General features: G+C 36.1%; 1 protein-coding gene across 8 annotated transcripts; it reads left to right on the forward strand.

Annotated features, from left to right (window-relative positions):
- The first annotated feature begins 14,417 nt into the window (after nucleotides 1-14,417).
- SLC39A12 (solute carrier family 39 member 12) lies at nucleotides 14,418-48,312 on the forward strand. 8 transcript variants are annotated; one of them, XM_032705602.1, is made up of 13 exons: nucleotides 14,418-14,598; nucleotides 15,704-16,056; nucleotides 19,986-20,267; nucleotides 22,749-22,956; nucleotides 24,342-24,544; nucleotides 28,388-28,559; nucleotides 31,193-31,365; nucleotides 33,127-33,279; nucleotides 34,446-34,556; nucleotides 36,845-36,908; nucleotides 40,960-41,118; nucleotides 42,425-42,612; nucleotides 46,842-48,312. In XM_032705602.1, the coding sequence occupies exons 2-13, from the start codon at nucleotides 15,787-15,789 to the stop codon at nucleotides 46,968-46,970; spliced, it is 2,112 nt and encodes a 703-aa protein (XP_032561493.1). In that variant the 5' UTR covers nucleotides 14,418-14,598; nucleotides 15,704-15,786; the 3' UTR covers nucleotides 46,971-48,312. The 8 variants fall into 8 exon arrangements, with proteins under 8 accessions (XP_032561493.1, XP_032561501.1, XP_032561513.1 ...); XM_032705610.1 differs by having other exon boundaries at nucleotides 24,372-24,544; XM_032705657.1 differs by having other exon boundaries at nucleotides 14,463-14,598; nucleotides 15,704-15,822.
- Nucleotides 48,313-57,148: the final 8,836 nt, after the last annotated feature.

The following is a 57,148-nucleotide window of genomic DNA, read 5'->3' on the forward strand; positions in this document are numbered from 1 at the left end:
AAAAACAGGAACATTAGGAAGGGAGCAGGATTGAGTAGTTTAGAGAGAGAGAAAGAGAAGTCACTCAAACAAGTATTCATTCCTTACAAAAACTGGAGCTAGCCAAGTAAAACTTGTCAGTCATCAACTCTAAATATTATCCCCTAGAACTGAATCTGTTCACACTCAGTCTAAGGTCATATTTCAATTTGTTAAAATTCATGAAGTTCTGTAGAAAATACCCAAATTATAAGCAGTTATTTTTGTAAAAGTGTTCTGGTAATTTTCCCCAAATTTCAATTCAACAGGAAGCAATACCAACTCTGACTTTTCTGAGCTAGCAAAGTGCTACATGAAATTAACAATGCCTCACAGAAAATGTTCCCCAAGACACCAGGAAAATGGTTAGAAAGAAGATTTTCTTCAGGAATACAGGGTGCCGTTCATGTGTAACTCTGGTAAATCCAAGCAGCATTTATTTGTAGTTTGAGTAAATGCCTTTCAAATGCTTAACTGGTCACAGATTACTGCCTTTATCCATCAATATGAATGTTAAGATGACCTACAAACCAATATAATATTTCAGGAGCTGTGTTATATTAAGATAGTAAACTAAATTAAATGTCTGTTGTCAGTGCTTGCTTAGAAATACAGGAGGATAAGAAAGGGCTCTGCTAGTTCTACAAAAATCTCCACTTAGGTACATTCGATTTCAACCACCAAGAGTGTAGTGTACTCTCCACATCCTAAATATTGTTTAATGGGAAGGACATGGGGTTTCAATGAGGACAAAGGCAAGTAAAATTATTTAGGGATAGAACAACTGCCTTATGAGAGATGAACTAGAAGGAAAATACTTAAATCTGGCCTAGAGAAACCTGATGAGAGATATTGGTAATGATTGCAAAATCATGCAGGTTTTGGATAAAATGAATACAGAAACATTATTGATCAAATTTTACAGTATAATAATTGAAACTAATAGACTGATTTAAAAAGGATGAAAGAAAATCCTATTTTACAGACTTGGTAGAGAATTTCCAAAAAATTTTAGCACAGGATCTTATGAAGGCAGTGCAAAGAGGGATTTTCACAAAGATATGTGGAAAACATGTTTGTAAGCATGTTTGCTAAAGGCAACAATCATGGTCATGGGTGTGCTGTCTAACAGCTAATTTTAATGACTGCATGTGCACGAGATGTGAAGGGAATGGACCACATATAGTGTCAGGCTTGCATGCACTGCCTAAATAGCATTTTCTGTTGTGATAGAAGCTAATCTGTGTAAAACATTTCTTAGAGATAGCAGATGTTTCTTATATCTTATGGTCTTTTGCTCTTAGTGTCTTTTGGGTTATTCCTTTCATTTCACTTCCCATCTTTCTCTTCATAAGGTTTACCTTGCAGTTTTATTATGATTCCAGTCAAAAAGTGATTGAAAATACTGATCCCTATTAAACAGAATAAAATTAAAAAAAGCTGTGGACTTTTGTAGGGTTTTCATCAAGAATCTTGTAGAAAATGCATGGGAAGAAAAAAAGCTGCTTTGTAATTTGTAAACATGGCTAAATTATTGATGAACATAGGCTAAGTTTTGTGCTGGAAAAATAAAAAAAAATATTCATTTTTAGGGTATTGCTAAGATTCTGTGACAAACATCATATAGTCGCCTATGCCTTTTATTAGTTAAATACGTAGGTAGTTTGATGTGTACCCATTTGAGGGTGTGTTTTCAGAGGTATATAGCATAATTGGGCTACCTTGCAGTGCAAGTTACATCTTCCCAGATAACAGGTTTATTATTGTTGGGAACATGGCATGTAAGAAGAGCGCTTTCTCCTGAGATGTACAGATGGATGGATGGATTAAAAAATAAAATAAAAAAACAGTAAGAAAGGGAGAAATGTTGGAAACAAACTGTACTGGAGAAGGATATGAATTCATAGATTGTTCATGTTGGGTTTTCTTCTGTTCTTACTGCCTCCTCACATTCATTGAAAGATGACATTTAAAAAGACATTAACATTAATGTCATGGATATTGCAGCATATATCTCCTGAAGTAAGTCATTCTACTTTACAAAACAAATTTGACAATACATTCTTCATATATCATCTTTGATAATTATTCACTTTGACAATTTTAAGTCATACTGAAAAATTCGTATTCCTCTGTTGCCAAATAAAGTTCTTTGCAAGTTAAAAGAAGAAACAAAAGCAATCTGGCATATGCACTTAAACATCTACCTCTAAAACTAATCATTCACAAGCTTAGTAAGAAATAAAGACACTTGGAAACTGTTCCATGCAGCAGAGGGCAGCAGTGGTAAAATGGGATAGGAAGGAGATAATTACAGCATGTCTACCTTGATAATCTTTAATATAATGTAGCTAAAACAGTAAAAATAAAAACTGTTAAACAAACCCAGGGTTAAATCCTTTATTTCTGTTTTCTTGATGATGTTCATGTTGGCATTTATTGTCATTAATAAGAGAAAATTATTTTTATACATATTTTCTAAATCCAGGGCTAGAATTACTGTGGTTTTCACTTCCTAAAAAGATCAGTGAAGCTTCTACCTTGTTAAATTTTTATTTTTCTTTGAAAAAATGAAATAAAATCTGGCTCCGAAGTAGCAAAAGGGCATATTTTTTTCCTGAAATCATAAATTACTGCTTCCACAGATGTGTTTTATTAGGGATTGCTCCATTACATTCTAGTGGTCAACATCCTGTTAAACTGCCTCTCAATCTGTGAATTCTTTTTCATGAATATAAAAATTATTGGAAAGCCTTTCTAAATTAAACAAGTATCAGATGGAATGAAGACTGATCGTGTCCAATGGCTTTGAATCTTTCCTTGGATTCTTCATTTTGAATAGCATGCTTTATGGTTTAACATTTCTCTTAGTTTCTTTCATATCTATAGCTGAGTCCTATGTTTACAGCTTTCCCGCATGTAGGTATTAGTAGAATGCTCCTTCTAGTCCTTGTTTTGCACAAAACTTGCAGGAACTAAACATCTTGGAGATATTTGCTTCTCTGTCAAATATATTTAGAAGTGGTAAAATTGTTAATGAGTTACTGGGGTGAAAAGAATGGGGGAATTCATATAGAGACAGGGAGTGATTTGACTGGCAAAATGTGGTCAATAGTACAGATGTCTACAACAAAGACAATCTCTCCAGGCTCTCTTAGCTGTCAAGGAAGTTATTATAAATATAATTGCAGTGCAATTATATTTATATATATATATATATATATATATAATATACAGTGCAATTCCTCTCATCCAAAAGTTTGTTGTAAAATAGGCCAGACAAACTGCCTCCTGAAATGCCTCACTCTCCAATGTCTGTATAGGAAGCCTTGGGTGTCTTGTCCAGATACTTCCACATACAGCAAATTTAGATAAGATCCACACTGACTATACACACAGATCTTGTCAGCTTAGGCCTGACTACCTCAGGAGATCACACTGGAAAAAAAATCAAAAAAACCCACTCTTCTTTAAATATAGGGGAAAATGAAAATAAAATAAAAGAAAGAGAAAAGACAATTAAGATTATACTAAATTATGTATAATAAGGGCAGCAAAGTGGTCTTTAAAAAAAATAAGTGAAAACGAATTAGTGATCTTTGTGCGTATGTTAAAAGGCCTTGTGGAACTATGCTTTCATAGAAAATATTCCCATCAGAGACCAAAGAGTTGCAGGCAGGTTAAGGGTGTCAGCTCTACTGTAAAGGTTGTAGGTTTTTGAAGAATTGTTTAGTTGACATAGAACTAGAAATTTGAATTCTGAAAGATTAAATTCAGCCTTATAGATGTGTTAAAGAAGAGAAAATATCAAGGAGCATGCCAAAAGGGAGCAGGGTGTATTTTTCCCTCTCTCACGCACATATATTTTCCTCTTTCAATGTGACAGTAGTGTTTAGGAGGTGAATCTCAGACTTCTGCAGTAAGAAAAAAACCTGGATTTAATACCTGGACAGAACAGTGTGCAGGCAGCCAATATATTAGTGTTATTTACTGACTTTAATTGACAAAATTGAATTGTAGAAGAGTTCCATGTCACTCAAAAGGAGGCATAGAAACAGTTCGATGAGAGTCATCACTCAAAAGATGGAGCAGAAAGCCAGTGTATAGGATCTATCCATTCTCCAGACTTCCATCTGACGGTGAATACAGAGTCACACTCCCTTTTTTTTCCACTTTACTACTGGTTTCTGAAGAATCCTAGTTTTCTTCTGCTTATATAACGTTGCCTCAGCTTTCTCTTTAGTTTTTTGGGGGATTTCTGCAGAAAAAAACAAAACAAAACAAAACAAACAAACAAAACAAAACAAGAAAAACCCAAACAAAACATCTTTTTGAAATAAAATTCTGGTAAAGAAACATCACAACCCTCCTTTTAGAGAGTTAATTTTAAAAATTACCTCAATGCACTAATGCTCTGCATACTAATCCACTTAGGCTTTCTTTTTCAAGCTTATGAGTGCCAGCCATTGACTTGTTTTACTTGGCTACTTTGAACCTCACACTGGGTTGCAGACTGTATGTTGTTAAGTGTAAGAAAATATATCTAATTGTTGATAAACATTCAAATTTCATCTAAATAAAATGTGAAAAGTAAGATTACGCTTTAAATTTATAGTTTTCCAAATTCCTGTGTTGGGGGTGTGTGTATGTTTAAAAAGGGCAGTGGGAAAAAGCAATCAGAATAAATGTTCCTCTTGCATACCTCAAAATCTTGCCCATATTTCCAAGTGTGTGGAAGGCATCATGGGAACAAGAACCACAGCAGGGGCAGAGCTGCAGGAGGCTTGCTTAGTGTCATACTAAGCAGATAATTTGCTCGTAGCAGACCCTCAGTCCAGGCAAGTTTCTGCCTCAGTGTTCGCAAGTTACTCACATTGAGCCGTTCAGTACAAATCTGTAGCACACATGAGAGCTTGCTTAGCTGCTGACTCAAAGTACAAGCACTTGCTTAACAGACAGTTAGCATGGACTGCAGTTCAAGACTACCTGAATAGTTGTTGGTATTGGAGCTAGTAAGTGTTTGCCTCATAAATATAATTTTAAACCCTGTTTTTTTAAATCTTTTTTTTTAATAGATTTTTTTCTTGTCCTTATCTGTAGAGATGAGACATGGGGAACAAAGGAGAAACTAAAAGCCTTTAGTTCTTTCTGTACTGTTGGAGGAATTTATTCAGCAGAGGGAAAGGCTTGAAAAATCTTTACAATAGGACTGTTGATATGAAATTGTCACTATGCAGCAGGTTTGCTTTTTAAGATGTAACTTACTTGTGCGGATTTCTAACTCATGTCCTTTTTACCTCATTTTAATCTTTTTGTTAGCTTTAGGCTGAGCATGTTATCTTAAGCACAGTGCTTTGAAGTTAGCATTACAGACCCACCAAAATCTACACAGCCTAATTCAAAATTAAAGGCCATTGTAACTGGATTGGTCACTGAAAGTTGATGCCTAGAGATGCCTGTTGATTTCTTGATTTCATATAGGTGTATGTGTATATGAATATTACTAAACAAAATATACATGACTAATACTTGAAAAAGACTCTTTCGTTAGGGCTGATTATGATGAGCAAAACTGGACAAGTGGAGGTTTTTAAAAATTAAATGAGGATGATTATTAATAACTAAGGATGTCCTGTTGAACAGAAACAGTACAAATTCTCCATTCATTAGTAAAGGAAAAATTATCCTAAAAAATAATATTTAAGAGAAGATGCAGTAACAATTATAAAAAAAATGTCAAAAATCCTGTATTTTGCTTTATCAACATAATTAGCTAATTTGTACTTTATCATCTTCTAATTGTATGTCTATATAGAGAAATATAAATATGCCCTCAAATACTGTTTAAAATAACAAGAAAAAAAAAGGTTGATATTAATGTCTAGTCATGCTGAAGTTACAGTGAAAAAAACATAGTACCTGAAGCTAAACAAATCCACACTGGATGAAAGACACATGCATATTAAAGGTCTGAGGTTAACAAAGGTCTGAAAAAATGTTCCTGATGATGGATGAGTTAAATCTTCAAATGAAAATTTCATAAGACCTGAATTTTGTACATAAATATATCACAGAATACAAACTTGCAGTGGGTTTATTTCAGAAATTCTGGGATGTAGTTTTTTTGTCCTGCTTTAATGCAGAACTGTGTAATGTTCCTAAATGATCCCTCCTGTCCTTAAAAACTGTGAACTGGAAGATATAGATTGAAATGCTTCCGTTTAACTGAATAGAAGGTAGTAGGAAGTAATGTCTTATTGGAACTATATGAAGTCGACTTCTATTTTATCTTGAGTTTTCTAAAAGACATCATTTTCCATAAAATGTGTTTTCAAAGAGCTGGTTTTGGTAAGTTGACAGTGGAAGTTTTATACAGCATGGAGCATTTTCAAGATAAGTTGTGGGCACAAATGCTCAGAAACTGGAAGAGTTATTTACTTTAAATCTTCAACTGCTGTTTTGATGAAAGACAACTTTAATATAGACTGTTACTGTTTCCCATATAGACTGTTACTGTTTCCCACATAGGATGTTATAATTAGAATTAAATAGAAAATTCAGACAAGCAGTTCTTGGAACAGTGTGTGGGAGCTTACAGGTACTGATTAGCCATAGATTGTCTGGGTGGTAACAGTTCAAAATTGGTAATTAGAGCTTAAAATACCAACCAACATCACAATGAGTGAGAGTTGTGCTTGATCATTTGCAGCTGAGTATTACCAGGCTTTCCATGATTGATGAAATTCAGGTCCCACTGGTCCCACTACCAGCTACTTTAGAGAATGTTCTGTTCTGATGCCCTGAAATGCATCATTCTGTATTAGTTCCAAAATGTCTCTGCATTACCACTATTTATTTGTTTATTCCCACTCCTTGTCATCATGGCCAGGATCCCTATGTGTGTCTTCACCAGTAAGTGAAGTGAGCTCCCCATTATTATTTGTGATACAAGAATAGCCTTAATGCAAAAAACTGTACTGTAGCTTCAGTCGTTTTATAGAGATTTCAGAAAATATTCAGGCAATAAGATGAGGTTTTTGAGATGTTTAACAAAGGAGAGGAGTCCAAGGTCCATGCCTGAAATCTGCTTTCCAACTTACAGCCCTCCATGATGTTCTGTGTTCACACTGATATTAAGTGATACCATCTATGTGATTTTTTTAAGTACAGTCAGTGAGCATCTAACTTGGCTATAAGAAGTAGAAACCAGAAAAGACCAGAATGGGATAGAGCCCTGGTTATACCAGTACTGTTAACTTCAATAGCTGAAGGGCATTAACAGCTTTTTAGTTCTTAAGAAACAGCTGTCTAATGGGAATAACTGTCTTTATAATTAGCCCACTTACTCTGTGCCTCTGTTTTGTATTGGAGCAGACATCAATTTCAGACTTGGCTGGTTATGTATATATTTTTGATAGCTTCCAGCTGAATTTGCGGGAACAAATTTACTTACCTAGAAACAGTCTGAATACAATAAAAAAGATTGAAAAAGATCTGAGAAAGTGTTACTACTGCCAAGTGCTGTGATATAGTATAACTGCATGTTAAATAAAGCTTTTCTTATAATCTACATCTCTATTGGTTTTATTTTCAATATGTTCAATATTTTCAATATTCAATATTTGAATAATTTCACTATGGTAATTTATTATTGTATCTACATAAATAGATAGGACTAATTCTATATTTTGCTAATTTTTGTTTTTTATGAAAGCAAATGTTTTTGGCTATAAAATAAGCCATTGTTTCCATTCAAAAGCTGATAAAGAGGGACTAACTAATAAACTAGTAGGAAGCTAAATTTTTGGTTTGTTTTTAAACGACTGATCTTCTGTACAAAGCAGGTGCCAGGATCAGATATGCCAGGACTTCACTATAATAAGTCTGTAACTATTTGGAGTGGTAAAAATCTAGAAAGTTGTAGATTGCTTTGAAAAGGCATTGATTGGCATGCCATGAGGTTGCTGTGTTGAATCCCAGGATTCAAATCTTTAGAGTTTTCTTATACTTTCTTAATTTTTTTTTTGGCATGAAGTTAGCAGATGACATTGGGTCAAGAAACTACAGGCGATATTCAGGTATTCGAGCAGAAAGAATTAGAGACTTGGAGTTTTAGATATGCTGTGAAATGTAATAGTACATAACAATCATACATTACAGGGTGATAAGACAGGAAATAATGGAGGGTTAAGACCTGCATTCATCACTCATCCACGGGAGTTAGGAGTGAAGAAGACTGTGCAATCGTAAAAGAGGAAAATGTAATTGCTGCATGTACATGGCCAAATATCTTGAGGAAAGATATGAACATTTGCATATTATTTTAAAAATACTTCACGGGTAATAATGTTTATGTTTATAATTGCGCATGCTCATCAGGTGAATTTAGTAAGTGGAGAAAAACCTGCTATGTCGACAGAATAATCATATTGAATTAGAGCCAGGGTTTTTTGATTATTTTTTATTTTCTTTGGATTTATTTCATACTCCTCTTATATATGTTTGTGTATTGAGAACATGCAGACATAATAAACTGCTTGTATAAGCACTATTGTTGCCCATCATGAGAAGGTCTTCTATACACTTCCTAAACTGCTTTAAATGTTCACTTACAGGAAAGGAAACCAGTGAAGACACCAATATCTCCCCTCAGTATGATGTGTTATTCTGGTGCTTCTTGGTATAATACATACTGAACCTTCCACAACTGAAACAAAAAATCACAAAATCAATAACAAAGACATGCTAAATTAATTGAAGTATTATTAAAATATAACAATTCTGTTCTACTAACTGGGATACAAAGAATTCTGTGGCCAACACAGAGCAGAATGAACAATGTGTCTTGATGATAAAATAAGAATTTTATCCTAAATTGAATACAAGAATATATGGTGTGTTAACTCAAACTGTATTTGCAAAGTTAAAATAGTAGTTGAGATTTTGTATGTTTCTTATAGGCTAGGAAAAAAGAAAGCATGTAATTTAGAATATAAATGTTACATATGTGCATACATTTATCGAGAATTCTGGTATTTAGGTTAACTACTTAGGTTATATATAGAGAAAAAAGCTTCTTTCATAAAATATGAACATTATAACAAACTTCCCCCTTACTACTCTTGTTACCAAACCTTTGAACAATGGATATAATAGAGGGTTACACTAACGAGATAGTATTTGGTCTGTAGTTTTAATAAAGGTGAAAACTAAGGTCACTGTAGTGCAATGAAGTTTGTATTTGGCTAAATTGTTTTCTTTCATTGTCCTTTCATTTTAGGATTTTCCTTTTTTTTTTTCTTTTCACCTTTATTGCTTCAACATCTTTTACTTGAGGCCTATTTAGTCACTCAACTATTCTGTAAATTCTTTATAGTATTGGTTCCAACTAAAAATTTCCTGAATTTAAGACAAAGAGAAAGAAAGAAACTGTCTTCCCTCCCCTCATCCTGGCTTGTATTCATGACCCAGAAACTTATATTTTTCTTTTGGTTTTTAGGTAGACTAGTAGACCTTGACAAATATCAATCTTCTCTCAGGCAACAGGTGTTTGCCTGCAATGACTTCTCCCAGTTGTGAGAATTTCTTTAGAACAACTGAACACTGAGTCATAATTTGAAAAACAAAAAGTGATGTTAGTAAACACTTATCTCAATTTCCCTAATAGTAAAAATTATTTATAAATATTTTATGAATATTTACATAAAGGAAAAACACGCAGATTACATAAAGAACATTCAAGTGCTTTTCAAGCGTAAGTTGATGAGTATCAGCAGGAAAGGAACAAATCAACATTTTGGGGTCAGAAGTCAATGGCCGAAGATGCGACATATAATACATTTCAGTTTCCTGCAAGGTGAACAGTATATCTGTCAAAGGTTATTTTTCAATTTTAAAACCTATTTTTTCCCATTAAAATATCACTTGGTGTTCTATACAGTAATACTACATTTCTACTACATACTAATATTTCATTTGAGATATTTAAATTAATAGTTCAACGTGTGTAATTGGACTGTAAATGCTTTGCACTGGATAAGACACTGCTAGAAAGATCAATTTGGTTTTCTAGCCCAGTTTCTTTGGAAATATAAAGGAGCAGGAAGAAAGTATACATAATAATATTCTGATAACACTCCAGGACAAAACAACACAATAGGCAGTGGAAAGCTTAGTAGCTGATTTCTGCATCTGTTTAGTATAAGGAGAGGTGAGATAAGTGAAGCCGACTTAGTTTGTTGACTGTACTTTGATGTTTAGATACCTTCAATAAAGTTAGGCTGATAAAGTTTCTAAGGATGATCACAAGAGCATTTTTTTCCCATGTGTTCTTAAACTTAAAAATGAGCAACAACATATCCATCCTTATGAAAACCCCTTTTTTTCTTGCCCAAGATATTACTATCTCTCATTGTGTTCAGGTTCTTGATCATAATTGTTATCATTGAATAGTCTTGATAGTTACCTCTACATCTCAATGTTTTTTGGGGTTTGTTTGTTTGTTTGTTTTAAATTTAGCCAGATAGTGAGTAATAGAGAGATTGTGTGAGGGAGAAGTCTGTACTAAGATGGAGGCAATTAATGAAGTTTTAGATTACACTTTCCATATAAATGAACACTTTAATTTCATTTAAAAACTCAGTTTTCATGACAGTAATATTTTAGGACAATAAATATCACCTTAATTCTGTAATATGTGAGAAGGCACTTCTGGAGGTATATTTTATAAAATATAAGGGCTTTGCTGGCCTAGAGTGGAAGTAATCTATGGCTTCTTTCTGTTCTACTAGATTTCCAGGTCTAAGAAAAACATTCTAATAACAGGTGAATTTTGCAATCCTTAAATAAAACAAGACTAGTTCCAGGCACATATATTAATATATATAACTCTATGTTAATATATGTAATTCAGATAATTTAAATAGCATTTATTTATTTTAATTCATTGGCAAACTTAATATATGCAATATTGTTGGATTGACATGTGATGCCAAAGAAGCTTAATTGACTGGTAATTTTAAAGTACTGACATTTTTTATTACAGCACTCTGGCATTGATTCATTGGCATAGATGCTTTATATATTGAAATTCTACACAAATTACATGCAAAATGTAGTTCTTTCATATGTCAGTATGCTGCCTATGGCTGTAATTATACAATGTGCACACATCACATTAATAACATGGAGGAAATCTGCAGTAACAGAGGATTCTCTTGTATTTGCCATAATTGCTGCGATGAATAAAAAGTAAAAAAGGCATTTGCTTAGTTCATCAAAAAGAGTTACACAGTATTGAAAGAATAACAGTTATATAGCTGCATTTCTCAGTATGATTTAAAGTTCAACAGGGGTCTTGCTAAAATTATGCCTATATCCACTCCCATTCTGCTGTACAAATAAAATTAAGATGTTTGTCATGTTGGTAGAGCTCATGGGAATGTCCCTGTCATCTCAGAGTGAGTTCTCTAAAGAAGGTTTCTGTTCCTACATAATTTGTTCACCAATCCTTTGAAACCCAGAAAATTGCAGAGTGGAGTTATCCATGGCATTTGTGAAGGGGTAACTTGCTTTTGTTCTCACAGCAGGTGCAAGGATGGGAGAAACAAGATAAGCTGCAGTAAGTCTTACTGGTTCACTTAAAACTAACTAACTAAAAATCCTATAACCAAAGAAGGCTTTCTGCATGCTCTACATCTAGTTATGCCATTTGAAAATTCCCTTCGTTCCTTTTCACTGAGAATGGAAGTTAGGATATTACTATATGAGCTTTCTAAATACAAACGATTTTATCTGTACGTGGATAAAATCTCATATGCATTTGTCTGGGATCGTGAATCCAATTGTGAAATAAAAATAAGAGTTTTATGAAGTTACCATTTTTATCACTCTTCTTTTTATCTTATTTCTTCTGTTACATATTTTCATGGGACATATACCTATGTCTGTCAACAACACTAGTTACTCTCTTGCAAGTACCCTACCATGGTAAATGTTCAAACTAATTAAAAAATATTGATTATCTCTACAGATTCTTGAGCTCAGATCCTTGCTTGATCATGCCAAGGTACTTAAGTACCTTGTGTAGTGTAGAATCCAATAATAAATAATGGAATGGAATAATTAAAAAAAATGTTTAAGTTGCTTATTTAATCAGGAAGTTCATCATAACTCTGGTTTTGCCATATAGAGCCTGTTGTCATGTTAGAATGGTAAGCTACTTGAATTTGAGTTACCCCAACTCTCAAGTTCCTTTTAAAGTTCTTTCTTACATGCATATTATCATTCTACACTAAATGGAGAGTCTCTGGCTTAGCTTATGAGCATTGTGCATGAACCTTTTTTCCCCTTTATTAAAATTCACCAAAAGACATGCAATAAAATTTGAGCCAAAACGGTAAAGTCTAATAACACGAGACAACATTAATAGTGATAGGTGCTTTGAGAGGTGATTTATTGCTGTGTGTGTATCTTAGCAAACTTCTAATGGGCATCTAACTACACAGATCAGTTATTATTGCTGTCCCATTTTATCAGTTGGCACAGCTTCAGGATGGGTAACTAGTAGGGAAATAATGCTGCTACTGAAGGGTTTGAAAAAAGGACTTAGTGATTGATGTCAGAAATTACTTCAAAAGTAGTAATCCAAGTGCTGTATAGACAGAATAATCCTTTGATGACAATGGCATGACTGAAATCACTGTGTCGAGGGTAAAAGCAGAAGCTGAGCCTTGAGTCACCATCAGTGATTTTGCCACCACTGAGAAATTCATTTCCAAGCCAGAGAAGGCTTGCAACACTTAGTCATAAAAAGGGAAGTGAATTCTCCTTTCTCCTTTGAATCAGCTGTAATAGCATGTATCAAATATTATCTGTTATATTTTAATGTACTGATTGTTTCCTTTTTTTACCATCAGTCTGTAATATAAATGTTAAAGTAAGTTGTAGCCATTATTATTATGTAAATCTCTCAGCAGCTTTCAATAGCTATAAATCATCAAATGTGTTTTTAAATGTTAGCTTCTCTCAGTAAACTGAAACAACTCTCCCACTGTTTGTACACTTTAATTGGATGGAATGAATTCTTAGTTTCGATTTCTAATTATATACAAACCACCAAATTATATACAGATAAACCTATTTTATGTTTATTTGGAGATTGAGCAATCCCCAGAATTAAATGCTGGAAGCTATTCCTCCATTATCTCAGGAATTATTTTTATTAGTGGAACAAATCTGGACCTGGTTAGCTTTTTTTGATAGAGCATATTATTTAATAGCCAGAGAACATGCATACTATCATGTGTTTCTTCTTTTCAGTCTTTCATATAAAAATAAATGTTTATATAAAAAATTCTCATTTGCATAAAGTTGCATATTTAGCAATGTTAGTTTGATAAATATAGTTTGTAATTTATGAAGTAAAATAAAAGAATATTTAATCATAGGACTGATTTTTAAAATATTCAGCCTTGATCACACGAGAATTTGTGCATTCTTCTATGCAGTTGTACTTTGTATTTTTGAGAACATTTCTTTACATTTTTCTCTTCCTTCAAGCTGGTGTTAACAGTTTAATTTTTTTATAGTCAGTATCCATTGTCAGTTCTCAAGCTGTTCCCTTTGAGCTCACCACCTTATAGGAGATATTACATACATTTTAGGACCCAGGATTTTTTTGTCAATCTAGATTTAAAGAGACTTATGGTGTTTCTATTACTACAAGCTTTCTGCTTCACAGGATTTGTTGAGCCAGCTGAGCTGATAGTCCCTTATAACATCACTGAAGGTTTGGAAGGTGGGAGAATGATATGACTGGTGTACCTGTCATTGGGGAAATCTGTCAGCCGTGACAGTTTTCACTAACTTCCAGCGCAATGATATTGTGATGGCATGGTGAGGTAAATGCCAACATTGTAACAGCATCCCTCTGGAAAATCTGAGTGGGTGAAAGAAATTTTTTTCACCACAGTCTGAGCTATCCCATTTTTTTAGTTAGTGCAAATGCAGCACAGAATAAGTGGGGATGAGAGAGACTGTTCTCTACAGGCAGTGTTTTGCAAACAAGAAATATAATTTTTCTATGGAGGTGCTTGAAAAGATTTCTATTCTACTCTGTTCTCGTATTTTCAAAAAGTAGTAATATTTTTAAAAAAAAGAAATTTGAGGTTGTAGATTTGATCAGATAATTTAGTAGCCTAGAGAACAGTTGAGTGCTTGCATGTATTATCCACCGTAATGAAATACATTCTTTCATAATTTTATACATCTTGCACTGCTAAAATACTGTTTACATAAAATGATAACTACTAAAATATGAGAAATACCTTCAACAATGCGATGCTTAGAACTTGCCAAGAAGAACATGTACTAATTCCTATCCACCTCCATTGTTACCTTAAGAGCAGCTCTCTCCATAGCAACCGAAAACTTTTCAAGGCAGCAATAAACTAATCCTCTCCAACTTCCAGAGCACCATCAAGGAATTTTAAAAACATTGGACTTCCAGCAGCTAAATACTTCTGAGGATTCAGAAGGCCACAAAGCTAGATACACGAGCATTCTTTTTCCCTTCAGAAGGTAAGAAAATAACATTTAGAAATAAATGCTTGTAACATCCTTGTGACAATGATACATGTTCCTAACTGCTAACAGTAAAATATATCTAAAGACCAAAGGATTTCCTAACATTTAACCTTTATCTGAGTGAATGCCCATTTGAATTCAGTCGTTCTTTTTCATTTTAAATGCTTTGTTAGCAGTGGTTCCTTAAAAATAAGACACACGTCTTATATTGCAGATAGAAGAAGCTGAATGTATGTGTAGCTGTTTAGCACATGTGCATTATTATCTGGGTATGTATGTCACTGCCAGTATATGCCCATCAATAAAATCAAAACCTCTGTGGAAAACAGAGGTCAAACTCATTTTTCTTGTGATTAGATACTGAGATAGATTATTGTTAAAGCGGAGGTGGTGGTTTATTAGGGTAACAAGACAGATTTATAGCATAAAATGTCTTTTGCACCTAGAGTTAACAAGTTAAACTTGTTGCTTGGGGTGTGTTTGTCTTGTTTACTCACTGAGTTCTTTGAGTGAAACTAAGACCTCAGCTTTGTAACTTTTTCATCTGATCATAAAACATGACTAATTTTTAAGTATGTCCTGTTCATTCTTGTTTTGTGCTGTATAGTTGGAGTTTAGTAACATTGGTAAAGTGTTTTGAAAATATAACCTGCTCTCTATCATTGCTATATAACATAATTACTGCACATTCATATCAGTATTACGCTAGTAATATTTATTTACAGCTATTTTTGCTACTAGAAACTTGTTTCATAATGGAATGAAAGTGAAAGCAATGGTATTTTCCTGTTCTTACCAAAAGAAATTATTAATGAATACAGTAACATAACACTAAAGTGAAAGATATACACTTTATTTTTAAGAGGAGGGAAGGGCACTTTCAGAGGACCTCTTGTTGGTAATTCTACAGAAGTTTTAAGGCCATGGTTGTCTTAGTTTCCTGCTGTTCCGTGCTGTAAAGCCCTTACAGGCTCCCTGTTGTTCAAAAACAGCTTGTCACTGCAAATCAGCTTAGCCGACCAATTAATAAATCCTTTCAAACATATTGCATTCACACTAATTAAAGGGTTGGGGTTTCTTTTTCTCCTTTACCATTCAGATTCCTCAGGTTTCCAGTTTAAGCTCTGAAGTGCAAACAACAATCCAACATTCAGTGCAGATCCCTGACTGCAAGAAGAGGAGATGTGTTTTCTGACCAAGCATTCAGCTCTTGGGGTGGTATGTTCTGCTTTCATATTCAGCGTGCTCATTGCTGAAGGACAGCCTGGGGAAGAGCATGGGCAGGATGGCAGCTATGCTCCCAGCAGAGGCTATCTGATGGAAGTTTTACGCGTTCTTTCAGCTGAAAGCACTGAGCTCCACATGAACCATTCGCGAGAACTGGTCAAAATGTTACTGGAGAGAGCTGAATGCCCACAGCGGATTTATGGCATGCAAGAGGATTGTAATATGGTTAGTGCTTCAATTAATGAGGGATATCTTTACAGCATCGTCAGTGAGTTCTAACATTATTTATTAGAGTGATACTGTCCTGAATGCAGAACCTAAACATGTAAAAATCTTGTTGTTGCAGAAAGAAAAAAAAAAGTCCCTGCTTTTTTTAACTTTGAATTATTATTTATTGCTTAAGCTCATGAAGAGATATTCCAAATATGACATGCATTCCTTAAAAATACCAAGCTTCAGTCACATAACACTAATAACTTTCCTTTAAAAGTTGTTAAATGTTTGTTTTCCAATCAAAATTTTTCTACTTAAATCTGATCTAACAATAAAGCATGAGTTTGAATTTTAGGCACAAGATTTCCACTGTGGAAAGACACAGGTAAACACTGGGGACCAGTTCTTCTTTTTTTTTGCTTTTACTTCATAAAAATAAAACCCAGACAGGATTGTCTCAGATTTAAGTGCCACCTCACTGAATCATTCAAGGTTTAGAGGAGGGTTTTGGTAAGCAGTTCAGGTCAAGGAAAATCAAAGGCAGAACAATGGATCTACAAATCCAAATTGAAACTGGAAGTAGTCCAGGGTACAGTTTCACAGAAGGATTGGTTGTCTAGTTGAGTTGAGAATATTTGCAGAACTGATTCATGATTCAATGAAGAAAGGACAGACACAGTGCTAAGTGGGTAATTCGCTGAAAAGGACGACAAAGGGCTTGGTCAGTCTTGGCTTTCAATGACATTATTCTGGCTCTGGCACCGTTGTTCACTGACCTACATACAGCAGAGTCTCACTTTATACCACAATAATGAGGGTGGTCATAAAGGTGAATGCTTTCATGAAGTACTATTCTCAGCAATCTGCCAAGCCAACGAATTGGCGATCTTTTTATCCTACGCAGTAGAGAGCTACTTACTTAATTGACCCTTTCAATAAATGCTCCCATTTCTCATATGAACCCAAATGTGAAATTTTGTACATAAGTAATGTAGATGCCTAAATGGATATATATTTTTTATGAAGGAGATTATGCACATATGGGCAACAGATATGTATCAGATATGGACCCAGATCAAAAGCTGAGAATGTGTTAAACATGGGTCCTCCTAAATTTCACAAAACAGGATTCTAGTTTTTTGTTTGTCCTCTTTGTTTTTCTTCTCTTGCTTGACATATTTTTTCCATATGTATTTGTGCTGTATTTGTGGAGAGTCTTCCCACTATGACCTTGGATGGAAGAAATCTAAGGGAAACTTAGCTGGGACTTACTTTGGTCAGTGCGACCGCTCTCTTCAGGCTTCATCTTGGAAATTTCCCGTGGGAAGAATTTGAAGACTTTCACCATATGCAGTGCTCCTCGGTGTTGGCTGAATCAGAAACACTGCGCTCATCCTGTACTGCCAGTGTTTCTGTGTCAGTGCCACAGGAGCACAGTTCACTATAGGAAATCCGTGAGAGAGACGTGGCATCTTCAGTCACATGGAGCCCACATGGCACTGTGCTGAAATCTTCCATGATGATTTAACAAGATTTGGTAAACCAAGACATCAAAAACTCTGCAAGAAGTGTTATCCTTCAATGTCATCAAAATTTGAAACAGAATGCCCCACCTTAACTTGGAATTTTTGGGAATCACTAATTGATTACAGATTCAACTTTCTCTTCTAAATCCAGGATTCTGTTTATACTATGACTTTGTTTTCAAAATTTTTTAACTATTATTTTTAATGATGTCTCTAATGGGCATTTAAAAGCAGTGAAATTTTAACACTTTTTTTAGACTTCTTTTGGTTTGTTTTTACATACTGGCCCCGAGACTCTTTGGCCAGGAGCTGGCAGCTATTGAGTGGCATCTGACACTTCTTTATCTCCTAATCACACAGAAGTTATATATTTCTTGCATTGGTAAGACAATTTGTTCTGAACTTCTGGCCCCTTAAACAAAAGAAACTCAGAGTTCACTGCTCATGTTCTGGGCTTCTCTTTTATAGCAAATAAGAATTTCTAAATCAAGGACATGCAGATGTTATTCCTCTAAAATATTAGTAGCAGAAAAAAACCCAACAAAACCAAACCACTGATGAACCAATTTATATCCTCTTAATATCTCTTCAAGAGTCACTCTCCATGGCTAGGCATATACTGTGGAGTAACTTCATCTTTTACAATGCACCTGCTTCCTTCCGATTAGCAATTTTCTTTTTAGTCATCTTCCTTGCAAGAGCAAACAATGGCTTCACTGATTACAATTTATCCTCACTGGATTTTGAAATCTTACAGAAATCTTTGAAAATCTTCCACTACATGCAGTGTGCTTATTGTACTGAGTGTTCATAAAGGCTGGTTGACTAATTTGAGGTCTTTGGGACAGAAAACAGAACGGCCATATTCCTCCTAGCCCAAATACTAATTCTCAGAGATATGCGTTAGAAAAAGTTAGACTTACAGACCTTAATAGGCAATGTAAGCAGGACATAACAGAGTATACTGCAATCTAGTTAATTTATGAGTATAAATAGTGAATTTAGATATTGATATCCACAGGGTTTTTCTTGGGATTTTTTTTAGACTCAGTATTTTAAGAATTTTTGTTAGAATTATTTATATTAAAAAGTCGCAGTTCTCTCAGTCCCTCCAAGGAACACTGAATTCTGAACACACCATTGTGTACTTCATTGACCCAGCTTCAGTGCAGAAAAATGAACTAACATATAGGGTGAGCCACACTGACCAACATATCATGCTGGTAGCCACAAACAATTTATTCTGAAAAGCTGGACTCTGTATGTATGCATGAATTTATTAGAGTGCAGTGTTGATCCTTCAATGGTACCTTCATACGTTGTAGTTTCTTCCCTGAAATGTACAGTTCAGCTACTCTACCGTAATGGTTGAGATTAGATGACACATCTGTATCATGCTTGGAAAGGAGTCTGTTGGAAAAAAGCAGATAAACAGTGAATGACATTAATTACAGGATCTCTTCAAGGAAGATTCTTTATTCTGGAGTTCAGTATCTTATTTCTCATAGCCTAACATAGACCTCTATTAGTCTTTTTGTCTAATTTTAAAGACTAACTTGTTTTTGAGCCTGCAAAAGTTTCTGGAAACTGTCTTTGTATAAAAAAAAATGAGGTTTATGTAGACATATGTAAATATACATATGTATTAAAAAATCTGTGCTCAGATAGAAAGTCTGTACAGGGTGAATACATAATCTCAGTCCCTTTTGAAATGTATTTGAAGAACTAAATGGTGTTGAGACCTTGTGCTGGCTCTCTGCACTGTATTGCATTGTTGCAGTTAACAGAATTCATTAAGAAAAACATAAAAATAGCTGTGTGATTACAGGGTCAATTAATTCTTTCAACAGTGCATCAAATATGATGTAACTTCTGTTTACATACCCTGAGTTAACTATGGTTTTTATCTTACGATGCAGAATGCACAGATGAAAATATGAATAACCTTACCTAATAACCCTTATCTAATATATTTATAACCAGAAGTATAATCTTTTGAAGCCAGTGGAAGGCTTTTAATCTCTACAATGATTGATCAGAGTTAGTCCTAATTTGTTGTGAGTCTTCAATCATCAAATCATTGAATCACAGAGTAGACTCATAGAATGATTTCTGTTAGAAGGGACCTCAAACCCCCCTCCCATGACTAGGAGCACCTTCCACTGGACCAGGTTGCTCAAAGCCCCATCTCTGGGATATTTCTTATAAACAAAAGTGGTACTGGACAAAAAACCAGAGTGTGATCTTGCAGCCACAGAACTGCATTGAATTACCTGTACCTTCTTCCTGCCATTCCATCAGCCTGCATCTGTGTGGTTGAATATAAAAGTTGATTTCTCCTTCCTAATTGTATTTGCAGATGCCTGGCAGTGTGTTACTTGAGTTGAATTTCCATTTATTTTTATTTCTTCACAGTGCCTTGAACCAGATGCTTTGTTGCTAGTAGCTGGAGGAGATTTAGACGACCATCTCAGTGAAGAAGTATTTGAAAGAATTTCTCTTATTCTTCTCTACCACATTCTTCATCGCAGAGATGTATGTTCTCCAGAACTCAGCTTGAATAATAAGGATTATAAATTTTACCTGCAGAGTATGCTTAGTTTAAGACATGATGAAGACTGTTATTATTTTTCACGGAATGAAACTGAAGATATTTTGGCTGCAGTAAGGCAACATTTTAAAACTTCTGAAACCCAGGTAAAGAAAACATAAGTAAATATAGCTTCATATTTACTACTGATATAGTGCCTATATGTTAGTGCAGACATTGTGTCACTATCGTGGTCTGCCAGAAAAACGTAAATAACAATGTGAGAGCACAGGCTGAGCACTGGTGTTTTGCTATACATGCTGTTTATTGTTAACCTTTCCTTGAGTTGCTTTTGGCTACTTAGCACTTCCACAGGGTCTACTGAGACATGGCTAGGGAGATACTGCATATCAGGGAACATTTCCAATAGGTAATTAGATGCAGTTGACCAGCTCAAAGCAGATGGAAAAGAGCATAGCTGTGTAGATGCAAGATCTTGCACTTGGCTCCAAGGACAGAAAATGCTTTCTCATCTCTTAGTATTTTATAGTGTATATATATATATATACACACTAGCAGTGATTATATTTAAATGGTATAAAGCAGAATAGCTCCACAACTGATTGGGCTGTACAGGAGAAGTAACGAATCATTATGCTATGATGAAATCCTTGCCAGGTTCTACACTTCCATGTCCATCCAAAGCAGGATGGAATAAGGAATCTATCCAAATGATGGTTTCCTTCAGTTGGAACACATACATTTGTAACTAATTATCTACCAGCACAGATATGCCTTGTAGAAAGATTGATACAGATAAGCTTAAAATAAAAAAAAAAAAAAAGGATACTGAGTATTTTCAGCTAAGATCATCCTTACTAGAGTCAGGAAACATGCAGTGAGTTTTCTCATTGCTGTTTATTATTCCTTACCTCAAGTATTATTCCTTACCTCTAAAATAGTAGAATGATATTTTAGAGTTCAAAATCTAAGAAAAAATGTTTTCCTTGTAATGGGCAATAAAATAGCTTTTTGTCTGTTAAGATAACTCCTGAAGTGCAGATTGACCTCCTGTTTGTAGCCCCTTAGATCTGTTCATAATGTTAAGTTAAATTTCATATACTGCAAAGCTTGAATTTGCCCTTTTCTTTTTCATATAATTAGATTTTAATTTACATTATACTGTAGTAGAGTTTTCTGCACAAACAGAAGATGGGTAGGAGTGCTGGCTGTGTCCAGAATATTGAGGGCCTCCAGTTCCTCTTTCTGTCTTCTTTATGTAAACATTTCCCATCATAAATTATTCATTGACCAGTACTTTTGTTTTTGAGTCTTGGTGAACGTGCCAATTTCCAAGAACTCCAATGGTATCTGAGCAACTGTAAAGAGGCATCAATGCGTATTTCGAATGTCAAGATAGAATAACAACCCAGAAAGTGCTTTACTGTGGATTCTGTTTGCTTATGCTGGCAGTATAATCAGTTGTCAAGCCTGTCCAGTAACTGAAACTTCACCACTCACTGACCTGGGGGAAAAGAGAGTTTTTTTATGAAAGGTACTCCAACCATAATAGCATAATACTTAGAATCACAACACCTGAGTTATGAAAAAGGACCAATGATGCAGGGTAGTAACAGAAGAAAAGAATTTTTAGTGACTGTGTGTTTTGGTTTCATAGAAAATATCCTCTTCTCATTCATAGCACCTAATATCTTGTTTGAAATAAGGGATTAAATATTGGGTTGGGGAAATTTTGATATGTAATGAATGAACAGGAAAAGAAATGCCAGCCAACCTCCTCTCTGCCGTGTTTATGGCCCACAGACAGAGAGATGAGTATGAATAAAATAAACGACTGCTGTACTTGCTCACCTAGTTGTCTTTTTAGTTTAGTTAATATGAGTTAGAAAGAAATATTTTTTGCCTTTGTTGTATTGTTTTTGTATTCTTTCAAACCCCAACGTGTGAAGTGGAAACAAACAAGAAAGGCAAAAATGGAAGAAAACAGGGATAAGTTTCCAGGTAATGGAAACAGACCTGCAGACATCCACATGCATGGTTGTACACCACTGACTACTGTTCCTTTTTGGTCACCCAGCAGACAAGTCACTCTTTATTTGCAAAATTATATCTTTCCATATTGTCCCCAGATAACTACTCCATAACAAAATATTGTTTCCATTTAATATATAGGGAACTAAAAATATTTAGAGAATTCCCACTGAAGTTTAAGATGAAGAATTAGAATCTATATTATTTAAGTCAATTGCCTGTGCCTTAATGAAAATTCCTCCCTTTTCTACCACTTTCTGGAAGTAGATGCAGATGCAATTGAGGACACTGGAATAGTAGAAATGGCACGAAAATAACACTAAGCAAAAATAACAGTAACCACAAATAACCTGAATGAAGGATTGTACTTCTTCCCCACTAGACACAAAATAAAAGTTCAAGATTTTTAATTCTATGTCTGTTTTCATGAAAATGCCCTTTGTTTCACTGTCCTGTTGTCAATTACAGCTTCAATCTTAATTTTTTCTACTCTGGCTCTCTGTGAAAATGTTCTCCCCAGTTTCTCCTCTTGTCACTCCAATTATTGAAATGAAGGTGACCAGGGCTGTCTTCATGCTGTTTTCTCCTGATTTCAGTGTGTTGATGTGAGCACTCTGGAGAAAAATGCTGATATAACGGACAGAGATGGTGCTGATGAAAACACTCTTCCACGCCTGGCTGCTTTAATCATTACTCTGGCTCTCCAGGGAGTCTGCATGGGGAAAGCAAGTTTGCCTTCCCCAGAATTCTTTATAAAATATATCTTCAGTTCTCTAAACAGTACCACTGAGCTCCAAGTGACAGGTAAGCTATTTATTAATCTCTAGTTGCCTTTTGCAACACACATTTTGTGTAAACTATCTTTACATGCCTAAATGACTTTTTTGCACTTCATTTTAGGTCCTCATTTTAAAGTTGTTAAGTAGTCTCTTCTAAATTTAAAAACAAGGTTGGAAAAGAAACTCCTTATTTTGATAATTCTCAGAGAGGTATAAAGCAAATTGCTACTGAGATTATTACATTTTATTCAACATTAATTTATAACTGAATTGCACAGCACCGTCTGAACTACCACTCTGAGAGTGGCAATCTAGCTATGAGGGCAGAGTTCACTGGGGCTTCATTTACATTGATTCTTTATGCAGATCTTCATACATTGCAGAACTCTTTTAGGGACAGATGGGATAATTCTTGTACAGTAGCCAGATTAGATGTCTTAGTAACTCACACCTCGGTGTAGATATACAGATCCGTTTGCTTAAGTAGCCAAAAAAAGTAGTCAAACACCTTATCAGAAGCCTTTTTGTAAGATTCATTGTTAAGAGTATACCATTTATATTTTCTGATTAGCAACATTAAAGGATTATCACATAGAAACTTTCTTATTCTCACTGACCTAAGCTCCTTTGAAATCAGTTTGTGGACTGCTTTCGTTTCTAATGGACAAACTAAGGTTTGCAGAAACTATCACTATGGTTTTATTTGAAAATGAGGGAGTAAGGAAGGTAATAAGTAAGACAGGATAAGGTATGCCCCCTCAAATAACCAAGAATTTCATCACCAGAAGCACCCCTTGCACTCAAGCTATGTCATGGAGTACATCCCTGCATTATCTCAGGTTTCGATTAGGGATCTTGACTCCCTCCTTCCTATTTCAGTGCTATGAGCAGGCATGCTTCTTGATTAACCAAAGAAGAGTGAAAATCTACTGTCCTGTGTTCCACTTCTGAAATACAAGGGCAGCACAGTGTCCTGAAGATTGATTTTAGGACATCCTATAAAGGATCTGTCTTCTGGTCTGAATACCTGGCCATGACGACTTAGTGTGGAGTTCCATTTACACAGGAAAATTTTAAGAACAGTGAAGTTCTTTAACAATAACTAGATAACTTTCTAAGTGATTGATGATTAAATGAAAGATGAATTGTCTTTCAGTCCCATCTGTTTTCTTCTGAGACAGTCATAGGCAAAACATCTGAGTGGGGCATGTAAAACAAGAAAGGCTGAGTATCTAGGTGTCTTCAACCTCTAGTGTTGTTAAGCCTCCAGTACCAAACTGAGAAAAGAGTATTAAAATGAGGAATAGAATTAATGTTATATCTAACAAAATTTTAATAATTATTTTTGGTTTTATCTTTTAAAAGTGTGTTTTCCCATGGTAACGTATCTGTTTTCTAATGAATTACTAGAACTAGAACAACTACTAAATGTGCTTACAGCCAAAAAGACCTGCACTGTAAATGGACAATTCCACAGTCACAAAAGAAGACGTTACAGTATTGCAATCAGAGATACTGGAAGAAAAAATAGTCCATTCAAAGGAAACCATACAAAAGGAGATTCTCTGAAAGGCTATTTTGAAGATCGTGAAAGGAACACAGATTGGGACCAGGTTAATTTGTTTTTCTGTTATTATAGTATTGGTCACAGAAGTTCAAATTGTTTTGCAAACAGTACATAACTTCTGAGGTAAAATGTTTTTGTTTCAAAAAGTCATGTTGATATTGACGGAAATATATTTTTATATAGTTATATTTGTTTAAATATTAATTGGGGAAAGAACTTTATGGATGTTTACCATGTGATTACTGTAGCTGGGAAGGGCTAACAGAATAGTTACAGATGACTGTAGTAACATGACTTCAATGTTTTCACACAGTTATTAGAGATTTCTTGTGCTCTTATGTCATAGAGCTTCTAGGCCCCCTTAAATGACCTGGTAGAAAGAAGGGTTGTTTTGTACTAAGGAAAACAAAGTAAATTATTTCTATGAAAGTTGCTTTTAAAAGGCTTCTGTAAACTGAAGATTGGGCATTTCCAAACTCTTTTAATAGCCGTCTTGGACTCCACAAGGTTTCTTTAGAAAGCAGAGAGTCTGTAAGACAGAGTCCTAGCTACTACCCAGTATCCTCTTTGAGGACTTTGAAGGCTCAGTGCAGGTGAATTTATCCTTATCCTAAGAATTTAAAAATAAATGGTGTATATTTTGATGTATACATCTGAAATATATACTTCAAAGGACACATTTGTATTAATTTCAATTTTTTACAATTTACATTAACTCAGTGACAACGTTCATTCTCCATTTAGGAGAATGAGTGATGTGCAATTGACTTTTGCTGTGTGGTCATTATATAATGTGGAACTGGGACAAATTGCATTTGCTTAAATGCCATTCAGATAGATATTTATCTGTGTAATTTTATGGAATGTGAAATGCATACTCTATCAATAGATTTCTTTATTTCCTGCTGCCCACAAAAAAGAATCCTGCTGATCATCATGATGAGGCTTTTAATGGGGTCTCAAAATAACTTTAAATTGAGGTCATTTTAAATATGTTTCATATAAATTTTAAACTAGGAAGGACAGAAATCAGTTGTGACACTCTCTGTAAAAGAAGAAAAATTGTAATAGAAGAATTTATGAACCTCAGTTTTTGATTTCTTGAACTTCTGATACTGACTGTAGCTCAAAAGAAAAGTATCTAGGGGAGTTATCTGAGCAGTCAACTGAGAGCCAAGTATTCTGTATATATGAAAAAAAAAATCACTAAGAAACATCTGGAGAGAAGATAATTGCTCTTCTGTATTAATTCCTAGATTCTCTGGGATTTTTTTCCATTCCTCTTCTTTCTAACTATGTCTATTTTCCTTGACATATTTCATTAGAACTCTTCACGTTTCACTGTTGTGTTGCTAATTTTGTCCCATTTTCTGCACTTATCACAGTGATTGTGCTCTGTTAGTGACAGATTCTGCTACATACAAGGAATTTGCTTGTTTATGGCTTGTGTTTGCTAACTACATTAAGATCTGTAATCTAATTTTTAGATAGGAGTCATTATTTGAAACATTATCGCAGGAAAAATGTCATTGCTTTCTTTTTAAGTCATCATTGTCTCTACATTTAAAAAATGTGTATAACACAAGAAAGTAGCAGGTGATCTAATAAGACAAATGATCTTAAATTCCATTAAACTGTGTCACAATATCTGTATCCCTTTACTATTTCTCATTAAACAAACATGGATTTTGCAAACCAAAATCATCCATCCATTCAATTTTTCACATGAAAATATGCAAATTTTATTTACTTGTTTCTTCAGTACCATCCTCCAGGAGTACACACATAGTTGCTTTACTAATGGAGACTTAGTGCTCTGCCTCTCTATGTTAGAAAGCTTAAAAGGTTGGGTTTTGCAAGTGATAGTGAACGGTGCTGCATCCAGCTGGCAGCTGGTCACAAGTGGTCACAAGCGTCCCCCAGGGACAATTCATGCAGCCCAGTGTCCAGTTAGTGGTCATTGCCACCGGGACACACTGGTGGCTCATGTTCAAGCCATCTGTCAGAACCCACCCCAAGGGCTTTTTCTATAAACCTACCTTCCTACTGGTCAGTTTTCCCCAGCCTTCATTGGCGCATGGGGTTATTCCGTTTGAAGCACCATAAATTTGTCTTGGCTGATCTTCATGAAGGTCTTGTCAGCCCATTTCTTTGGCTTGTCAAGAACCCTCTAAACAGCAGCCATGCCAGTCAGCATACTAGTTGTCCAGTTGCATTTCGGTTGTCGGTGCTATCTGGTGCGCTCTGTTCCATCACTCAATTTGTTAGTGAAGGTGTTAATATCATTCCTATTGTGACTGGTCAGCAATGATGCTCATAATCAACCAACAACTTGATAACCACCAACTTGATACCAGATGTTGATGTTCCCTACTTCTAGCATCAAAACTTCTGCCTAGAATAGGCAAAATTAAGGTCTTTTCCAATATGGTAGCTCCTTCATTGTCTTCATGGTCTTCTTTGACTTGAAGGCAGAATACAGTAGGTCCAGGTGACAAAATCATCTGTTATCTTGAAGACTTTAATGTGGTTTTCAGAATAAATGTATCAGTGCTTGATTAATTCAGCTTAGTGAACTTTAAGGCATATTTTACTTCACTAATGGATAAGCAAAGGAAGGAAGGTGTTGGGTTTTAACTGGGTTATTTAAAAGTAACTATATTTAACAACTTTTTTTTTAAAATTAATTTAAATAGCAATTTTATTTCAAAAGAAGCTTCATTGATTAGAAAGCTTCAGTGATTAGAAAAAAGTATTTAGGAATCCCTTGATTCTCAGATGTAGACCAATTTAAATGAAAGAAAAAAATATTTTTCTAAATTGAATCACAACTCATCAGATGAGATTGAGAAATGAAGATTATTCCTTTAAGTAAGATAACATATTTGATCTGGACTCCTCTAAAAGCGTTTACAGAAATTTCCACTAGAAGTGTGTTCCAGTGCTAACTGGTCATGTTTTTACTAGAAGTTTTATACTGGAGGTGGAAAAGCAATTCTTCATGAAAATTTGTCGAAATATAAAGGTTCCCAAGAAAAAGATCCTTCTTTTGACAAAGAGATATTCCAAACAAGAACAAAAAGCGGCTGGAATTCTGAAGTACCTCTAATAATACAATTATTAAACAATCTTTAGACCAAATTTAGACTATGTAACATCTAGTTTGCTGACCTTAAAGTGACATGCCATTATTTAAAGAATTAAAAACCTCCAATGCATTTCCACATCTTACTGAAGATCCAGTACAAGAACAAATCTAAGTATTGCTTTTGATGTAGTATCTTATATTAATAGCACTATTATTGCAAACAATGAAGTTTTACATTAATGACTAAGACTATGATTTGTGTTAACATTAAAAAGAGGGTGGTTGGGCACTGGAACAGGCTGCCCAGGGAAGTGGTCACAGCACCAAGCCTGACAGAGTTCAAGAGGTGTTTGAATGATACTCTCAGACACATGGTGTGACTCTTGGGGATGGTCCTGTACAGGGTTAAGGGTTGGACTTAATGATCCTTGTGGGTCCCTTCCAACTCAGCATATTCTGTGATAGTCTGTAAAATATTTTTCTTAGCACATATGACAATAAAATGTTGAGAGATATTATTTTGTCAGATCCTTATGATATTAACCAGCTTCCATAGAAATTGTCCTGCTTCATTCCAAAGATTCTGGTCTTTCTGAAATATATAGTAGCATCAAATTTAATTGAAAAAAAAATGGAATTAATTGAAGTAATTAAACTAATTTAATCAAAAAAGAGTATATAAAACCCAATTTTTTTCTAGGTTGTACCACCCTGTGTTCCTCTAAGATTCCATATTTAACCTCAACATTAAATGCAGGTACATGCAACATGTTTAGTAACTCTGTATACTCTTCTACAAAGGTTTGTTTCTCTGCCAATGAACTTGTGAAGATATTTTTGAAAAATGGTTCTTCCTCCATTTCCAAGGACCACTTCAAGCAAATCAGTCCAGCTATCATTCAGCAACTTTTAAGTTGTTCATGTCAGCTTCCTGACTACAAGCAGACAAGACTTCCACCAACAACTGTGGAAAGTGAGTTATGTTGTTATTAAAAAAGTATTGCTTAAATTTGGATAAAGAGGTGCAGGGACTTAACTTCCGGAGACATTTAATTCATTAATAAACCAAAACATGAGGAGATTTATGCACTCTGTAATTTATGCACTTTATAACTTCATAGCATACATCTCGGATGGTAGTACTATATTGAAAAGTGAGGGGATTCAACTGTCTTAATTTTATATTAGATGGAATTCTATTTCATTATGTAAGGTTTTAAGCTTTATTCTCTCCATTTGGGGTCTACTTGATGTTGGCAGCAGGTGGGCCATAACAGGTCCTCATCTGTGAGTTGCTGGGCAGTAAGGACTTGTTTTGTGAAATTTTTACCAGATTTATATTGGAATCGTTGCATTGCTTGCATGTATAGCCTCAAGGTTACATTGCCTGGCATTTTATACCATGATGTGGCAAATGCTTGATATAGATAAGTTCTGCATGAATGTTACTGGTTTTTCACGTAGTTTAAAGCAGAGAAGCTTTGAGAATGTTACTGTGGGGAGGAAAACATCCAGAAGAACAGTAACAGGGCAGCAGGACTTGTGTGATAGAGCTGGAATAAGAACAGAGTTAGAGTATAATCATATTGTTTCCAGTCACAGTTGTAGCCCTCACATGTCACTGCTTCCAGTGATTTCTACCCCATCTCTTCTGTTGATTCCACTTCTCCTGTAATCAAACCTCACTGTATCTTATAAAAAAAAAATCTAAATCTGATATGACTTAAAGGCTTCTTAATGTGTTGTTATTTGGTTGGTTTTTTTTTTTACTTTAAACCAGCAATATCTGGGAAGTGGTTACAAACCAAGGTGTGCTGGTGTATTACAGGGGACATTAATTTTGGTAGTCAGGAATGAACAAAAAGGAAAGGGCATCTAACCATAATCACCTGCATCTAGAGCAGCACTTTTTAGGTTACAAATCAATGTTTTCAATACCTACATCTTTTAGGAGCTATTAAACTTTCTCCATGACCTGCTGGCCAACGATCCTTATGGAACAGCATATAAATTAAAAAAACATGGAAGGACTGTTATGAATATTCCAATAATGGTTATAGGAGAAAAAAACATACAGAATAGGAAAAATCATTATGGGTCTTCGACAGGCAGCAGTCCTTTCTAATGAATTCTCTCTTCTCATTACCTGAACACTTTGCAGTCTTTACTGCTTTGATCTTTTCTATGCTACAGAGATATGACCCTTTTTGGATCAGGAATCAAGAGAAAAAGAAAGAAAAGAAAGGAATTTAATCATGTCAAATGCAAGGTTGATGAAAAATTCACTGTTAAGGAGGATCCTTCCAAGTCTAAAGCCATCAGCCTAATCAATGATATTTTAGTGATCTCATAAATGTGAGAGATGAGAAAAACTGAACTATTCAAGTGCATAATGGAATTAATAAGAGCCTTTTCTGCAGCCCTTTTCCTCTGCTTTTTGACAAAGGAAGGTTTTCATGACCACAGGAACATTTCTGCTGTCTTGATACAGATAAAGAACTCCATGTTTGACCTATGTGTGACCTAGTGACCTGAGCATGGGCTCATTAATTTTATTCTCAGTTCTATTTTACTGACAGGCTGTGCTGTTTTGACTAAGTCACCAAGGTCTGACCTTCCATAAATGTGTACCATACCCTGTATTTGGATTTGCAGTCTGTGAAATTTACTGTCTGATTTTATGAGGTGCTGAGCACTTGCAGTGTTTTTAAAGTGTGAAACATTAAGTGACAGTTTTGAATATTTTGGCATTAGTTCCTTTATGTGTGTTTCTCTTCACTGTTTTACCTCCATCGTAAGATTTAATACAGATTAATCAGGATTTATGTTGTGCAAAAGGTTGGAAACGTGAGTGGTGTGTAACTGAAGAATTATGAGTAACCTTCAAAAAAATCCCAGTAACCTCAGAAAAATAAGTTGGTGGTCCTGATGTGGTAACTGAAGGGATATATGTCCGCAGCAGATTTGTAAATGTAATTTGGACCAAAATGTTTATGCTTAGAATCTAAATTAGATTCCTACATCCATCTGAGGTTTTACACCTTGGTTTGTTTACAAAAAAATAGAGAGCAATAAAACCCAAGAGAAACAAGTGACACACAACACAATTTTTCACCATCTGCTGATTGATGCCCAGCCCATCCATGAGCAGCAATCATCCCCTCCCAGCCAACTCCCCCAGTTTATATACTGGGTACGACATTCTGTGGTATGGAATAGCCCTTTGGCCAGTTCAGGTCATCTGTCCTGGCTGTGCTCCCCCCAGCTTCTTCTGCCCCTCCTCACTGGCAGAGCATGAGACACTGAAAAGTCCTTGAGTTAAGGTAAGCACTACTTAGCAACAACCAAAACATGAATGTGTTATCAACATTATTCTCATACTGAATCTACAACACTGCACTCTACCAGCTTCTAGGAAAATTAACTCAATCCCAGTTGAAATCAGACAGTGGAACAATGAATCACTTCTTCTGTGTGCTTGTGCATAGAGGTGTCAAAACACACCCTCAAAACCAATTACAAATACAAAACAAATACTCAAACACAAATAAAAATACTGGATGATTAAAGGCGCCCTTGTTCTCTTTCATTTGTTTTCCCCTACAGAATATGGTTACAGCACTGTTGCTGTTTTACTTATTACTATTGGATCTATGTTTGGTACAACTCTCATTTTATTTAACTCCTGTCAAGAAATCTATACACTCGTTTTACAGCTGTTTGTTGGTTTGGCTGTTGGAACCCTTTCTGGAGATGCATTGCTACATCTTATTCCTCAGGTAAGTAATAGACACTTCAGTGCTTTTAAAATGTTGACACATATGCGTGTGTGCATGTACACACAGAAGAGTTTTATTTAAACCTGGATAATGCTCATCTGTTTATAAATAAACTTACCATTAAATCTACCCAGCACTCCAGTTCCATTTGCACTCTGTAGTTCAGAGAGACGTTACAAGTAGTAAGAAGCTGAAATCTATGAATGATGAATTCAAAGAAAATAAGGCTCCTGTTTTCAAAACAAACTTTTCAGAAACCCCACAAGTCCTGTGCAAGGCAAGTTTCTAGATGTGTATTAATTTCTTTCATGAGGCATATTCTGTAACAGGTCTCAAGAGAAATTTTTCAAGGGTTGTATGAGGCATCCACAGTCCCCTCCACATGTTTTTCCAGAGAACCAAGAGTTGTCAGCCTATAAGTGTAATAAAATTGGTACTATGATGTTGTCCTAAATTCATAAAATAAATTTTAAGAACAGGATAGCATGCAAAACAGAACCAAGTTTTCCATCGTGTATTAATTTACTTTTGACTGAGTCTCCTCTGATATGACACAGATGTTATGAGTAGAATTCCAGTGGCTGTGGAAAGACAGCTTCACAGCTTCACTTGAGATTCTGGTCAAAATATTCTTTGTACTCAATGGATCATCTCTGGAAGCAAAACTGGGAGAATGATTTAAGGAAGGCAGTTCTCAGTGAACATGAGAGAAATGCATTTATTTCAGAAACACCTTTGGAGTGTAAAAGTATTCTCTTTCACCAGTTTTAAGTCATGTATCCAGAGCCTTTAAAGACCTCACTTTCAGAGCAAAGGGAGGGCTGCCGTGCTGTGCCACTGGGAAAAAAATGGAAGTATGCCCACCGGTAGAAATGGATTTATGCATTAGTTATGCATTAATAAATTATGTATTGTTTTCATAGAATCACAGAGTAGTTAGGGTTGGAAGGGACCTCTGTAGATCACCTAGTCCAACCTCCTGCCGAGGCAGGGTCACCTAGAGCAGATGACACAGGATTGCATCCAAGTGGGTTTTGAACGTCTCCAGAGAGGGAGACTCCACGACCTCCCCAGGCAGCCTGTTCCAGTGCTCTGCCACCTCAGTGTAAAGGAGTTCTTACTTGTGTTGATGTGGAGCTTCTTGTGTTTCAGTTTATGACCATTACTCCTTGTCCTAGTGCTGGGCACCACTGAAAAGAATCTGGCACTGTGTCTTGGCGCCAGCCTTTGAGATATTTGTATGTATTGAGGAGATCCTCTCTTAGATCTAGATCTAAGAGATCTAAATCCTTCTCTAGATTACAGAGGCCCAGCTCCCCAGTCTCACCTCATAAGAGAGGTGCTCCTGATCCCTTATCATCTTTATGGCCCTCTGCTCAACCCTCTCCAGTAGCTCCTTGTCTGTTTTCAATATGAAGCTTACATATTAAGATGATGCAAGTTATTTTTTATAGACTTTATAGACAATGTACTCCAAATGATATATATATATACATATATACACACACACACATACATAAAGGGCAATTTCATAAAACATAATGTTATTTCCACCACTGAGAGATTAAGTATAGCAGAGTCTACTAATAATTAATTTCATTATCTATTATTCAGAGGATTAGCTCAAAGCACAATTTAAATCTGAAAGAACTGAGGGAAGAGAATTTTGAGAATAAATTGAATTAGCACATTGTGGCTTGCTCTAGTAAAAATTAAAACATTACCATTTCATTTTTTTTAACTCTATCTCTTTTGTTTCAGACTCTTGGTTTACATAAACATGAAGCACAAGACATAGAACATTTCTATGAGGGAAAAGAATATATTTGGAAACTTTTGGGAATAATTGGAGGAATTCATGGTTTTTTTCTGATAGAAAAGTGTTTCTTTCTTTTGGTAACACCACGTGAACAGGTAAAACTTTCTACAATTTATCCTTTAAAAATCTCTTTTGAGATTTTACAGTGTACAAAGTGTTAAAATGATTGTGGAAAATAATTATAATTTGTGTGAGTTAAATGAAGCATTGATAATTGCTTTCCTAAGTGCTCCTACCAGATTGACCTTCAATTTCTATTTTGCTTTGCTCTGTGGATTGTGCATGCTACATGAATGTGTTCAATATATTTATAACTCAAGAAGGGAACAGTTGATCGAATATGTTCCATAAGCATGCATTTATGACTCACATTGGAGCAGGTGAAAAGCATGTATCCATGTGAAATAGCAACGGCAGTTGTTTACTGTAGGCCCTGTTTGAAAAGGAGAAAGACATAGAAAATCTTAAAGTTTCCAAATTGTCTTTGATCTCAATGATTTGAAAATCTAATATGTATGTTGCAGTCAGTAGGGCCCAACCTCTTATATTAATATTATCTCCTTGCTCACTGACATGTTTATAGTAATTCTATTACTTTATTTCAGTGTGGATGGAGCCTAAAAATATGATTATGCACAAGGATATAATGTAACACAAAATGTGATGGCTCATTAGGTTTCTTAGCATGAGACACAATCTTAATGTCGCTTAAGAAGGCTAAACCTTTGCTTGTTCTGTTTTGCAGGGTGTGCAAAGAATGGCCTGATTTAGATATGCAGCAATGAGTCCCTATTCCCACTATCATTGAGTCAGCCATAAGAATATTGTGTGAGATTAACAGAATGAGAATATTTTGATGCCAGTGATATTTTATTTTTTTGGTAAAAAAGAGTCCTTTTTGTTACTTATTTGGGAGAAGGGCTTTATCACTATCCCACAATTTTTTTAACTTTTTCTACTGAGAGCTAGATTAATTCTCAGAGTTATTTTTTATATCCATCTCGGCTTCAAATTTTAATTTGATTTTTAAATTAAGTTGTATCACACCAATATGGTTGTCACTGATTTATCTGATTCACTTTTCAGGGTTTTTTAAGAAAATAGGCATTAGGAAACAAGTGATGCCAGCTAACAACCTTTTAAAATAGATTTCATTTTGAAAAAATCGATTCTTAAAAATGTTAAATTTTCACAAAAGGCTGAGAAATACTGCACCTGTGTTCATGGGTTTCAGAACTAATTGCAAAGCATCTTCATTCAGCAGGGCCTTTCTTTAGTTAATGGGCACTGGGGACATTCCCATGATCTTCCAGTGGAATCTGAATTAAATGAACATTCAGGCAGAGGCAAATCTACTTCAACCATACAGTTGGTAGGTTACCAATATGACATACTTCCCTGATTTTATGTTCTTCTTTCTCTATTCCTCAAAAAAAATGAACCAAATTAATGTAATAAATCAGTAATACTTGTCAGTTTCTATTGATTTGGTGTTATTACATGACATGATTATTAGGAATCTCTAGATTTTGAAGTTTGTAGTGAGCTTTTACAGAGATTTCAAGAGCAGATATTTTACAATAACTTTTCTTCAGTGTGTCTCAGATTGATACAACAATTCATGTCCTGCACTACATTTTGTTAATAAAATTATTGAAGATTTTCCTCTTTCCTTCTTTTAAAAAATTGATTATATGTAAAGGCAGATTCTCCAGAGGAAAAACTTCGTGATTTTCTGCAGTGAGAGTTCAGTGCATAATTAATAAACAGATTAAGTCTTGGACTGTTCTTGAGCATTTTTCCACGGATTGTGAGGGTAGCATAAGCAAGCTGGATATATGGGAATGGTGCTTACCTATAAAAAGTTACACGGTTTTATATTGGCCTGTAGATAGTATCCAGACAGATAAATCCTTGCAAACTACATGGACTCATAACTCTTAACCTGTTTTTTCTTTTTTTTTCCCAAGTCTCCTCAGTTTATATGCAGTACCTATGTATACAGGTTATTTAAATCAGTTTCTCCAGAGATCCATAATGTGAACTCCATTTTGCTAATTTAGTTGTGATGGGCAAGAGCCTCATGAGTCACTGCTAATCTTTAAAACACAATTGGGAAACTCTCAATTGAAAACAGAGCAAACAGACGAGTGAAACATGTTTACTAATTTGTGAGCCACGTCATAGCTTCCTGTTTATGATAATGAATGATCATGTCATTCCACTCAGCTGCAAGATCCTCCCAAAGTTCTGTATAGATCACATGAATTATCCTGGCTTAACTGGTTTGTACAAGAGCAGCCAATTTTTCAGAATCATGTGAGTAATACTAAGACAAACACTGGTTGACTAAGAAAAACTTATAAATCCTTCAGGTCAGTGATTAGTCTTGCAGTTTTGACTCAGAGTTCAAAGAAGTGGCATGTGAATAAATATTATAGGAGAAGTGGAACAATTATTGGAATTCATATGACTGGCTGCAGTCACAGGAATTAAAGACATTTATTTTTCCTTTAAAATGCAGAATTTGAAAAACATTCTTTTTCCTTCTCTCCTCATACTTCTACAGCACATATCCCACATCACAAGCAAGCTAATGCCAGCCAATTAATATATTCCATTTTCTACTCAACATACATCCCTGCTACAGTTTTTGGAGTGGTAGCTGCTGTCCTAACACTGAACTCTTGTGCTGTTGTTGACTCTTCACTGGCTACCATAATAGGTTTTCCCACTTTTTTGGGAAAAAAAATAGCAATGATAAATTCAGTTTTTCTAGTTTCAAGCAAACAAGTTTTTTGACTTATCTCTCCCTCACATGAATTTCTAATAATTTCTCTAGTCAGAAAACAAAGTCCCAGGGAGGTAGAGAGAGTGAGAGATTGCTCATGTTCTCCCTTCTCTCCCCACAGTTGTAATACCTGTTAATTAAATGTTGGGGCAGATGCATCAAATTAACTCTCTAGGATAAGGATGAAGATACTGCCTCTTTCTTCACTTGAAATAGGGGTAAATTTCACTCCTTGTAATGAAGTCTACTCGTGTGCTGCTATGCCAAATCAGTGATGTCTAGTGCTAAGACAAAGCCCCAGATAAAAGCCAAGAGTCAGGGCACTGGAGGCTGCACCACACTGAAGAAAACCCCCTGTATTTTGAAAGGGGGTGAAACCTATCTATGATCATCTTTCTTAGTCTTGTGTTTTCACAGAGTAACTGTGAGGAACATGAATGCCAAAGAGATTCTACCTATTATTCCTTGGAAATCCTATGGACACCTCCATCAGGAAACTAAAGTTCTAGTCATGACAAAATCAAAACGTGTAATTGGAATTATAACTCTTTTTTTAGTCTTACATTTGGCTCAGATTTTTAGGTATTCAAGCAGAAATATGGTTTTCTTGGGCAACAACAGTGCTTGAATATCTTCCTACCTGAATTAGACTGTCACCTTTTCTGGGCAAGGGAGATTTCTTTCTCATGTGTTTCTGCAGTACCAATCACACTGTCAGTGGTCAATAAATTATTCTAATGATATCTGTACAAATAACTATTGACTATCTTTTATTCAAATAGCTTGAATTTAGTTGACATTTTCCAGTATTTATAGCAGCAATTGGAAGACCCCCTTAACACTGATCCATTATCTTTACTTTTAACTAGAGAAGCCCAGAAGATTCTGAATCTGCTGAAGTTCCTCCGGAGAGCAAGGCGATCACCAAAAAAAGTTAGTATCAATAAAAAGACTAGACAAGTAACAGGAAAATCCTTCAGACCTAAAATGGAATTGAAAGTCTGAAACTGGCTTAGCTCTGTGCTTGCTATGGGCTACGTCGCCACATCTGATGGCGCCTGGCTACATAATTTAATCTCTACTTAAAGACCTTCTCAGCTGCCAGCCCTGTAATTGTGAAGTTTGTTAGTCTTATACTGTCCTTGCTTTAGTGTTTGTTGTCTCACTGTTGCAATCTATTTTTCTAAAGCCTTTTCTTAAAGGGAAACATTCAAAAATTAATACAAAACAGGTTTTTGTAATTATAAACTTAGCTCAGGCTTTTATTTCTGAAGGTGGTGGAATGCTTGTTTTGTTGGCTTACTATACTAATATAATTCTGCTTCCTTCTTCTCTTACACGGTAAAGCAATAGCCTCTTTGAACCAGTAATGATTTATTACAGGTGTGAAATTACAGGATCCTGATGGCTCTCAGTTTTAGTATAATCTGGTTTTTTTCAGACAATTTCAGACAATTCCTGTCTTCTGTGTTTGTTCCTGCTTAATAAAAAAAAATAGGAAAATAGTGTATAAATCAAATTCTGCCTTTGACTGTACCTTGTGACCTTGGTAAATTCAGTAGAATTGCAGTCATTCACCTGAGGGAATAATATTTTAATTGAAATCAGTTTATTTACTATAATCAACTCCCCTTAATTTTGTGTTCTCAGATCTCAGATCATTAGTGTGATTTATTTAATGATGTCATTATCTTCTGGGTTTTTAATGTTCTCCTCTGTTCTTGTGGACTTAATTTCCATTTCTGAGGCATTAGAAATCTGGATTTTCATTTCTTCAATCTCGAGTCTCCAGTAGTACACAGTCTAGTGCCAGTTTGAGTGTGACTTCGTAGTTCATCTCTAGATATTTCCATTCAGTTCAATCATCATTATGTGCTAAGCACGCACTAATCTCTAGTGATCTCAATGTCATTTGTTCTAAGTAACTAATTTTGTGATAGTTTCTCAGTAATCTTCTTTGTTTGGTATCATTTTATCCTGATACCTCAGTCTTAACCTCCATATTAGAAATCAGTAAGTGAAATCTTAGTAGGAAAGGAGGGGTTATTTTGAGGTTTGGGGTTTGTTTTGTTTGGGTTTGGTTTTTGTTTGTTTGGGTTTGGGTTTTTTTGTGAATACATCATTTCAGCAGACACTGATCTCTTCTCTTTGGTGAGCAGTAATTAGACCTGAATGGTCTGAAGTTGTGTCAAAGGAGGTTTAGGTTGGATATTAGAAAAAGGTCCTTCACCCAGAGGGTGGTTGGGCACTGGAACAGACTCCCCATAGAGGTGATCACAGCACCAAGCCTGACAGAGTTCAAGAAGCGTTTGGACAATGCTCTCAGGCACATGGTGTGTCTCTTGGGAATGGTCTTGTGCAGGGCCAGGAGTGGGACACAAAGATCCTTGTGGGTCCCTCCCAACTCAGCATATTCTGTGATTCTGTGAAAAGTTTGTATTGTTAGAGTTCTTTTAAATGGCTCAGTGCATAAACATACCTGGGTACCTTGGTGCTGAGCTAAACTTTTAGGTGCTTTTTCCCCAAAACTGAATGGAATCTGCAGCTTTAAGGCAGAAGCCTGGAATTTTGTCCACTGGGAGGCTTCACTGTAAATGTATGTCAAGTAGGACTGAAAAAGGAGTCAGTCACCTTAGACAGCCAGTGAGTGACTCAGAAAGCAAGAAGCTTTCTGAAGCAAAAGATGTGTCACAGGCCCCCTCCTCTTTTATCCACAATTATTCTGTCAATATCTGAAAAGACCAAACAGTAGCATTTTATATTTGGTATACTCAGTGTCACTTTACATTTACTAGAAATATTTTTTCAGTATGAGCATTGAAACATTGGAAAAAGATCTGTTTATGGATAAATGTTTGCTTTAAACTCTTTTTCAAAACTTCAGAAGTGTAATCTATGATTGAAGTCCTGCACCCAATAGTTTTGGGGTTTTTATGAAAATTATGGAACAGAATTTGCTATGAGTTCTGGTCCTCTATTTAAGCAGAAAAAAAATAAAAAATAAGTATAAGATTTTTGAAGAAGAAGAGGCTTTGTAGAAATAGTTAAGATAATAAGTTTATAGTTAATAGTTTCTGTTGGAATATAATGCAGTGAGACAATTGCCAGTAACAAAGCTGCTTTAAAATAGGCTGAAAGTAAATTAAGATAAACATTTAGATTTGTTTATACATGCATCTTCTTAACTTTCTGTCAAGTAAGTTCACAAAGCTTACATTTGCAATTGCGCCATAATGTTAACCTGATCCCTATGTTACATTACACACAACATGCTGGAGTGAGTTCCAGTAATCATGGTATATCTTCTTCAACAATAAGATACTTGAACAAAACAGATTAATAAGATCTCAGGGCAGGCCACAATTTCGTCCTTACTAGTGCTTGTTGCAAATCACAAACTTAATGTAGTGCAATAATCTATTATTTCTATGTAATTCATGCTCTGCACTATTGATTATAAACTGCCCATAGTGTTTAGAAAGAACTGTACAAGCTGGAGACATCCACGTCCGGCTCTGTAAGCTGGCAGGAAAATCTAACAAGCCTGCCAATTCCTCTGAACCCGCAGAGCTCCCAGGCAACTAGGGAGGATTTTCTGAATACGGTTGTTAAGCTTTTATGTGCTGTGTGTTTTTTTTTATAATAGTCTGAAGACTTCATTTCTAGCCAGTTTCTGTAAGAAAAACATCTCCCCTGTCACTATAAAATAGTCATCCCTCAGAAACATTACTGAAGTGAAACCTCGTAATAACTATGTTCAGGGAGTTTTGTGCAGCTCCACTTTAGGTCCTTCATCTGTCATATTATGACTATGGGGGTCATCAAAAGTCAGGAAAATACATATTTAGAGCCCAAATCACGACCCTGCTTCTTCAGGCATGAAACCAGCCCTTTTCAAAATGTTCTGTCCATTCTGTGTAGAGGGAAGCTCTATGAGTTTGCTGAGAAACATTAGGCAGTCCTGCTTGTGAGCTTGTGGATAGAATGAATAAAACAAAGTACAGGATAGGGGAGCCCATTATGTGTTGCTAAGTTTAGTCATTGAACCTATATGGAGCCTTGTTGCTACTTGAAGAGATAAACTCTCTCCCTGTGAAACCATTCAGCATGCCACCCAGCTGTCTGTGCTACAGACTGGACAGAGAGACTGTCCCTAATTCTCTAGCTTGATTTCAGTGCTTGCATCCCTAGTAGCACCTTTCCACTTTCCACTCATGTCAGATGTCTGATCATGAACAGCCAGCATATTGTTCCATGCTAAAATGAGGTCACAGAACAGAATGGGAAAGACAAACAGCCACCTGCACCCGTCAGTGGTGCTCCAGATAGGAGTATTATGAGCATAATAGCCATTAATTGATTGGAACAAACTTTGGAAATAAGCATACTGTAACCCTGTACTAGTAGTGATACTCTAAGGCTTGTTGTCTTTCATCTCTATCTTTCACTGAAATACAGTCTCATAAAAAATAGACCCTGCAAATATTATTCAGTGTTAGCAAGCTCTACAGGATTAAAACAATCAGCTACCTGAGACCAAATATTCATCTTCAGTATAGCTGTGCAATCCTGTGAGTTCCAGAAAAAAAACATCTAGGAATAACATCTAGGAAAACTTGTGTGAATTTTGACAAATAAAGAATGATTAATAGAAACCCTTAGGATGTATCCTGAGATTAAACTCAAACCTAACATTTTGTCTAATAGTTAACCTAGTAAGAATAAGGAAATTTCTTCCTGGTATTTACATCTCTGAATTGTACTGCAAGCCACTTTTTTAGTTTTAAATGTATTGAAGGAAATGCAGTAACAAGGGAAAAGAAGTTAAACACAATTTTCCTCTGACTATTATGACTTATCATTATGTTAAATGCAAAGTCACCAAAAAACCAAATCATTTGTAAATAACAAAAATTGCAATATCTGTTTGTGTAAAAACTTCTGGGCTTTTTATTTATTTGTTTCTTTTTTTATCTTTTCTGAGGTAAGAAAATCAGCTTGTTAGCAATAATGGTTCTGGTGGGTGATAGTCTTCACAATTTTGCTGATGGCCTAGTGATAGGAGCAGCATTCTCATCCTCAACAGAAACAGGTGTGACAACGACCGTTGCTATTTTATGCCATGAAATTCCTCATGAAATGGGTAAGAAATATGTATATATGTATTTTTCCTGATTGGCTTTGTATTTCCAGGTTTCCCAAAGAGTTCTTTCCTGTATGATATTTGTGGGAATTCTTGCTTATAACATCATGAACTATAACATTAATGTGCAAGACTCCTACTTTCTTTCCCCTTCCCAAAATCCAGGAAAGGCTTCTGCACTCATTATTGGATACCATCCCATCTCACTTTCTCCGTATGTAAAGGACATCAGGCCAAGGGTGACCTGTTATTCTTATGTGTACAGAGACAAAAAATTATAAACTGAGAGCAAGAGCCATGTGTGCATAATGGACATGCCTTACACAATGGGCTATCCAAGACTTTCAATATGCAGCAGTTTCAATATTCCCCATGTTACCCTCCTTCCTGCTGCTAATCAAGAATAATAAGGTACTAAAAAAAAGTATATGACCTATTTTACCACTGGACAGGACAGGAAGATTGTTCTATTGAATATTGTCCTCAATTAACTTCTTGTGGTAAAACTTTCAGCATAGCTGAAGCTGTTCCTCACATTGTGTTGATGAACACGTATAAACTGGAAAGTTTGAGATGAGAACTGCAGATTCTCCTTTCCGTCCTTAAATGACTGAAGATTTCATGCACTATGTAGAAAACTTCCCCAAACAAAAAGATGGGATGGGAGATTGCTGTAAAACTGGTGACTCTGGTTTGCATAGCAGAGAAAATTTAAATACTCAACAGTTACCTCCAAAGACAGACCCTCTTAATTCTGGGGCAGTAATGCCCTAGTGTCAGTGGCATTTTTACAGTCACAGAGTAGAATTTTTAAAATCTTCTTCTGTGGGCCTGTTATGAAATCTCAAACTGGAATCAAACTGGCATAGGTTACTCTGACTTGCAGCACCTGTAAAACACTCAAACATCATCCTGCAAATATACCCACATGTTTGGAACTGGCAAGTTCCCAGTGGAGAAAGATTTAGAAACTCTGGGAAAACATGTGACTTCACTTTTGCTTGTATCCAAGTTGGAAATGTCATGGAACATCGAGAACTAAAGCTGCTCCTGTATACTGTATGCTATCTTTAGGAACAGCTAAACAAATAAAGTAAATATTACTTTTTTGTTGTTTTGAGGGTTTGGGTATTTTTTTCATATGAGATGAGTTTATAACTAATTCTACAGAAAGCTAAAGGCAGCCCTACGCCATTCACTATCTTTGTGCATGTCTGAATTAATTTCCTTCATGTTTTATTACTAAGAGTCTTCCAAATACATTTATCAGCTAAATAATAAATTTTCTGTCTTTTTCTCTATGCAGGAGATTTTGCTGTGCTGCTAAGTACAGGGCTCCCCACGAAGATTGCAATTCTGATGAATTTTATAAGTGCACTGACAGCATTCTTAGGACTTTATATTGGCCTTTCTCTATCAACTGACCCATCCATTCAAAACTGGATTTTTACTGTTACAGCTGGAATGTTCTTGTATTTATCTTTAGCAGAAATGGTGAGAACTTCAGTCTATGGGTATATTTTCCTTTCAGCTTAGCCACACATCATAGATGAGTGTCAGACAAATGCAGGTGGATGAACTTGGAGAGAAAAAGAGTTCATAGGCTTGTTGGGAAGAGCATGTCATCTGCCCTGTGCATGTACAGTATTTAGAACAATAATCTGGTTTTATTTCATGTCCTTCTCATGCTAGGTGTCATTAGTAATGAAAAGGTGAAATAAAGGCCATTAGGAGGCTGATATATGAGAAAGGCATAAAGGACTTTTAAAGGGTGAAAGGTAAACAATATATTTTTAGTTACTTAGTAAAACTTAAACATTTGAACCTGCAGGTTTTTTAAAATCCTGAAGAAGCTGGTTACTTTTTTGTGCCCTTTTCTTTATATATTTTTCATCCATTATTCCAATACGAATTTGCTGTTTCTGAACTAAAATGCAAAGATGCTTATCCTGCACTCTTCCTTTCTGTCTTAGGTTTGGCTGAGCTCCTAAGTGGTTCATAAGCCATCATATTGCCTCAACTTTTTTGTATTTGCCCAATATTTTTCATAGTCCCAGTTCAATAGCAATGATCTGACTATAGAAAAATAAAGTGTGAAGATATGCAGTAGGAGAAAGGTCTAAGGACTGTACAAAGATGTGGAAGTATCCTAGCTCATGCAGATGCCTCGAACCCCATCATCTATTGTTACACTTGTAGCAATGCAGAACTTGATTGCCTTCCCAACTTTGTCACATGGTCTTTCATGTGTTGATGTAAACTTGCCTACAAGCTCCTGAACAGAGACGGAATATTTTGAGTGATTAGATGAAGAGCGGGGAAAAAAATGTCACTTCATAAATTATTACTGTGTTTTCCCCAAGCCTGGTGTCTCTCAGTTGTGTTCACTACTACCCCCCACCTTATGCCTGAGATATTAGTTACCAGGTTCAAGCATAATACTTTAAATCTGATTCCAGTGTTACAACCTATTTAAAATCCTGCTTCTAATAATTGACCTCAGACCTTTGTCGTATTTATCCTATTTTTGCTATTGTAACTAAAGTGAACATAAAGTGCTCCTAAGAGCTTAAGAGGGAGCTGCCTCAGGATTGTGGATGTGTCAACAGTCTTGACTGAGGTGGTAAATAACAGACGAGAACACTGTGTACCAAGCTACAGCTTGTTCTGAGACTGCAAAATTTGGAAATGAGGCTGCCTACCTACTGAGTAGGCATGGTTTTACTAATAGGCTAAGAATGATATAGACATATTTTGCAATCAGTGTAGGATCAGCATTCATCAGGGATCCACAAGCTTCTAGAACAATACCATGTTTTTCCCTGAGTCTTCAAAGCACTGTGCCAGCTGTAATTCCCAAGAGATAATACAGTTCCAGGCAGAGACAGGGACATGTTTTCCCTTGTTCTCAGCTTGTCACTGTGATCTTGGTCTTGATGTGGAGAAAGAAGGGAGAGAGAAGGGAGGATCTTATTTCTCTCAATACCTTTTGTTAATAGGCTCTATATATTCTCTATATCTCTGTATCTATTTCTCTGTATATTCTCTTTGGTTTGCTCATCTATGTTTGTCAGAAGTGTCAAATATCCCAGGGATTATTTTATTTTAAAAAATTATTCATGTAGCACTAAGGGAATCTATAGATCTGAAAAGTTTTGTATGTTTGTATAGTACATGTCAAGAAAATGAGCCATTCTTTATGTATTTTTCAACTTTCTGTTCAGAAGTAGCTTCTATTCTCTGCTACATTTTCATCTACAAACAGCAATCATCAGTGTTCCTGCCAGTGGTGTACAAACACTTAACGCAATACAAAGCTTGCCTGTAATTTTCGGTACTTGTTTTACGGGCTTTCACATATTCATGTGCTTGTCAGAGCAGCAGTTCAGTAAAACTGAACAACCTCACTGGTTTCTGTGTTGAGGAACATTGAGGGGTATGAGTGGAGGTTTATTGACAGAACAGCACTGTGAAACAGCTGCTGCAGTCAAGTTAGCACAAAACTATTTCTGTGGTTGATTAAAGGTTTTTCATTTTGACAAATGGCATTCTAGCCCCTCTAGCAAGCAGGGTAGACTAATCATTTTAGAAATTGAAAAAAGTCAAAAGATAAAATCATTTATATCCTTCATCATTTTTCACCAAGAAAGTATGCAAAACGGATGTTTGCTCTGACTAACCTTACAAATATTTTTGATTTTGAAAATAAAGGGGAAGTGTTTAAAGTGATTTACTTGGCTGTTGTAGTGCAACAGTCATGCCATATATGCCCCAGTTTGGTAGAACTCCTTTTTACCCAGTACATGACCCCTCATACCTCCTTTCAGCATGCTGCTTCCTATTCCTTCTTATCTTTTGTGTGGTCATGATAACATGAGCTGGAGTGAGAATAGAGTAGTCCCTTGATGTGGTACTCCATTCCCTCAATTTTTGAAGCAGTTTGCATCTACTGGTTGAATAGGCTTATGCTTCCTAAACGAGATTCACTCTGCTGTACCGCACACTTTGTTGTTCAGAGAGGATCAGCTTTTATTTTTACAGATAAGCAAGAATGTCAAACTAGGTATGGTTATAGAAATGGTCTGTGTGTTGATAATACGCACATAGGTTAGATGGAGGGAGCAGACACCAGCACTGGACATGGGAAGGGCACTACCTGACGAGAATTCTTTTTGAAAACTCTCTTAGAAACTTACTGTACATAACTCAGAAATTGTCACTGACAGCAATAAGAGAAAAGACTAGATTTTGCAGTGGGAGGAGAAAAAGTTTCCAGTTGGAGAACTTGTTCACTCAGGCACTGGGGAAGAGGACAAAATAGACTGATTACAAGGATAAATAAGAAAGACCAAATGTCTAGACTGGAACTCTGAATTCAGGCTTAGGTCCTAATTAACAGTTTTTGCTTAAATACACAACAAAAACCACGTGCTCTGGGCATTTACAAAATGTCAGTTCAGATTTTGATTTACATCCAGAACTTTGAAGTGTTTGCACTTGCTTTGGATTAAAAGTTTCCAATTATCTTTAAATACTGATCAAGTATAACTACATGAGTTTCCGTACCATAATTTAAACCACTGCCTAGCTGTAATGAAGATCCGGGGGGTTTGGGTTTGCCTGTTATTTTCAAACAAAACTTTAAAGGGGAGGCTGATTTTCCATTATGGTTTTCTTTCGGGTCCAAGACAACTTCCAGAGAACGAAGAGCACAAAAGAAGCAGCCCCAGAGACCCCCCTCTCTGAACAGAGGGAATGATAAGCATAGCAAACACTCCTGTTAGCCTCCTTGGTGAGCACCACTCCACTGTCTCCCAGTGGCTGCTGCTGTTACAGCTACTGTGAAGAGGTTCCAAAGAGCAGAGGAACTCAGTAGCTTTGTTCAAGTGCAGGCTGCAAGTGGAGCAGAAAAAAAATCCCAACCAAACCCAGAGGTCAGCACCAGACCATTGCTTTATATTTATTTCCTGAGTTGATGTGAAAGTATTAGCAGTCATTAGTGTTTCCCCTGGTGTCTATAAGACATAAAGCAAAAATATTGAGAGAATTTGAGCCTGAGGCATCATTTTCACAGGCTCTGTTTAGACATACATTTAGTTTAAAACTTTGATAAAAGAGACCATGTAGAGTGGAAGGTTTTTAGAGTGAAGTAGTTTTTAGTAGGATTATATGATTTAAAACTCACAGAGAAAAATATTAAACACATTTTTTTCAAGCATATTTAAAAAATCCTCTTTTCCTTCGTGCATTTACTAAAGCCCAAGTAAATAGGAGTGTTGCCAGTTATTTCAGAAAGAGCATGATTGACCCTATATTTAGAACTCAAACAAAAAATACTCCAACTAATTTATTCCCACAAAAGGGAATCACTAATTTTACTAAATAAGCATTTCCTTGCAGACAGCTATATGAAATTGCTACAAACTATTGAGAAGCTAACAAATTTCAGAATCTCATTTATAATTCTTGTCAGTGCTAGTAAAAGAACCAAAATGGGTATTTGGTTAATGCCCATATATTTGGTTAATTTAAATATTTCACTGTAAAAACCAACTTTGTTACAATGTACAGAAAATGCTACACATTAATAACTGCATTCAGAAGCTCAGCATTTTGAAAAGGTTTTGTTTTTTTAAATGAAGTTTGCCTTGTTTTCCCATAACTTTTTTTTCCCACAGATGAATGTATCTGGCTCTCATTCTGGTGTCTTATTCTTTTTTTAGCTTCCTGAAATGACTCATATTCAGACGCGGCGACCCTGGTTGATGTTTCTCCTACAGAACCTTGGATTACTATTAGGCTGGCTTTGCCTCTTACTTTTGGCTATTTATGAACAGAAAATTAAAATATAAGTTTTCTGTTGGAAATCTTGAAGTACCACTTATGACAGTGGATAGCATTATTCATAATTTTATCATATCTGCTATAGTGATATATAAATTAAGTTGCTGGGATTTTATATCTGAAGAGTAGATAACTATTTTACTTTATTAACTTATTGTTCAGATTTTGTAATTATTTTTTTTTTGTGAACATGAATGTTTAGAATTATGTTTTATTTGTTACTGAGTTTACCAGATCCCATGCTCAAACTCACAGGAGCTTTTGATTAGTTTTTATTGAGACCATTCTAGTTGAATGCTCTAAATGATCTCTGCCAGTCTGATTTGAAGAAAAGAATAAAACACTTTTATATACAATAATTAAAGTGGACTAACCATAGTTGAATATTTTGGATAAGAAATGGTTTTTTTGCCTCTTAGTACAAAAAATTAAAGTATTTCTATAAATCTAAAAAGCATAGGGAAACTAGACTGCTAAATGGTATGTACCAATCTCATAATATCTGCACTGTCTACTTCATCAACATAAAGATCCTCAGCAGTCATATCTTACTGGTCCACTGTGGCAGGAAAAAAATGACAAGTGTAAAAGTTTATGGTGTAGAAATCTTTTCAAACTGCAATACAGTTGTGATGGAATCTATGACAGTCAAGCACTGACCTAACTGCCTTTTGCATTATCTCACTCCTGATGGTTGCTCATAGCAAATGCTTATGAAGGATTATAAGAAATATGTTTAATTGTTTTTCACTGATATCCCTTCCAAGCTCCTCAAATGAAGGAATTCCTTGAGCCAAATGTTACTTCTGAGACATCACATTTAATAAACACCAGTAGTGCCTTCCTGTCAGCAATTAGCTTATTCATACATATGCAATGTGCATTCTGGAAAGAGCTTTTTCAATTGGCTTAAGTGCATGTGGCCTCACTGCAACTCCTCCAATCGTGAGTGATTTTTCTGTAATTAGTCCTCTTGATTTCAAGGAAATTCTGCATAAGTTGAGATGATTCATTTAATTTATTATGGCAGAATCAAGTCTGAAACAAATATACAAAATCTGCCCTAATTCTGAGGTGCTGAGAAACTATCAGGATGTACTGAGCAGCAGTCTGCTGTGTGATTTCAGGTATTTAAATGCTATCAAATTCTGATTTGAGGACTTCTCCCCTACCTAGTTTACACTTTTGTATGTTGTGTTCTTTCTTTCTTCTTTGATGAGTTGTGGAAATAGGGAGAGCAAGTTACAGAAAAAAACTTATATTCTTTATGCAGCAACTGGAAATTTTCTTTTCCTTGTCTTAAGTCAAGCTTGAAATATGGCTACATCATGACACAACATAACTTTCTCACAATGTGTCATGTGTTTATTTGATAGCTCCTAGTGAAGGTACAGTTATTCTCATATTATAGGTGGGAACAGTCTACACTCCTAGAGTAAACTGTCAGACCTGTCAGTTCTCAAAATCTTCATAGGCATCAAACTTACTTATCCAAAAAATATAAAGTGAAAACACAGCACCAAGCCTGTCTGAGTTCAAGAGGCATTTGGACAATACTCTCAGGCACATGGTGTGATTCTTGGGGTGTCCTGCACAGGGCCAGGAGTTGGATTCAATGATTCTGATGAGTCCCTTCCAACTCGGAATATTCTATGACTCAATGATAGCCCACATTCATGATGATCCTAATAACCCACAGACTAACCATTAGGAAAAAAACACTTAAAGATCAATTTAAAGGTAGATATACACTCATTTTCAGTGCTTGTTAATTATGAAAATCTGTAGAAAATACTCCAATGCACATCTAAATGTGAACGTAGACATCTACATGCCTTCAGAAACCTTGTCCCAAGCAATTTACCCACAGTCACACAGGAAGTCTCTATCTGACTAGGGGAATGAACTAAGCTATTTTTAAGTTCCAAAGTAAAATCCTACGGTTTTTTTAATTTAGGTGTGCAAATATTTTGACTGCTTTTTCTGTTGATGTAACTTTGAAAGGTGAGCTGAGAAGCCATGACTGATGCTTATCTTTTCAAAGTTTACATTTTTTTCAGGCAATTGGGCTTCCTTTTAGCAAGGTAAGATTTTTAAAAAGTGGTTTCCCAGTATTTTGTCTGTTTTTGTTGGCACCGAGTCACTCCATGACCTTCAGCTGTGACAGTCAATTCAAGCAATAGCAGGGCATCACTGGACGTAAGCAAAATCTATTCTTGTATCAGATGGTGTGAATGAATATTGGAAACATTTGCTATTTCAAAGAGAAGAGCTACCATAGTTTGAATGTTTATGTAGGCCTAGTGTTCACTACCACAGAAAACAAGATTACCAATACTAGTATGTTTTGATGATATTATATTCTGAAATATTTTTCTACTATTTATTAATGTGTCTGAAAGAGGGAAAGTGATTTCTGGCAGTGTGTCCTTTAAAGTTGCATATCAGCACAGGTTCACATCCTGACATGATCTGTGAACATATTGTATCCACATCTATTCAGAAAATGCCATCTTTTGTCTATATGTATTTTTCAGGTAGCTTGATCACATTAACAACCAAATATATTTATACAGCTCCCGCCATAGGCACAGATATGTTGATCAGAATGCCAGTTAGTCCTTATTTCTGCAACAGAGCTCTTATGCTTCTGTGGCGTTTGTCAGTAAGTGAGCAGTTCAGTCATTATTTTGCTCTGGTGTCAAATCCAAACACCTGAAGTCTCATTAGTTTATGGAAGTTTGAATTCCTGTGGCACTTATGAGAGAACTTATCTCACTACTTACAGTTAGTGCCTCTACTGTAAATCTCTTTACACTGGTGTCTTTAAAAAGATACCAAAGGTAAAAAAAAGGCTAGAATGTATAGTAGGAAGAATATGTCATACAGAGGGCTGGAAACTCTTCCTAGAGATCACTAAAATAGAAAAGTAAATAAGTTTAAAACCAAAGAGATCCACCTTCAGAATTCATCTTTTCAGTCAATGTTCTTTAAAAATTCCAAGAAAAATAATAGAATATGTTTTTGTGTCCTTACAAAAGGGAAGATTGTGCACAAGTGTTCTTATTATGCATTCTCTTTTAGTTTGTTTTAAGTTCTGTAGAGTTTGTTCATACAGATTTGAAGCAGAACTGTTTTAAAGCAAGTTAAATTTCTTTCTGTTCCTTCAAACCTAACTGACAGTGAGCACAATATGCCAGTGTTTTCACTGAGTCAAATCCTGAGTAAGGACTGCAGAACTTCATCACTTGCAGACCTTAAATCATGACTAGGTATCTCTCTAAGAGGTATGCAATTACTCAAACAGATGTTATATGCTTGATGGAGAGATTACTTGGTGTGGTTTTACAGCCTCTCAGGCAGTTCTGACTAGATAATCGCAATGTTCCTTTGAAACCCTAAAATACATGAATCTGTAGATACAGGAATGTTTCTGGAAGAAGCTGGTTAGCATGTCTCCCTTTCATCTATTCTTAGTTTTCAGGAACTCTCAAGATGAAAAATATAGAAAATATCTTGCTTTCCTACAGAGAAAATTAGAGAGAAAAGGAAAGGTTGAAAAAATTCGTTTGCCACAGTATTTTTTCCTGGAAGTTAAGTGGCAGAGGGCCTCATCAAAAATATTTCCAATTCCAAACTACCATCACTTCTAAGCATGAGAGCTGACCTTGTACCTCTCTTTTCTGTATATGTTACACATTACCCAGTGACTCCTAAGATAAATAATACCTTCTTTGCAGCCAGCTATGCTAATGCCTTCTGGAGCTCATCTGCATGTTTTAAATGCTGCTGTCTATTCCTTTACTGTATTTTATGCTTTAAACATGAATGTGGCATTTCTCTGGAGAAAAAAATACCTCTTTCATATAAGAAAAATAGTTTTCTTATTTATATTTGGATTGTTTTTTCTATCAGCATGCATTGCATTTGAGAAAGCTCATTATCATTGTAACAATTTTTAACCTGCAGCTGGAAACCAAAACCAGGTTTATAGCTGTCTGAAGTATGGATTAGGGTTAATAATTTTATAATAAGGGCATATTTTATCAATGTTGTTAGCTTTTCTTTCTTAATTGTAACCTTTTGTCAAGTCTTCCTCTCATTTTGAAAATAAGCTGCCTTCTATTGTGAGTGTAGCTGTAGGAATGTGACTACAGAAAATACAAGCAGTTGTTACACAATAGCTTTAATCAAAACAAAAAGTCCTGCAATTTATTTTACTAGACCCACCTACATTCCTTTCTCCCCAAAAGAACAAAAAAATCCACACATGGAACTTTTGCTTTGGGTCACGTAGGGGAATGTAAGAAGTGCCTCCTTCCTTTTATGTCCCTGATAACAGGACCAAGCACAATGGGAGACCCTGCCTAGATGTCTGGATGCATTGAAATCACTGCCAAGCTTCCCTCAGTGGAGAACAGCATCCTGGGGCAGGAATCTAGAGGGCTGGTGCCGCTTCTCCTTGCAGAGGTGACAGGAAACAGAGCAGGCAGGGGGAATCTAGGGGGAGGCATCTCAGTGTGGCACTTCAGCAGTTGCAGCAGGATGATCAAAGGTTTTATAGCTGTCTCTGTAGGACTCTGCAACAGCTCACTTCAGGGCAAATTCTCAGATGGTTCATGTTGGCTTTGGATGTAAAAGATACCATGGAAGCAGGCTGACTGATACCCCTGTGAGTGCAGGCTCCTGCAGTGCAATAATCCACAGGACCCCAGCAGCCAGGGTGACCCAAGGGATTCCAACTCCAACTCCACATTACAGCTGCAGGGCACCTCAAGGGAGCGTGTCTAGGCAGTCTCTCTGCCCCAGGGTCTCAACTCTGACATTGCCAGAGAGCATCAAACACAGGATTACCTGTCACCCTAAATGCACCTAGCAACCATTTACATACTGGCCCAAGATAATGCCAACCAACTGCTAATGCAGTGCTATAGATGTCTCTACATGTGACATCATTTTGTACCACTGTAGCTAGCTGGGGAACCCTCTCTCATCCTTTTCCAGGGGTCAGAAGGACCTAATTTGACCTGTTCCAGAGAGATGACGAGAGATATGCAAAGGAGAATAGGGTAGTCAACTATTATGGCATATTCCAGTCTTAATTTAAGATTGTACCAACTTCGTCTCCATGGACTCTCATGCTTCAAGGAAGGCACAAGGACAATGCCTGCACTGGTGTGTTGGGTACATGCCCAGGCTGTCCTCTCTGGGGTACATGGAAGGTAAATAGCAGCCACAGCTCAGGCCTGACAGTTGTTTCAGAGTGTCCCAGGTGTCCCTGTCATTGTATCTGCAGCACACCACCTTGGAGAAAAATTAATTTTAAGTTTTGTGGCAAGGACTTTCTAATATTTGTCCTGTGACCTGCTGTGCAAATACCACAACCGATACGATATGAGCTCTTACCTGTTCTCCTCCACCACCCACACTGGTGGTTTTGGACCACTGTGTTGCAACTATTCGTGACTTCTTATGCTCTGAAAGGGAAACAGAATGTTGGAAATTTCACTGAAGATCACACAGAAAGAGATATTATCTACACAGTGGTACCAGCAATACACCTCTTATTGGAGAGACACTGCTGTTTGTACTGAACACAAGTAAATCAGTCTTCTGATTCCACACTGAAGTGTGTTGGTGGTGTCGTGGTGGTCTTGAGTGGTTTCATCATTAACAGCTGGTAGTGTGTCCTAATTTCAAGAGTTCAAAGGCCATCTACATATTCTTGTGCAAAGGTGTATATGAGCTCTGAAGCAAGAGTACACCTACTTTATGGCTGCTATCCCAATCCAGAAGTGGGTGGGTATTGCGCTTAAGTATACAACCTAATGTCAGCTATATACATGGTACAGTGACTCAGTGGCAAGTAGCTATAATTATCAGCAAGGTTAGAAAGTTGCAAGTGGACAACATACATATGATAGTGTAGTATGCCCAGGACAGCAAAGCAACATTCAGAAAACATGACATCCACACTGAGCTGGACCCATGAATGCAATTCTTTTCTCAGGTACAATCCACACGAGGAGTCCCAAGCACATTAGAATCATTCTGTTATACTCCAGAACTTCACTGATGATAATTTTTTATGCACTTTGCACAAGGCTTCAGAGGAAAAGACGCAATGGAGAATAAGGTTTCTTCTTTAATATGGTAAAGAAATGAACACAAGTCGTAACACACTCTAAATTGCACAGTGATTCATCATCCTGCACAAATGCAAAGCATCTCCCTTTTCACTTTAAGACAAATAGGGTAAAAGAGATACATAGCAAGAAAGCCAGAACTAGGAAGTGTCCAAGAGAAAGTTCTTGTAGATGAAAGTATAAGTGACAAAACAAACAACAAATACATAAAAAATATTACTCCCTCCTCATGGTAGTCCACTATCATTGGCAAACACAAACCCCACACAATTCTCTCAAATGCTTCTGGAAAATGTTATGGCTGAGAAGTTGAGCTTTAATACTGGAAATAGTTCACATATTACTAAACAGATGACTTTTAATAACTCTTAAACTTGAGACAGGCATTGAAAAAAAGTTATGATCCATATGTTCATAGCCATGTAGTTTGGAAAATACGTATTCATAGTTGATGAAATCAGTATAATTTTGTGTGCAGGATTTCAGTTCCATCTCAAGTAATGAGAAGAAAAATAAGCTTATGAGAGCATAGACCATTTTCTATCATTTTCTACTACCATAAAACCTAGTTTTCGATTTGGCTTTCTTTACTTGTAATTAGTAAAAATATGCCATTTGTTTTCTCTCTAGACAACAGAGTAGCTGAGTATCTAGTGTTTCTGGCATTATTAGGGTGGACTAAGAAGGCACATGACTGTTTGCTGTAAATTCCTTTCTATCATGTAATATTTTAATACACCATAAAAATTCTTAGGTTGGATTGCACATAATTAACCCCTCATTCTTGACCCTGATTCTCCTTCATGGAAGTAATTCTAGAATAGAAGTGTTTTCTAGAAGTAACTGTTATGTATTTCATTTGAGTGAAGTGGTGCTTTTTGTCTCCTTTGCTTCCTTTCATTTCATTTCTCTCCCCAGTGTAATTCCTTCTACATGTTAAGTTTCAATCTTGGAAAAAACCTAATTTGTCAGAAGAGGTTCCTACTTTTTTTTTTTTTTTTTTTTTTTTGGTTATAAGAAAGCATACTTCAGCTTTAAAACTAAAAATAAAGAAACAACAAAAAAAACCCCAACAAATTATTTAAACCTCATGGTGTTGTGGTGCAAATACCAACACTGGTGTTCACCAGTCAGTTTACACCAGACTACAAGTGACCAGGTCTCCTGCACATCTTCAATCACTCTTTTTTAAAGTTATTCCTTCCCAGATGAGACATATTAGCTGACACTGGGCAAGTGCATGACGTTTTGCAAATTCTCAGTAAAATAATTGCTAACCACTTTCACTTTTACAGCCTACTAGTACTACAGAAAAAACCATAGAAAAATAGTTTCTAATTATGGATAATTATTTGATTTAGGCAATATAAACTGAAAATTTTTAAGGACTTGAAGTAGATAAGAGCTTGCAACATGTTCATGCAGTTTGTAGTTCTGGTATGAATGCAAACCTTTTATAAGGAATTGCCAAGTTTTTCCCCAGTGAAGTTGGTGGTTCACATGGTAAGACACACAGATTCTTGGCAGAAGACACATTCACGTTCACTATACTTATGGTTACAAAATAGCATCAGATATCAGATTCAGACTTTGCTCCCTAATACTCCTAAAATCAATGCTTACTTTGTAGCCTGTAAATGCATAAACCATTTCTGAATTCTCAGGTTAGTTTTATATCAGTAAAATTATACTAAAAGCAATAATTTCTGCTTTGTGATATTTTAAACAAAAGACAACATGGGCTTTTGCATTCTTTATAACAAAACCCACAAGTCTGCACAGTGCCTCTGTTACTGAGATCTACATGATAAGGAGATCATCTGAAATACAGCTGGCAACCAGCACTGTTTCTCAAGTACTAAAAGTTCCTAGGCAGTAAGTTTGATGAAAAACACATTGCATGTTCATTTATCCCCTATGTCTATTTAAAATGTAAGATATAAACATCTCTTCTGCAGACCAACTCAAAAACCTATATCTGGTTTACATCCTTCAGTCACTGCAATGACATTTCATTAGCTAATCCATTGTGGAACTGATTTGTAACAAAATAGAAGCAAATTTAATTTGTTAAGTTTAACCAGATCGTGTAATACCCTTCCAGTAAGTCTGCCCCTACAGTTCTAGCTGCCTTGTGTTATTGTTTTCTGGTGACAGACAGGCTGCTGCAAATACTTCTACCATAATTAATCTGCTCTAAGGTGAAGAAAAGAAAAAGGAGTTGAAAGTAAGCTTCTAAATGACATGGTACTGCACCTTACAGTGTGAATGGGTCCTTGCAGTTTTTAGGTCTATGAAGATAAGACAGATGAGACAGAACAAATCCCCATGCAGTGACAGGGAAGAAGCAGTGTTTGGTATCTCTGTGATGATAGACAATAATCATCAATTATAATGTAACAGTTTGGCACTAGGTTGCTTGTCTTTACTATTGTTGGCTACATGTACCTTTTTCACTCTAATTATACAGTGTTCCATATTACCTACTTAAATGAGAAAATAATCAATCAAACTCTCTCAGGGAAAATCTGATGAAGAAGAGAGTTCCTTCCTAAATGAGATTTTGCCATACTTTGTCTGTCACGTTATCCCATCAGGTGAGTTCTGCAGAATTATGCGAAAATGTAAAGACTTCTACTACAGATCAACAGAGTACAAACCCCAGAGACTTCCAAACACTTTGGAAAGGGCTTGGTAAGTTTGTCAATTTGTCTATCAGTAGTTATATACAATAAAAGAAACTCTCTTATGTGTATGGTCTTACCTCTGCACTAAACTTTGCAAGAAGGCACAAGGGCAATAGAACAGAAAAGAACTGTCGGTGAAAAACCCCAAATATCCTGTACAGAAACCATCTGTTTATAAATATGGCTAATGCAAAAAAGGGCAAAATATCTCAGTCTCACCTTTCTCACTACAGTTCAGAGGCCTTTGAGATTGCAGGGATAATCCTTCAACCAGTCTGCGTTTGGAGAACTGGATCTAATCCTCTTCTGAGAGCACACACTATTTCTATTGAAGATCTGAATCTGGTCACTCTTCCCTTTTAGATATTGGCTGAAGAAAGCAGTTCTGCCAAATTGCATAAAACCTAACAGCAAAAGCTAATCCAAAACTAGCTAGTACCAATTCCAGGGACTGCTTGCGCATTTTCTCCAGGTCCTACAGTTTCTTCAAGCAAACACTAGAATCCACAAGGGATAAACTGCTCATTAGGCTGAAGAGTAACAGATTCAGAGAAGAGCTGAGGTGGGAAGACGCCTCTGGAGATTCTTTAGTCCCACCACCCTTGCTCAGAGCAGGCTCAGATAGAGAAGGTTGTCCATGGTCTTGTACAGCCAGGCTTTGAGGATCTCCAAGGATGGAGACTGCACGACCTCTCTGGTCAACCTGTGCCAGTGCTCAGTCACCCTGTTTCAATTTGTGCGCATCACCTTTTGTCCTATCACTAGATACCACTGAGAGGAGTCTAACTCCATCTTCTTCACAAGAACTATTTAACTTCAAGTATCCATACTCATGAATATCATGCACCCAAGTCTTCTCTTTTTCAGGCTGATCAGTCCCAGCTCTCTCAGCTTCTCCTCATGCCGCAAATGCTACAAGCCCTTAACCATCTTTATAGATCTTTGCTGACCTTGTATGCCCAAGTGTCTCTTGTCCTGAGAAGTTCAGCTTTGGGCTCAGCTCTCCGGATACGTCTCACCTACTCATACAGCTGAGTAAAGAGGAAGGGTCACCTCCCTCAGCCTACTGGTAATGCTGATGGACAAACTGGACGTGAGCCAGCAACATGTCCTTAAAGTAAATAAGGGCAAAACCCTCCTTTGCAAAGCTACTTTCATGCTTGTTCCCTGCCTGTAATGGTGCGTGGGGTTATTCCTCCCCAGGGGCAGGACTCAGCATTTCCACTTGTGGAACTTCATGAGACTCCCGTTCACCTGTCAAGGTCCCTCAGAATGGCAGCACAACCCCCAGGCTCTGTTACCAATCTCCCACTTCTGTACCACCTGCAAGTCACATTCCTTCTTTTCTTTTTC

The sequence above is a fragment of the Chiroxiphia lanceolata genome, chromosome 1 (genome assembly GCF_009829145.1).
Source record: "Chiroxiphia lanceolata isolate bChiLan1 chromosome 1, bChiLan1.pri, whole genome shotgun sequence".
Taxonomy (NCBI): domain Eukaryota; kingdom Metazoa; phylum Chordata; class Aves; order Passeriformes; family Pipridae; genus Chiroxiphia; species Chiroxiphia lanceolata.

What these genes read in the sequence shown, in the direction of transcription:
- SLC39A12 (XM_032705602.1), top strand. Translation starts at nt 15,787, where the DNA reads ATGTGTTTTCTGACCAAGCATTCAGCTCTTGGGGTGGTATGTTCTGCT. An exon ending in CACTGAGCTCCAAGTGACAG is followed by an intron (nt 22,957 to 24,341) that starts GTAAGCTATTTA and finishes ATGAATTACTAG; the next exon opens with AACTAGAACAACTACTAAAT. An exon ending in ATTTATCTTTAGCAGAAATG is followed by an intron (nt 42,613 to 46,841) that starts GTGAGAACTTCA and finishes TTCTTTTTTTAG; the next exon opens with CTTCCTGAAATGACTCATAT.